This window comes from Protopterus annectens, chromosome 1.part1 (genome assembly GCF_019279795.1).
Source record: "Protopterus annectens isolate FY-2018-M chromosome 1.part1, PAN1.0, whole genome shotgun sequence".
NCBI lineage: Eukaryota > Metazoa > Chordata > Ceratodontiformes > Protopteridae > Protopterus > Protopterus annectens.
The window spans coordinates 213,192,535-213,264,623 of NC_056726.1; positions in this window are offsets into that span (position 1 = coordinate 213,192,535).

Below are 72,089 nucleotides of genomic sequence, written 5' to 3' on the forward strand. Positions count from 1 at the left end.
CAGCACTGCAGCTCTCACGATACCTCATTAATTTATATAATATTGGCTTGATTTACTCATGTGCATCTGCCTGTTATTTTTTTCCTGGATCCATACATAGCTTCCTATAGATTCACAGCTTGTAGTAAGACAGTTCTTGAAGAGCAGCCTTTATATAAGACCACCAAAGAAGAGTGCTGCATTGGACTTGATCTTTGTGACTGAAAAGTTTCTCCTGACGATGTATATCAACAGGCTTAAAATATACCTCCTAGAGAACAATGTCCTGGAGGCTTCTGTTGAAATTCTAAAAAGAATAATTGCAGTCCTGGAAGAAAACACGACTGTACCTGCAATTAGGGGGAATGCAAGTTGGCTGCAGCGATGCAGTGGTTAGTGTTGTTGCCTCACAGCAAGAGATTCTTTGGTTCAATTCTCAGCTGGACCACCTTCTGTGTGGAGTCTGCATGTCCTCCCCTGTGGTTGAATGAGTTTTAAAAAGACATGTAACTAGTTCATGTGTCTTCTGTGAAGGCTTAGCACTGGGATGGCAACTTGACACTGTAAAAACTCCACTGCCAATCAATCTGTGGACCGGTGATCCACTGTGGTAACCCCCTAATGGGAGAAGCCAAAAGACATTGCTTACATAGCAAGTCTTAAGCTGCCTCCACTGAGTAGAGATATCAGAATTACTAGTAGATAGAGTAGCATGCTAAAATCCCCTGCAGCAGCTCTTTAATGGCATTAGACTGAGTTTCAGCATTGATGTATTTATTGTGCTCTTAGCAGTTACAGAAATCACAGTTATTGGCACTGCATGGAGGTGGCTCATTGTACTGGAATGTGAGGCTTTGGTTCCACTAAATATGAAGCTGCTTTGACAATATTTTATTTTTTTAATAATTTATTTTCCCTTTCTTGTGATTCTGAGCAAACTATCTAAGGGAGTCTTTGGCATCACACTTTAAAAAATACCGTTATTAGAGCTAAAATTAATCACTGCAACGGGTAATGAACTCTTAAACACACACACAAACACTCAAACACAAAAAATTAAGCTTAAGTGAAAATGCATAGACCATATAGGTTTCAAACAAGTTTTAAGGCAAATCAGATGTCATGTCATCTGTGTTGGTTTCTGTCTAGCGCAAAGCTAAGTAGGACTGACTTACAACAGGACTGAGATTATTTGGCAGCAACATGAAGGTACTTGTGATGACATCTGTGTTGGCCTACATGAGTTGTGGACAAAAAGAAAAAAATACTTTCCAGTGTTACATATCTGACTTTTTTCAAGAACAGAAGATTTACAGTTTGATTTTTGCAATTGCATTCTGTGATTCTTTAATGGACATGCATACCTCAGGCATTTGACCTAACCAATGAAAAGAATTTCTGCATATCAATACAATCCTGTTACATGGCTAACATTTACTAAGCAATCTCATATTTGCCCCTGTGTTTACTATCTTTCTGTATCACCCATTGCTGAATACCTCTATAGAATTTTATTCTATTACCCAGGTGAGTAAGACAACACTTTAGTCTTATTTTGGTACACAGTTTCCTGACCTGCCATGTATATATTTCCTGAACTATTATATTTTTTGCTCCACTCATTGTACATACTTCTCTCTGCATTGATTAGAACATACTTAGCAATATGTTATTCCAAACTCATCACACTTAGATAAAAAATCATGCTAGAACAAGTAAATAACTTACTACAGCTATACTAGAGGTAACTTGTAACTTTGGCGTGGAAAAAATAATGACAGTAACATACCTAAGTTACATTTCATTAAAATCTTATACTTTGCCGTTGTGCGTGCTATGCTAAGGTATTACAAGGATGAAGCGAGGAGGAAGGTTAACTCATCTCTCACTCTTGGGAAAATAAAATCTAAGAATTGTAATTATATAAAGCCCAGCAAATGTAGAGGTTAACAATCATAACTGCATCCAACAGGAAGTGATGCACTTTGGTTAAGCATTAAAAGACTATCCTCTTATCACTCATCACACCTGCTGAGATTAATGGTTGTAAATTTTATGGAATGCTGTATGTCGTATCTAGGTGATACGGAATGTAATACCTGTGTAAGGTTTTCTTTTTTTTTTTTATGACCATGGTAAAATAATGGAGAGATATAAAGTGAAAAAAAGAAAGAAAAGGACTGTAATACTGGAACATTTCTTCTAAGTTTCTGGAAAAGATACTTGGAAAATTACCTGTGTGCTGTAAACAACATATGTTTCTAGATTTAAAGGCAATAGCTCTTTGCATTCAGAATGAGTTTGCATGTATGTCTCCCTTGTCAAAACCATGCTGTGATGCCCGTGCCCTGGCCCAGCAATCAAGGAACCTCAATCCTCACCAGTAACACCAGAGAGGTCATCTCCTAGAAGAGGAAAGGATAACTAATACACACAGTAAAGTACAATTTCCCTTAAGTGCACACAGAGATCACGGTTAGTCTGAGGCTGGTTGCTCCCTTGCTCTCCAGGTCCCCAATAAGACTCCCCACTGTCACAGCTATAGGGTCCAGGTCTCAGCCTAACTGGCAAGCTAGCCTCCAGTACCCTCTCTGTCCAACCAGTGCTTTGTGTCCCTGCCCATATGTTCAGGACATATGCCACAACAGACTCCTTGTGAGACTCACACTCACCTTCCCACTCATCTCAAATTAAATCTAGAGGTCCCCTCACTCTATGACCATACAGCAACTCAAAGGGTGAAAAACCCATGGATTCCTGGGGAATCTCTCTGTAAGCAAACAACAGATTGGTCAAATATTTGTCCCACTCCCTCTTAAACTGATCTGCAAATGCCTGTAGCATGGACTTGATTGTAGAGTCTAACCTCTCATCGAGACCATTATCTGGGTATGGTAGGGGGTAGTCTTTATGTGCTTATCCCCACAGGACTTCCACAGACAAGCCAGCAGGTCTGACATGAAATTGGTACCTCGGTCAGTATTTCTTTTGGGAAACCTACCCTGTTGAAAATCTCTAGCAAAGCATTTGCCACCTTCTCAGCCTCAATGGAGGACAAAGCCACTGCCTCAGGGTATCGTGTAGCATAATCTACAATCACTAGGAACTTGGGGTACTCAGAGGACACACAATATCCATAGCTACCCTCTGAAATGGCTCCTCAATCACAGGCAAAGGCATCAAAGGAGCTCTCACCTTGTCTCCTGCCTTGCCTACCTTTTAGCGCTGCTCACAGGTCCAGTAGTACCCAGTTACATCTCTGGAAATTCCAGGCCAATAGAAGTTTTGCATTATAACCCTCTTTGTACGTTTTATGCCCATATGACCTGCAAAGGGGATATCATGGGCTATGGCTAGAAGCACCAGATGGTAAGCTCTAGGCACTACCAACTGCTATACTCTCTCACCTTCGAGCCCTCCCTCAGGGGTCCACTCTGTACAGTAACCCTTTGTTCCAGTATACAGATTCCCCCTTCCCTTGAGAATCAGGTGCCTCCCTAGCTACCTGCCTCAGGCCTTGCAATGTAGAGTCTGACAGCTGAGGCTGTCTCAGCTCTCTCCTTGTAACCCTTCCCAGCTCCCCTTTCCCAGGAAGTCTGGCATCTTCTGACAGCAGTGCCTCACTGTCAGCCTGGGTACTACTACTCACCTCTACCTTTGCAGTTACCCTGTCAAAGGGAACATCAGTACCCACAAGCAGCTGTGGCTCACATTCAGTCTCACTGGTACAGCATAGCTCACTCCCTGAAGTAACCACCTCAGAAGTCCTGGCTGAAATTATTCAGTCTGTCTGGGTCTCCCCCAGGCTACCAGACCCAAATGATTGTCTCCTAGCCTCACTGCATGTAACTGCATAAGTACATAGCACTGCCTCATCCAAATCCTTCCCTTTCAGGACATCTGCGGGATGGTAGTTCCATACCCTAGTTGTCTCAAGACAACCCACTGTTGGCATTTTGTCTTTCCCACTTACTGGCTCCCTCACCTTTGGTTCCCCACCTTACCTCCATGGACATCTGTATGCCACATGGCCCCACTGGTTGCATTCAAAACATTTAACCCTAGCTCCTGGATGTGTACCTGGACTAGTGGCTTCCCCTGCTACTGGCGGATTCTGTTGGGGCAGTCTGTGCTGCCCACCATGGGTTCCTTTAGTCCCATGAGCAGTACTGGGAGTCCCTTTCTGTGCAGGGCTGCCCTGCTTGCTAGGTATAGGTCTCCCTTCTTCCCCAACTCTTCTGAAGTAGCACACTGTCTATCAGCTAACCAGATCCTCATGTCCTCAGGCAAAATGCTAAGGGCTTGTTCCCTTACCAAAAGGTCTGCCAGCCCTTCAAAAGTGGTGACCTGACATCCACTCACCCAGCTATGAAAATAAGTGCTCAGTTCAGCAACATATTCACATACATTTTCATCTGCCTTGTGTCTATGCTCACAAAACGTTTTCCCATACATTTCAGGTGTTAGCTTAAAACATTCTAACAAGTATCTTTTTACAGCAGTATAATCAAAGCAGTCAGTGTCATGCATTTTTGCTAAAGAAGTTACAGCTTTACCATGGAGTAAGGGGGTCAGGAACCATACCCAAAGCCCTTGGTCAACTTCATACTGTTTACACACCCGCTCAAACATATGAATGAAGCTATCAAAATAACCCCCCTCTTTAAACTGTGGAAGAAATTTACTGACATTTTGTGCTTCTGGGGTCCGGTTACTCCCTTCCCCATTACTTCCATGACTCTGGTGAAGAGTCAGCATTTCCCTCTCATGCCTCCTCTGCCGTTCATTTTCCTCAGCTTGTAGACTCCTCATTTTCTCAGCTGCTTCTAGTTCCATATGCCTGGCCTCCAACTCCAGTCTCTTTAGCTCCAGCTGGATTTTTAAGTCCACTGCAGAAAGGTTGAGCTGTCCATTCTCTGAGGATATTGTATCCCCACTGTCAGTCTGATTGTCCTCCAGGCTGTTGTTTTCTGATGCAGCTGTAACCAAGGCTGCAATCAGGTCTGCCTTAGTCAGGTTTCCATGCACCAGTCCCCTAGCCTGGCACATCTCCGCCAGCTGGCTCCTTGTCAGCTTTCCATACTCCTCTGCTGACATGCTGCCTGCTCACCCTGACTAACACTAAGCTAACAAAAGAAATAAAACAATTGTGATCTGAACTCTGAATATACACTGTGTGGCTGTTTTAGAGTACAAAACACTTTTAGAGATCACTGTACATAAGCTACAGGAATTCACTCTACCCACACCACTACAAGCCAATTAGTGTTTGCCAACTAATTAATATGTGATGTGGATCCCACCACAGCAAACCAATATGTGATAGGATATCCCAACCACTGCCACCAATATGTGATGATCGTGCCCTGGCCCAGCAATCAAGGAGCCTCAGTCCTCACCACTAACACCAGGGAGGTTGTCTCCTAGAAGAGGAAAGGATAACTAATACACACAGTAAAATACAATTTCCCTTAAGTGCACAGAGAGATCACAGTCATTCTGGGGCTGGTTGCTTTCTTGCTCTCCAGGTCCGCAATAAGACTCCTCACTGGCACAGCTATAGGGTCCAGATCTCAGCTTAGCTGGCAAGCTAACCCCCAGTACCATCTCTATCCAACCAGTGCTTCATGTCCCTGCCCAGGTAGCTGATACACACCCACACTTTGAGATAAGTATTTATACAACTTCATAGACACTTCTGGGAAAGGCTGACACAGATTCTCCAGCTGTGCCCCTTTACCCAGACTATACAGTAGTAATTACTGCCACCACCAGCTTACTATAATTATCAGCTACCCAAAGGCCCTTGAAAGGGTGTCTAATTATTACTGTGCAATATTATTATCCAATTGGTAATGTGCTATTCAGTCTAAGGCTTATTAGAGTTGCCTATTACGATAACCTCTATAAATATGCAATGCACTCCAGAGCCAACTTCTATACACAAACCAATCACAGGTAAAGGTTTTTAAAATATTTAATAATAAATAATTAAAACACAAGACAATATTACGACACCACAGAGATGTCTAAGAGTTCAGAGATCACACAGAAACTTAAAATTATACAGTAGGACTGGTTTGATGTCAAAGAAAAACACTTAGGGCCAAATTCTGGAAGCCTCCGTGTAAGAGTTATAACTCTTACACGGAGGCTGCAGTGAAACTGTGTGGTGTCAGCATGTCATGCATATGCATGAGGTGCATGAGGCATGCTGAATCACACTAGTAACTCTTACACGGTCCGTGTAAGAGAGTAGGGGGCGTGTCAGTGTCAGTAGGCTAAGCCCTGCAAGCGGACACGCCCCCGGAAGACTAGAATGGCTGAAAGTAAACAGCCACGAGAGAGGCCATGGAAATGTGCATAAACACACTACACAACACATGCCCCGATAGACCATCACTGTATAAAGTGAAGAGATGTAATAAAATTAAATTAAAACCTTTTTTTTTTTTTTTTAAACCCCGTAAATGTTTGCTACTGTGTGCCTGTGCTGGGTGTGCTACTAGCGCAATCACAGTTAGCAATCAGTGGAAAAGGATATAAGAACTAAATATACAAAGTAAGCCAAGAAGTAATAGCTAAGCGGTAGAGTTGCCGGCCTAAGAGTAGGCAGGCAGGGTTCAAGCCCCCACAACAACCTTTTTTTTTTTTTTTTTTGTAAATAAGCATTAAAAAGCCCCCTGGCAGTATTGTACAAATGTAAATGTATTCCCTTTTGTAAAATGGAATGAAACAGAGCATATATTCTGAAGTAACACAATAACAAAAATAGTCAGAAATGTACTGATAGCTAAGCTGCTGTGAGACGGAGTGCCCGTAGCTGAGTAGTGTTTAAAAAGCTGCAAACTGCGTGCCTGTTGCTAGGCATCGGTTTAACAGACTGAAACTGTTTGCAACTAGCTGTGCTTAGCTGAACATGTGTGTCACTAGCCAATTAAGGTTTATCCCAGCGCACACCGCTTGCTTGCGCCCCACAAGCTAACTGCCAGTGCGCAAGCGTTAGCTCTAGCAAACGAAGCGCAGACCTGGTTTAAAGTGCTTAAAAGTGCCTTTATGGCACTTTGATTGACAGGTCCTGTACTCAGTTTGAAAGTTTGCTAAGAAAAATAAATTCCCACTGTCAGTCTCGAACCCAGGACCTTGGTAAAATTAGTCTGTATGACCTACCACTAAGCCATGCCTGCTTTACAAGAACACAGTGCTAAAATAAATATAACATGTAATAGTAGGAATCAGTATAAAGGCAATATAGGAGATGTACTATCTAAAGCATGTCAGGTAGAGTTTTAATGGCCAAATTACTGGATTCCCATACTAGTTCAGTGTGAACAGAAACAGCCCTGCTACCTGTTAGCTTGTACATAATAATGTAAGGTAATGTACATATGTGAAGGTATGTATATCTACACATACATATATATAAATATATATTAATACATATGAAATATAGTCGTAGGTCTCAGTAGCCATACACACTCACTACAGGAAACAGTGAACATAATTGCAGCAACCTGAATCTGCAACACAGCCTGACCCCTGTGTGACCTACTTACCCTTCTAACTGCTTAAAGGTGGCCTCAGCACTTTGATTGACAAGTCCTGTACTCAGTTTGAAAGTTTGCAAAGTAAAAAAAAATCCCACTGTCAGTCTCGAACCCAGGACCTTGGTAACATTAGTCTGTATGACCTACCACTAAGCCATGCCTGCTTCGCAAGAGCATAGTGCTAAAATAAATATAACATGTAATAGTAGGAATCAGTATAAAGGCAATATAGGAGATGTACTATCCAAAGCATGTCAGGTAGAGTTTTAATGGCCAAATTACTGGATTCCCATACTAGTTCAGTGTGAACAGAAACAGCCCTGCTACCTGTTAGCTTGTACATAGTAACGTAAGGTAATGTACATATGTGAAGGTATGTTTATCTACACATACATATATATAAATATATATTAATACATATGAAATATAGTTGTAGGTCTCAGTAGCCATACACACTCACTACAGGAAACAGTGAAGATATATGCAGCAACCAGAATCTGCAACACAGCCTGGCTCCTGTGAGACCTACTAAGCCCTTTAACTGCTTAAAGGTGCCTCCAGCACTTTGATTGATAGGCCCTATACTCAACTCAAAAGCAGAATATGAGCATACTAGTAGGCCCTACCACAAGACCATTGTAACACTAGTCTGTATGACCTACCACTAAGCCATGACTCTCATACAGGAATATAGTGCTAAATAAGTGGAACATGTAATAGTAGGAATGAAGATAAAGGCAATATAGTATGTCTACTACCCAAAGCATGTCATGCAGACTTTTATAGTCCCAATTACTGGGTTCCCATACTAGTGTAGTGTTAACAGAAACAGCCCTGCTAATTGTTAGCTTGTACCCAATAATGTCAGCTAATGTACATATATGAAAGTATGTATATGTACACAGATATATATATATATTTATATAGCAATACATATGACATATAGTTGTAGGTGTCAGTATGCATACACACTCACTATAGGGAACAGGCAAGATAAATGCAGCAACCTGAATCTACAACACAGCATGAAGCATGGTAGATGTACTAACCTTCACACTCACAAAACACTGTCAACAGCATACCAGCATGGTCCACGCCCTACAATCTGAAAGGGCAACGCCTATCTCACATACCCTTTTATAGCAGTGTCCTGAAATCACAGTGAGACATGCAATCAGTACACACCCAGCTGCATGCAATTAGCAAATGCTGCCTTACAATTGGTGCAGAGGCCATCACATGGACCTATGCAGATACCTACAAAAGCAATGAGTACCCACACTACACTCATGCAATACATTCATTGCACAAAACCGACAGAGAAAGAGAGAGAGAGAGACAGAGAGAGAACAAAACAGAAATAAAGACAGCCAACAGCAAAACCAGCAGCAGCAGCAAACTTCAAGCAGCACCAGTGACACACCAACAGCTGCCACAAACACAGGTAATGCAAAGTAGCAGGTTAATCCTGTGTATACTGTGACACCTCCAAATGTATCATAGTTCACTATCTATAGGTATGTCCATGAGATAGGTTGTGTGTAGATAGTCATGAAATATAAACATATGTAATATTGTTGTACATGTGGGCCATAACTAACACTTCCATAGCTTAGAACACAAGGCCAGTTGTGCATATGATGCAGTAGTTCCCAGGGTCAGTAGAGGTTCCTCCTCATTGGTGTGGGACCACTGTGTATGTATGGCACTGTTCAGGTACATATCCTGTAGTATGGCCAGGGATTAATATCAGTCTGTCATGTGGTGCTATGTCCTCCAGGGGTGAATGTAGCACACATCCAGGGATACCATTTCGTAACAGTGATGATATGTGTTCTGCAATGATGAGGGTGGCTCTCACCTGGACATGTGAGAGGATAGGGAGGTTACAGTCATCTGGGATAACTAATAACACGTGTGTAGGACAATGGGGGTACCTGCACCTAAACTGTCTGCAACAATGTTGGCAATATCTGTGCATTTGGTGAATGTGAAGCATCTTAACACTGCAGACAACAGATGCCTTCCCGTCATGTGAATCTGCCCTGTGCTGCAGTAGCCTCCTACTATTGTTATACAATATGCCTGTATCTGTAGTCCACTGGACAGGATTAATAAGTGGTGTGCAGTTGTTCTGGGTTAGATAACTGTGTGCACAGTACATGCAGTATGTGGGATGTCTGTGGTAAGCATATGCAAAGGTGCTGGCGGTGTGTGTTATGGCTTCCACTGGCCCAGTGGGCTGCATGGATAGCATCACTGTCATAACTACTGAATAACTGTGTAATAACATGCATACATAGCAAGGTAGTGTACTGTGCTTGTGGTGTTGTTCAGATATGTATATCCAGGCTGAGTAATGTGTGTCCACATCACAGGGTTGGATGGCAGCACACATCCAGTATGTATGGATGAACACCCAGAATGTGTCACGCGTGTCACCTGTGCAGACGTATCTGGCCATTACCTGTGCATCCCCACAACACACACACACAACATATGGCAGAAGTACTATAGCAGTACACACATGTTCATAGGTTCATACTAGGCTATCTGCCCGAGGGCATTTACAAGCCTAGCCCATCGCTTTGTGGCTTACGCCACCCCTTTAGTATGGGGAACCATACCCATTATTTTGCTGTGCCTCTGTCGAGCAGTGACACTGAGGTAATCCCTGGGGTATATCTGATCTCCCATCCATTGGTCAAGATTTCTCTTGAACAAGGCCAGCGAGGTGCTCTGCCTCACATATACCGTGATTTTGTTCCACAGCATAGGAGTCTTTGGGTGATGAATCTATCCCTCCAGCATGTCCTATTAATAGCCGTGTCCAGGTTTAAGTCTCCCGCCGTTGTGGCTCTCATGGGTCTAGATTTCTTTAGGTGAACCATATTCATCAAATCTGGGTTTGTCATGGCCTTGTATGTTGGGCAAAGGTCACCTCTGAGCAAGCAGTGGCGACTGAATAGAACATACATGGACATGCTGGAGGGGCAAATTCCTAACTGAGAGGCTCCCTTCACTCTGTAATGAGCTCGAACAGTTGAGAATGAACAGTTCATAGGTTCATACTAGGCTATTTGCCCTAGGGCATTGGTAAGCCTAGTAGAATGTGTTTGTCTTTGCCACCCAATCACAAGTTATGCTGCTATGCCCTTGTCCGACTTTAGTATACTGTGCCTCTGTCTAACAGCGACATAGAAGTGATACCTGGGGTACAACTATGATCTCCATCCACTCATCCAGATTCCTATGGAAGAGAGTCAATGAGGGACTCTGCCTAACCAGTAGTGTGAGCTCATTACAGAGTGAAGGGAGCCTCTCGGTTAGGAATATGCCCTCCAGCATGTCCATGTATGTCAGTGCTGAGGTCCAGCTCTCCTGAGCATGTGGCTGTATGGGACTCTGATTGCCTGAGGTGCATCACGTTCATTACTGCTAGGTAGGACATGGCTGTATATGGCATGCACAGATTGCCTCTGAACAGGCAGTATGCCACTGAGTCCAGCTGGATTCACTTTACCTGGGCAGCATATGACATCTGTGTGAGCCATTGCATCCCCTTGATGATGTACTGTTGTCCTGTACCAGTTGCTGTAGGTGTCTGGTTAGGTACATCCCAAAAGGTGCATTGTAAGCAATTATAGGCCTGATGATGGATGAGTACAGAGGCACAATGACCTCTCCTGCCATACATGTGAATCAGTCATGATTAGCTGGGCTATATAACATGTCTGTCAATCCACGCTGGCCATGTGGTAGACAAATGACAGACCGCTACCATGTTTCTTCCCAGGTCCCCAACTACGTCTTCTGTACTCAATGGCCTAACACCTATGTTGTACTGTGCCACCAATGTGGAGGCGTGGGAATCTGCATTGAATACTGATACTCCCCCTCCCTTGTTCAAGTGTTGTGGCTGACAAGAATGGTAACAGCTATAACGTGGTAGTACTGGTGTGCTCCTGTGAAACCTGAAACAGGTTCATGTTACTGCACAGATATCGATGTCCAGAATGCTAGGTAGGGTTTTGGGTGCGTGCATCCTTGGGTCTAGACGTCCAATGTTGAGTAGCATCACTCTTACTTCCTCATCCTTTGTGATACAAATGGATGTGGGTTTGCCTTATGAGCCTTGCCTAATACAGGCACTATGGGTGTAGCAGGAGGCTCCGCCAAATGTCAATAGGACTGTGGTGACAGGTGCAAGCTGTCCCTAGCAAAGCATACCACCCCAAGATGGCAGGCATTGGCACACCTGTGAATGACACCAGTATGTCAGTCAATTGTTGGAAGGGATCATCGTGCCTTGATATTGTGGCATTGTTCTAGGTGAGGGTAGGATGCTACTCAAGGTCAGGGTCAAACTGTCTCGGCTACGTGCTCAGAGAGCTCTGTAATGTCTCATGTCATGTAGTCCAGGGAGGAATGTGTCAGGCCATTCACAGCAGCATGGACATTGACTGAGTCATACCTGTACCTGCCTTGGGGTTACCTGACTGTTTGTGTTATGTGGCAGGTCATAGTGCCTGACAGGCTGCACACCGTGACCCTCACCTCGTTAAGCCTGGTGAACGTGATGTGAGTGTGCCTGATGATAGAGGCACCTAGTACAGGTGTATGAGGTGTGTTGTTAACTGTTAATGGCTGTGAGTGTTCAGCACATTGGCTTTGTGTGATATGTGTTGCACATGTTCGTTTATGTGGTAGTGGTTGCCTGGATGTCTGCTTAGGAGGTCTCTGCTGCATAGGCAGAGCTGTGGTCTGAGCCTACAAGTATGATCATGTGTGATCATGTGTTAGGTCCGCTGTTGTGGTAGGTCTACGTGAGACTGGAAGTGTAGTGAGTGATCCCCTTTGCCACGTGACTGGTTATGGCGGTATTGAGTAGACAGAGCCTAGCCTCCAGTCTGGTATATGGTTGCATCACTCACATGAGTTTGAATTTGTTGTTAGGAGGAGGGGGTTGTCTGTGTACATGCATCTGTTCTAACATTGTCTCTGGAGTGCCACACTCACCAGCTGTACTGAGGAGGGAACTGACAACTGACCTCTGGACATGCTAGAATACTATTGTGAACTCTGTAATCACTAATGATTGAAAACAAGGTCCAGTGGGGAGTGAGGGTGTACTGACATTACCTACAACTGCTGACTGATATAAAAGCGTCAGTGAGCAAATGCCAGGTAACCTAAGTGCAATGTGTCACAATGAAGTAAATGCAACAATGACAAGCAGTCACTTGCTGTCATGTGTAACATGGAAGTACGTACAGTAAGCAATGCAGATAACAGTAGTGAGTCACAGATGTGTTGCAAAGATGTGTACTATGTGGAAGTAGCATACCAGTGAAATAACAAGCTAACAGATAACAAGCATATAAACAAAGGTAGATGCAGGAGGCCTGGATGTAGTGTTTGCTACAACAAACAAGGTGTAGCAATGTCAGTAAGATACAGCTCAGATATCCAGGCACTATAAACCTGAAACCAGATGTCCCCAGCTATGAATGGCAGAGTACAGCCTATTGTCACACATGAGTGCAGACCACAAACCTCGTTAATGTTAAATAACTGGCCTGAAGGCCAACTGCCCATACCAGAAGTAATACACTTGTACACTGGGCCCACAATCAGCAGTTCCCAACTTCAATGGATGAAAGATATGTGTCCTGCCACCACAGTGCTTGCCACCAACCTCCCTAATGTAAAACAACTGGTCTGAAGGCCAAGTACTTAGTACAAATGACATAGAATGATAGCTACACTGTAATCAGGTTTTAACCAATCAGTAATAAGTAGAAGTTAACACTCTCTGTATAGAATGTGTACCATGTATTGCTGAGATACTATGCTGATAACCTGTTTGTGTACCTTTCCAGATAGACATGGCACCTAAAAGGAATCCTGCCTACTCTGCTGCAGAGGATGACGTGATCCACCAGAGCCTGGTGCGTGACTATGCCATCCTGTTCTCACGCACCACCCAGAATCAGCAGGAGAGGTCTGCACTGTGGCAAAACCTTGTTAGCAGGATAAATGATGTTGGCATGCATGATAGGACATATGAGCAGGTGAGACATCACTGCAGTGATTTGATAAGAAATGTCCGCCAGCGTGCTGCAGATATCCGCAGGCAACAGGCTGCCACAGGTGTGGGGTACACATCCCCCTCACCAGACAGGAGGGGCTACTGCTAAGTGTTGTGGATCCAGCCCCAGAACAACAGCAACCATCATGCATCCTGATGGAGGTTGGATCCACACAGCAGCAAGACAGCGAGCGTGCAGGTAAGATGCCATATTCATTTATTGTTATTACTTTTACATTTGTTGACCCAGATAGTCTAGCTGGATATAAGTTCATTTTCAGTAGAGGCCTGTGGAGAAAAGCTCCACACATAACGTAATAAAGGCAGACAGACAAGTTGTCAATACAGACAGCCAACATAATAGAATTGTACACCAGCCTGTTAATTAAATCAACATACATGTAAGGAAGTCAAACAGTTTAGAGTCATACACAATGTACCGTTGGTTTCAAAGCAATCCTACCTAAAGCATAATGGTTATGCAATAAGGCAAAAGCCATATACATAATAGTTAGGGCTCAGAAGGGTAGAGAAGTAGAAGGAGTATGACAGATACAATGATATGGAAGAGGCAGGAGTCAAGAAGGGAAGTGAGGAAAAGAAGGAAGACAGTCAAGAGGAGGTGGGAGGGATGGGAGAAGTAGGTCAGAGCATAGAAGGACATCAAGGTGAAAGAAACAGGGTAGAAGCTAGTTTCTATGCACAATGAGGGGTTAAAGGTGAAGAGAGGGTAGGGAGAGGGACGTTAGCCTGGACTCCAAGAAGAACAAAGCCAGTGGTTTTGGAAGTACAGTTTGAGTTGACGTTTGAAGAGAGGTAAGGGTGAGATTAGAGTTAACTCCTGGTATGTACATATGACTGTTCTGTACGCTGTTACTTCATGCACGCATAAGGTGTGCATGTGGTATGTATCTGTCATCATGATATATATACAGACATGATGTGCAGCTGATGTGTATAAGGGAACTAGTGTACTACTGTACTGTATCATGTGCAAAACGAATGGCACACATGTGCCCACTGACATTACTCTCTTCACACTTCCAGGTCCCTCCCATGTAGCAATGAGGCAGGCCATACATGCTGGTGAGTCTTTTTAAAATTATCTGTAAAACAATTTATAAAACTAGGAAGAGTAGTGTAACTCTGTAGTAGACATGCTGGTGACTGTGTTCACAATAACTGTAATTGACAGGTAGTAAATTGAGTAGTGTAACACGGTACTGATGTGTGTGTTTACTGTGGGGTGTGCATGTGTGCAAGTGTGCCTGTGCCCAAGTGTGCATGTGTGTTAGTGTCCATGATTGCATGTGTCCATTTCTGAATGTGTGCATTAGTATTGAAGTGCATCTCTTTCAAATATATATTGAGACTGTAATCTGTGTTCCATGTTTTCCTCCCGTAGGTTCTGGTGCTGCTCTGGTGACCTGCAGCAGGGAACCTGAATCTTGTGCCCCAGGTACTGATGATGATGAAATGTCTGTAATGGTGCAGGAAGGTGTGTCTGGATCCACCATTGGTCAGCCAATTGACAGTACACAGCTTTCAACCCCGTCAATGCGCACAGTCATCCTGCCGTTACATCCTTTGTCACCATTGTCCCTAGGTGATGGACAGTCAGCAGTGGGCATAGATAAGGGTAACGTGGTACCTGTGGTACATGCATCCTCACAAGGCAGCCATGTGCAGAGGCCTCCAATGGTACCATGCAGACAGTCGCCCATGGGTTCTCGTGGGGCATCCGTCGTACTGCCTCTGGCCGACGCGTGCCCAAGGAGGTATGTCAACCTCCACTATGTTTAGAACTGTCATGCAGGCACAGGCACGTATGGAAAGGTACACCAGACAGGGTCTGAGGGAGCTGAGAGCATGTCGCATAGCCATGACAGACGGCATGCATGATGTTGCGAATGCTATCCGTAACTTCACAGATGTCGTTGACAGACATTGTGGGGGCATAGAACAGCTGCTCCACAACCAGATGTCCATGGCCAGGGCAATGGTGTGCGTTTGCGACGTCGATGTGGCCGTATGCCAGCAAGAGCACCAGCTGGCAGTGGCCGCGACGATTAACGGGCCCACTCGCCTCAAGTGCCAGCACCAGCCCCAGCAATGCTGGGTCTGTGCTGTCATCCAGACGCCCCAGGAGACCACGTGCACGTGGCTCTGGACAGTCCCAACAGGGAACTGTGTCCAGTCAACACACCCCTGCTTCCGATGACAGTACCCAGTCTGGGTTAATACCGGATACGGCCCGTAGCACCCCTGCCAGGCACAGGTACCGTGTCCGTGCCCACAGACACTGATCTGGATGACCTGACAGGTGCAGTCTGTGGCTGTCCACAAAACCCTGTACATGGCAGCCATTATGTGGGACTGTGTGCGTGCTTACACACATGCAGAAACCTGGAAACCTAACACCTAGGGCAAACACATACACACACACACTGCACCAACAACGGTCCACCCTGTACTGCTGCCCCTCACAAACACACATACACACACATGTCAATTGGTGTTACCAGTGGCCGGCTTGGGCATACCTAACCCACACCCTGTGCATATGATGACACTGTGCCACCTCCTGCATACTACAACATCGGTGCAGGTAAAGGTAAACACGTTGCTGATGCACAGGGTGACTACATAGATGTGTATAAGTAGTAACATGTTGGTAACTGTTGACTGTTGCAGTATAAATGTGTGTATATCCCAGCAGTCCTGCTGCAGTAACTGTATGAATGTCCTCAGTTGTTATCTGCACCCATACTACTTAACAAAGTGTACCAGCTGCACACCATCACATGCTAACATTGACTATGGCAATGCGCATCTTGTGCTGTTATGTAGATTCAGCTACATGTATCTGTTCTGTCACACATGCATTTATACACACCCTGCTACCCACACACATGCACACGCTCACCTGCCATTCCCATTATTTATCACCCTACATGAGTAGCTGTTGATACCTGACAGGTACACATTTCAGAAGTGCACTATGTTGTTTACTACTGGCATCCCCTTCTCTACCTGTACTCACAGGATTCAGGCAACCTCATCAGTTGGAAGATGTAATGTGCATCAGGTACTGTAGTACCCTGATTGCCACAGCAAACATGTTTCCCATACGGAAATGCACACACAGACACATCCCACATCCACACACTTGCCACATTCAGGCTTCAGAACACTATCTAGGTATATTCGGGTACATGTGCGTGTTACACTAGCATGTAACACTATACTGAGTACTGGCAGTTAGTTGTCTGTTGTCATGTTGTCTGTATAGAATAAAAGAATTGTTTGATTATCCTACTCCGTTTTGTGGACATTACTTGAAGAAGTGTTACCTTATATGTGTTATCAGTACCACCACCTTCTGTTTTGTAGTTTTGTTTGTATAGGGTGCTATCAACATCACTGCTTGTTAAGGGTAATGACCACCCTGCAGTGCATAGCCCCATGTGGCAAAAGCCACATCCCACCCCATCATTGTGCACACACACTAACCCCACCAACAGTAAAACACATACTTTCCATTTGCAAGATTCAAACCCATACCTAACTGTGCAATGACAGTAGAAACAGACACATTAGCAGAGTGTGCTATTTGCAGTAGTGGGAGAAATCTTTACTAATGCTGTACTTAGAGGGTGCTGACATCATCTGTGTGTAGGAGGAGGGATGTGCACCCTGTAGTGTGTTCTCCCAGTTGGCAAAAGGCAGTTAACCCTCCCAGCATAGTGCACACACATAAACCACACTCATACTAACACACATAAATTCCCTTTACAGGATTCAAACCCCTACCTAACTACGTTATGACACTGAAGAAAGACGCATTAGCAGAGCGCGCTATGCAAATTACTTGAGGACTTTATTACAGGTGATATAGTTATACAGTCCTGACATCATCACTGTTTCAAAAGGGGGATCTGCATCCTGTACCATACTGTCACGGTTGCTAATAGGGACATTTCCCACACACACACATCGATGTGTTGGAGGTTTGCATATGTGGGGGATCCAGAACTCCAGTGTGATTAGTATATGGTTTGATTGCAACAATGAGGGATATACTCCCAGTGGTGAGCAGTTTGTACTCATGTTTGTAAAGATCAGCTCTACTATATCTGCCCCTCTTGTGGGAAGGTTGGTTACCTGTTCCATAGCCAAAGAATGTCCGATCAATGGGAACCTTAGAGCTTGGGTATTGTGGCTTGTGTAATGTTCACAGTCTATGTTTGGGTAGCTGGCATCACCCAGTATGATGGTGTTTGCAGAGTAATCTAAACTCTCCTGTGTCAGCATGAAGGCTGTGTGGGAGACCTGAGTTTGAGAGGGTGCTGTAAGAGCTCCTCTGTGTCTCTTTCCATGTGGTCCAGGGAGGTACGTCCCAACAGGTAGCTGACTGTGACCCTCCCCTTGCTCTGTCTGGAGGGCGGCACATCTGTCAACAGCTCATGTCAAGCAAGTGCACACCCCTCATAAATGATGTGGAAACCTTCAAAGGCCCAAGGCCTGTTGAAAATATGGACCAGACTGCAGATACCTGTATTGAGTCATTCTGTGGACACATTCTGGAATGCATGGATCATGAAGCCACATATGAAAGCATGACCCAATTCTCCAAAGGCAGATGTCCTGGGCGCCGGACACCAGCCATAAACACACTATACAATAGAAGGATGGCGCCACTACATGATACAACAACCTCCCAAAATGTGAAGGCACCACTGATGAGTATTGGATGACAACTACAGCAGGCACCCATATGATTGTCTAAGGCCATCTTTGAGAGAGGATTCCACAAGCCACTGAGGATAATCACAAGGCTGCCTGTAGTTATGTTAGTAACCTGAGTGGTACTACCCAGATATGCTCAGAGGTAATACAATATGTCACACAAAATATAAAACACACAGACATTGCCATCATCCTAGTGGACAGGTTCAATGCTGCCTTCTCTCCCCACAACACCAAAAGGGAACATATGTCTCGCAGCACAGTGCTTCCCCCCTGACATCACAGATGCTCAGGTAAGAGATGCCCTTCCCAAAGCAATAAACACTGCATCAATGGGACCAGACAGTGTCCCAGGCTGTGTCCTACATGAACCACAAGAAGAGCTACACCCAGACATAACACCACTGTTCAATCCCAGCCTTAATACACGATATGTGGCCAGAGAGTGGCATACAGCAACAGTGGTCCCTCAACATGCAGGTGGTGCTGTCACGGATCCTGGACACTACTGCCCCATATGTCTGACTAGCTTTGTCTGCAAAGCTATGGCAAGGATCATCATGAACCTCACATATCTAGATATTGTGGACCTACAGACATGTCACCATACACAGTTTGGCTTTGTCAATGGCAAATCCTGCCTATCAAACCTGTTTGCTTTGTTTGAAACAGTCACCAAGGCCACTGTCAAGGGGTAGGAGGTCCACACAGCCTACCTGGACCTTGCATAAGCCTTGGATACAATACCCCACTTGTGCATTCTAGGAAGCTCACCAGTGTTCATAATAACCCCTATGTCACTATGGGTATTGCACAGTGGCTCAAGGGCAGAACACACATGGTAGAATTGCTGGAGCCATGTCAGCCTCCAACCTGGTACAAGTGGTGTCCCACAAGGCACAGCCCTAGGAGCTGTCATGTTCATTATATATTTGTCATAGGTACAGGCCAACATGGAAGTACTGTGGCTCAGCAAGTCGCAGGTGACTGCAGACCGAACACCATAATCAACTCAACAGCTAACACACGCATCCTCCAAATGGGACTCTTGCAAACACACGACTTGTGCCACAGCCATGGCCTCAATGTGAATGACAGAAAGAGTATAGTCATCCCCTTTGTCAAACACTAAGTGACCACAATGTACCACATATGTGTTAATCCAGTAAGTGCAGACCAAGGAATTATGGACCTTGGGGTACGTAGGTTGATAGCATTCTACCATTTGACAAGAACATGGACAAAGTGGTTAGGTAAGCATGTTATATGGGCCACATCATCATGGGATCCACATGTAGGCCAGGGGAGGACATTGTGCCCCTTTACTCATCCCTCATCATGCCCATAATTGACTATGATGAACCTGTCGGCATGCACCTTACCAGACACCTGCAGCAACTGGGGCTACCACATATGTACCTCGACAAGGGGATCAAAGTGCTCAAACAGATGCCACATACTGACTGGTTAAAGTAGCAGCAGCTCTACTCAGTGACATACTGCCTCTTCATAGGCAATCTGTGCCTGACATAGAAGGCCAGGTCATACCCTCACGTAATGGCCATGCTGCATCTCAGAATATCCAGATCCCACCAGGATACACGCTGGAAATACTTGAACCTCAGGAGTGATATACATAGGACATGGTGGAAGGGCACATTCACAACTCAGAGGCTCCCTTCATTCCTGATTATTATCCCAATAGAGGTTAGGTGGACTGACTCAGTGACTATCTTCAAGAGTGATATTAATGACTGGATGTGACATTGTAGGGTTACCCTGGGTATCACTTATGTGTCACTGTGAGAAAGAGGCACAGTATACTAACCTTGGAAAAGGGCATAGCAAGACAGATTCACAATGCATGTTGAAAGGCACATTCTGGCTAGGTGGATACATGCCCTGGGCAGATATCCCTGTACGAACCTATGGACCTATGTCTCTTTTCACCATTGGCCCTATGTGCTGTCAATCACCAATGTTATCTCAATACTCCGGTAGCATGTGCAAAGGTCAGTTGTCAGTCACCTCTATGGTACAGTTGTGGAATATGTGTATCATGTAGTAATGTCACAGCTGCCACATGTACACAGTCAACCCTATCCCCTACCCATTGATGTACATCACATGTATGAGATGGAAACACATGGCCAAACTGTAACAACAACATACAAGTCAGTCAGATGCATGGACACATGACTCAGTCATTGTCCATGCCACCACAGCTGATGTGGGATGTCACTCACTGGGAGACGTGATAGGGAACATGGAAGGGATCACTGAGCAAGTGACACAGGCTGGTAGACCCCTGACCTTGGTTGGCATCAGACCCTCACCAGGGATTCCGACAAATTAATGAATGCTAATGAATAAGTGTAGCTACAACACCCTAGCTGAATGGTTCTTAGCATGCAGTCACTGCATTGCTATGGAATACTGTCTTACCACTCCCACAACAGGTGAGAACATGCAGCTCCTGTACATTAACAACATGTAGACTTTATGCCCCAGACCAGGTGTGTATCCCTCACTACTAGGCTGATAGCATCTACATCTCACACTGTATATACACATCCCACATGCAGCATCTGCACAGAAGACCACGGTCATAATGTTACCCTGTGCAAATACCATGTATTCACATGTGGCAGGCATCACACATGGTAACTATTGAAAGTCACAGGTACATATGTGTATTTGGCACACACATACAGCATGTGTTCATTGCCATAACGTGTAATCAATGTCATGCATTATTGTGAGGGACAACCCACACATGGGCATTCTGTGTGTGCACAACACACATGGCATGTCTGTAATCAAAAGCCATACATAATTGTGATATCGTTTAGAAAGGGGTATGTGCATCTTGTAGTGTGTTTTCACAGTTGCCAAAAGGGATATATCAATCATACACACTTACCCCCCTTCACACACACTTGCCACCTGCTGGATTCAAACCCCTACCTAACTATGTTAAGACACTACAGACGGACGCATTAGCACAGCGCGCTATTCACATTACTGGGGGATTTTCCTTTCCCCTGATATACTTATAGGGTGCTGACATCATCAGAGTCTAGAAAGTGGAATGATCATCCTGTGGTGTGTTTTCCCAGTTGCCAAAAGGGATGTTTCTTTCATACACACTTACTTGCCACCTGCTGGATTCAAACCCCTACCTAACTATGTTATGACACTAGAGAGGGGCGCATTAGCACAGCACGCTATTCGCATTACTGGGGAATTTCCTTTCCCCTGATATACTTATAGGGTGCTGACATCATCAGAGTTTAGAAAGTGGAATGATCATCCTGTGGTGTGTTTTCCCAGTTGCCAAAAGGGATGTTTCTTTCATACACACTTACATCCCCTTCACACACACTTGCTACCTGCTGGATTCAAACCCCTACCTAACTATGTTATGACACTACAGACGGACGCATTAGCACGGCACACTATTCGGATTACTGAGAGAATCCTTTTCTCCAATATACTTATAGGGTGCTTACATGATCAGTGTCTAGAAAGGGGGATGAGCATCCTCTGGTGTGTTTTCACATTTGCTAGGGGTGACATTTGGACCAAGTGTGTGAGCATGCCCAGTTCAGCCTTCCTGTGGCATGTTGTGTGAAAGATGTCTCATTTATCTAAGTGTGTGAGCATGCCCAGTGTGGGCTTTACATATGTTGAACTCTGCAGCCCATCACATTTGTGGATGAGTGTGACCTTCAACAAATACCTGCAGTTTATGGTTGTGTGTTCTGTGCCATGTTGTGTAGTTACTGTCCAAATGCTTTTTGTGAACAAAACAGGGAGTATACTGTGCCTGCAGGTTTTGCATGGGATACTTTGCACACAATTGTCAACATCCGTTCATACTGACCTAACACTGTAGCACTGTCTAGTGTAGTGTTTCAGTACTTTCACTGTGGTGGTCAGTATCCTGGGCTTTAGTCCTATCACTGCTTTACATTTCCATAGTGTGCACAACAGCCTGGTTAGGGTCCAGTTGTGCACATCTGCACAAAGGCAGTGCCTCTACAGACTCTGTTAATTGCTGCCCCATAAGCTTAACAAGTGTAGTCTGCAAATCTATGGAGAGGATCATAATTGAGCTCATAAACAAAGATATAGGGGACATGCAGACATTGTACCCATCCCATTTTGGCTTGGTCAGAGGCAGATCATGCCTTTTGTACTGGGTTGACATCTTCAAATTGGTCACTTAGGCCATTGTTGGGGAAAGGCAGTCCATACAGCCTACCTTGGCCTTGCAAACACTTTCAACACAATACCCCACTCAGGTATTGTGGAAAACCCTAACAACTGAAATGTAAACCCATATGTCACAAGATGGGTTGCAAACTGGCTTAAGGATGGGACCCACAGGGTTAGAGTTGCTGGCACTATGTTAGACTCCAGGCTGGTCACAGGTGGTGTCACACAGGGCTCAGTCCTTGGCCCCATTGTTTGTCATGTACTTCCCAGAAGTACAGGCCAACATGGGAGGACTTTGGATGACAATGTTAGCAGATGACTGCACACTGGGCACCATAGTGGACAGTGCATCACACACAGATATCCTTCAGAAGGGACTCACAGTAACTGATAGCTGGTGCCAGGGCCATGGCCTGAAGTCAGAGTGCACAACATGTGTAGACATACCCTTCAGGAAAAGCAAGGTGACCCCAAGCTACCATATAGGTGGCAATCCTCTAAGCACAGAGGAGGTTATCATGGACCTGGGGACCCAGGTTAACAGTCGCCATTCTTCTGAGACTCACATTGCTAAAGTGGCTAGGAAGAACTTCTACATTGCCCACCTGATCAGGATGGGATTCACATCCAGATCTAGTGGGTCATTGTTCCCCTGTACTCTTCACTTATCAGACCGGTGATCGAGTCGAATGCCCTATTCTGGCTGTATCTCACCCAACATCTGCAGCAATTGGAGACACCCTGACTGTCCCCCACCTAAAGGATCAAGGAACCCCAACAGCTGTCATATGCTGCCAGATTGAAGACACTCACACTCTATTCACTCACATACCATCTGCTTAGAGGTGACATGTGCGTCACATGCGAGGCCATGTCCAAACAGAGATTAATAGACATGCTCCACCTCAGACTCAGAAGATCCACCTGAACCACTAGTGCAGGTGACTTACACCTTAGCAGGGATGTATGTTGGACATGTTGGAGGGATGGAGTTATCACTCAGAGACTCCCTATGCTGTGGAATACAATCCTGGTCCATTTGAGGCAGAGCACCTTGCTGGCTGTGTTCAAGAGGTATCTTGACCTAATGCTAGTCGGAGAATGTGTTTGTCCATCAACACATTGTAAGCGTAGTTTGACATGTCATATGTCTTGTTTAGTATACTGCGCCTCTGTCTACCTGTGACATAACATTGATACCCAGGGTAAACCTCACATCTCCCATCCACTCATTAGGATTCCTGTTGAGGGGACTCAACCAGTGTCTCTATGGACAACCTGTACTGGTAGTTTACTCATGTGTGGGGTGGCTTCTGTGTTTTGGATAATGCAGTACAGCCTGTCCTATATATGTCAGTGCTGGGGTTCAGGTCCCTCATGTGCATAGCTCCCTGCCATTCAGATTGTACAAGGTGCAGCATGTGCATTGATTCCAGCTTGGACATGGCTTTCTACATCAGGCACAGCTTGCATCTGGGTGGACAGCATGGCAGTGTGTGGAGCTGCACTCTGTTTAATCAGACTACACATTACATGAGTTCCAGCTCTGTCATACTCCTGGTGAGGTACTGTTGTGGACTTTACAGGTGCTGGATGTGTGTGCATGAGGTACACCCCACAGGGGCTGTTGTGGTCATTTCTAATGCTGATGAAAGATAACTGCAGAACCAGAATGACCTCCCCTTAGCTAGATGTCAGACAGCATGGACCATACAATCACAACTGAAAACAGGACCCTCTCCACAAAGGGTAAGTGTCCTGTCTGGTGGACCCCAGCCATAAACAAACTGTATGACAGATGAGGGTTACTAATGCAAGACAGAGCTACATCTCCAAAAGGGAAGACAGCTGTGATCAGCACTAGTAGAAAGCTACATTATCTCATAAAGACATGCAAGGTCAACTTGGGGACATAAATCACCAAAGACAATGAAGGTAACCACACTGCTTTCTTCAGTTATGTCAGACACCTGGTTGTGAACCCTCAGATATGCTCAGAGTTGGTACACAACAACATATATTCCAGTGACCTGACAGATATTGGCAACATTCCGGACAGCTTCAGTGCGATTTACCCTCCCTCACCCCCAAAACAAGATAGTTATCACTGCTGTATGTAACCTCACTGTCATCTTGGATGTCCATGTGAGAGCCACACTCAGCAAAGACAAGTACACAGCATCCATGGGACCTGCTGGTATCTCCAGTTGCATGCTATGTGAACTCCAGAAGGGGCTGAACCCATATATACAACTGCTATTTAACCTTAGTCTTGCTACAGGATATGTACCTGAACACTGGCATACGGCTACAGTCGTCCCACTCCACAAGGGGGATGCCTCCACAGACCATGGCAACTACCACCACACAGGCTTAACCAGCCTTGTCTGCAAAGATATGGGAGGAGTCATGGAGCTCTTACACAGACACATTACTGACCTACGGACCTTTGTTCCCACCTAGTTCAGCTTTGTACAGGGCAGATCCTGCCTTTTGCACCTTTGCACCCGAAAAGTACCTACCATGAAGATCAGGGTTCTTCAACACATGTCATATGCTTCCAGAATAGAGGAAGTCCAGCTTTGTTCAGTGTCATACCGCATACTTACAGGTGACCTATGCCTGACATACAAGACCATGTCCAATCAGGATTTGGTGGACATACTCCACTGCAAGCAATCCAAATCCACCAGAGCCATGAGAGCTGAGTATTTGAACCTCAGCACATACATGTATAGGACATGCTGGAGGGACAGAGTCATAACTCAGAGGCATCTCACACTCTAGCAGAGTATCCCAGTTCATGTTTGACAGAGTCCCTCACTGACTCTCTTCAGGAGACATCTGAACAACTGCATATGAGACGGAGGCACAGACTAGACAGAGACACAGTCATGTTATTCAATTACGTAAGGGGTCATAATGTGTCACTACTAAGTCAGAGGCACAATATTCAGAATCTATTCTGTACACTTATTACCACTATAAGGGGTGGCAATAGCCACATCACTATGGCTAGGCTTATACATGCACTAGGGCAGATAGCCTAGTAGTACACTATGACACTATGAAACACCGGTGTATGTGTAGCTATTGTCAATCAAACAGTATGATGTGGCTTGGGGGCTTGATATCTCCCTGTATTCCAACATTGTTTTGTCTATTCCTTCTAGCATGTCAAGGGATCAGTTGCTAGTGTCCTCTCCTGCTCAGCTGGTGAACCTGGGAATATTGAGGCACTGTTACAGTTGCCTCATGTACACTGACAACCCTCTCCTTCTGCCATAAAACACACATACATGTGAGAGATGCAACTATATAGCCAAAGTGGAGGCTGAGCTCTCTCAACATAGGACTAGCAAGACCAGAGAGAGGGTGAAGGTAACCACACACACATCTTTAATCCAGTCTCACATGGCACTGTCACAACTTAGGATCATACACATAGACACACAGAGACACTCGGAGGCTCTGATCAGAAGTCTACCAGAATGGCGGTGGCCACCACAGCAGACACTCACACAACTGCCTCCACAGGGCACAGCACATGCAACACATTGACCACAGAGTCGGTGTGCCAAACAGTCACAGCCCTTAAGGCCAAACACAATGCCAGACACACTTGTCATAGGTGACTCCATAGTCAGACACACTGATGTCCCACTCACCAGATCAGGTACAGAGGAGGTCACAGTAAGCGGCCTATCGGGCACTGGAATCCACCACATAATGCAAGCACTCAGGTCACTAAACTGCAAGTACAGGTCTGACCCAGTCATAATCCATGCTGGTGTGAACGACCTGAGATGTACCTCCCTGGACTACATGGAAAGAGACATAGAGGATCCCTCTGATTATGTAGGCCAGGCAGGTATGACCCTGACCTTCGGCAGTATCCTACCTTCACCAAGTATGATGCCACAAAAAGCAGAGACAAGATGATCAGCTGTAGTATTTTGCTTAGACTATGGTGTCATTCTAAGGGGGTCCAATGTCTGTCTGCCTGGGATGACATGCTGGACAGGCCACGGTGATTTGCAAGGGACGGCTTGCACCTGTCACCCCTGGGCTTCCGGATTTCAGATGATGCTCTTGCCACCCCCATTGTGCCTTTTTTATGCAAGATTCAGATTCTACACCTACCACCCTAGAACACAGTAAAGGAAAGACACTAAGGGTAATGCTGCTCAATGCCCAAGGTCTCAACCTCAAGCTGCACACACTCTATGCCCTTCTCAGTATGTAGCACATTGATGTCTGTGCTGTGCCTGAAACCTGGTTCACAGCTTCTGACAGCACCCGGCACTATCGGGTGTTACCTCATATCATGCATTCCGGCACCAGCATCCCGACAACACCAAGAAGGATGGTGGGTGTCCATATTCATCAAGGACACCCTCACCTCATGGTTGGTGGCAACACACGATGCATCGGAGACCATCCAGGTGCCAGTGACCGTAGGCAAGACTGCTCTGTAGTTTGTAGCATGTTACATGCCACCCGCTCAAACTCAGGTACCTCACACAGCTATCCTGCAAACACTGAAGGGGATAAATGTATCTCCAAACACCATCCTACTGGGTGATTCCAACTATCCACATATAGACTGGGATCACTAATCATGCCACAACACTCTAACACAAAGGTTCCAAGAGTTCATACACTGAAATGCCATGGAACAACTGGTCCCAATCCCCTCAAGTGGAGGCAACATACTAGAACACATCATCACGAACATGGGGTCACACTGTTCAACACCAGACATATACCCATCATTGGTGAGATCAGATCATGGACTACTCTCAGTGGGAGTCCACATCCCACCCACACCCCAGATGGGAAATGAAATGGTGAAGACCTTCTCAAATGCCGACTTCACATTTCTGAGGACTGGTGTGGTCTCTTTCAAGGCCCCCAGGCCAGCAGACACCATTACCCAAGCCACTGTATCACTTAGAAATGCCTTCTACCAGCACCTCCAGGACTGCATGGTTCAGGCAATCCCAAATAATAATGACTCTTTGTACCACAGGCAAGCATCCAGTCTGGTGGACCCTAGCCATAAACAAGCTGTACAACACAAGGAAGGAGCTACTACAAGATAGAGCGTAATCCGTGGGGAAGACACCCCTGCTCATTGTGAGTAAAACACTGGGTTCCCCATACAATGATCCGGGGCATGTTTTGAGAGTAAACTCACTCAGGACTCCAGGGACAATCATGAGGCCTTTTTACCTATGTTTGAAACCTGGGAGGAAACTCCCAGATATGCTCAGACTTAGTTCAGAATAATGTTGATATCACTGCACCTACAGACATTGGCAACATACTGGCTGACAGGTTCAGTGCAGATTTCTCCCTCCCCCAACTGGGGGGGTATGTACACCAGAGGATTGTAGCCCCCCAAACATCTCCACTGCTGGGGTGGGAACTGCTCAATCCAAGGCAGAAAACACTTTATCCATGGGACCAGATGGTGTCCCCAGTTGTGTGCTCCATGAACTCAATGAGTAATTACACCCGCAGTTAGGGCAGCTGTTTAATCTTAGCCTCCCCTCAGGATATGTTCCCAAGGAGTGGCATACAGCAATGGTGGACCCACTTCACAAAAAAGGTGCCTCCACCAACCCCAGAAACTACCATCCCATCAGCTTGACAAGCCTGTTCTGCTAAGCTATGGAGAGGATCATAATGGGAATTCTAAATGAAGACATAGGGGACTTGCAGACATTGGATCCAATCCAGTTTGGCTTTGTCAAGGGCAGATCATGCCTTTTAAACTTGGTTGACTTTTTCAAAACACTCACCCAGGCCATTGACGTGGGCAAGGCAGTCCACACAGCCTACCTTGACCTGGCAAAGGCTTTCGACACAATACCCCACTCAGGTATCATTGAAAACATCACCAGCTTAATTGTGAACCCATACATCACAGCATGGGTTGCAAACTGGCTAAGTGACGGAACACACAGGGTCAAAGTTGTTGGTGCCAGTTCACACTCCAGAGCTGTCACAAGTGGTGTCCCACAGGGCTCAGTCCTGGGCCCACATTTGTTCAGTATCTACTTTTCAGAAGTACGAGCAAACACAGGAGGATTATGGCTGACACAGTTTGAAGATGACTGCAAACTGGGAAGCATAGTTGGAAACCCATCTGACACAGACATCCTTCAGAAGGGTCTCATAGACACAGATAACTGGTGCCATGGCCATGGCCTTACATTAAACACTAAACAATGCATAGCCATACCCTTCAGGAAGAACAAGGTTACCACTACTTCCCATCTAGGTGGCAATCCTCTAAGCACAACGTAGGTTATCAGGGACCTGGGCACCCAGGTTGACAGTGACCTTTGCTTGACACTCACATTGCCAGGGTAGTTTGGAAGGCCTTCTACATTGGCCACCTCATCATGCAGTGATTCACATCTAGATCAAGGGAGGTCATCGTCCCTGTACTCATCACACCAATGATTGCATACAGTGCCCCATTCAGATTGGATGGGCCCACAAATTCCTCGACAGGAGGTGAAAGGGTCTCAAACATATTTCTTATGCTGCCCGACTGAAGGAATTCCAGCTGTATTCAGTCACTTACTGACTGCTCAGAGGTGACCTGTGCCTGACATACAAGGCTATGTCCAACCCAGAATTTATGAACATGCTTCACCTCAAGACCTCTACATCCATCAGAACTACAAGGGCAGGAGACCTAAACCTCAACACAGATATTAATAGGATGTGCTGGAGGGACAGATTCATCACCCAGAGAGTCCATATGCTGTGGAACAACATCCTGGTACATGTGGGGCTGAGCACCTCACTGGCTTTGTTCAAGTGAGATCTTGACCAATGGATTGGAGATTGCAGGTATACCCCAGGGATAACCTCAGTATCACTGCTTGACAGAGGCACAGCAAAATAATGGGCATATTATCCATCAACTTGCAGGGGTGGCAGAAGCCACAAAACTCTGGGCTAGGCTTATTAATGCCCTAGGGCAGATAGCCTAGTATGAACCTATGGACATAGGCCTGGGGCAGTTCCTGCTATTAGGACAGTGGTCTGCAGCAGGCTATATAGTAGTAGTCAGTTTTAGCCATTGGTTTTTGACCATGGCTATTCCATGTTGCTTCTTTTTGTGGTACAAACATGGGTGTGTGGTTATCCATGCTATTTATTGCTAGACACCCTCATTTTGTATTTTGTTCCATGTTTTTGCACATGTACATCACTGTATGATGTGCAGCTGTTTCTGCAGGGTCATATGCGTGGATATGGATGTTAGTTGGGGTCCTCAGGTGTGCATATTGTACATGATATTACATTACTTAACACATGGCATTCATGCCTCAGGTGGTGCTGCAGGGCCACCTCTGTCGGATACACATACTACACTCCCTGTACATTTGGAAGCAGGTTGTGTCATGTTAGGCATCCCTGTTACTGTATGAGTGAGTCAGAGTGGGTATCAGTCCCAGTGTTCCTACTGACCAAGCGTATGTGCTATGTGTTGCCTCTTTGCCAAGGCCAGGGCATACTGGGCACGCCTCCTTCTGCCTACTGGGACAAGGTCAGGTTGTTCCTCCTCCGAGTCACCCCTGCCTGTGGTGGCCTTGGCAATGGTGGGGGGATGTTTGGCCCAGCCCTGTGCTGGTCCTGCTGCAGCTGTTTCCGCAGGATCATATTATGTAGCATAGCACATATCATGATCATTTGGGTACATGTAGTTGGTGTGTACTGCAAAGCTCCACCAGATGTGTCCAGACACCGGAACCGTGACTTGAGCAGCCCAAACACACGCTCTATGATATTACGTGTTTGTGCGTGTGCCTCATTATGGCGTTCCTGTTCAGGTGTGTGTGCATTTCTGATGGGTGTCATCAGCCACGGCTCAAGTGCATAACCTGCATCCCCACTAGGTGTCCGTGTGGGAAGTCCCCATTGGCAAATGATTGGTACAGCTAAGGCCAGATGCCAGATGTGGGAATCGTGGTAGCTCCCAGGGCAGCCAGCACACACATTCATTATTATGCCCTGGGCATCACACACGACCTGGCAGTTGATGGAGGGTATCCCTTGCGGTTAATGTAGACTCTACCCCGCTCACCGGCTGGTGCTTTGATGCGTATGTGCGTGCAGTCTATTGCACCCAGCACCTCAGGGTATCCTGCTATTTGCTGGAAGAGACGCATATTGCTGGCCACAACCTCACGGTCATTAGGGACATATATATGATCACTGACATGTGGTGACATGGCATCCAGGAACTGGCGCAGTACCCTGGAGGCTGATGCCTGTGATATCCCCATCATATCGCCAGTTGGTCTCTGGAAGGTACCTGTTGCTAGTATTCTTAGGCCAACACATACCTTGGTTTCCACTGGGATGGGTTCCCCTCTGTTGGTTCTGTGTGTGAGGTGTGGCCTGCACAGCTCAACAATCTGCTGCAGGAGCTCTCTGTCCACTCTATAGCGCTCTACTATCTCCAGCTCATGTAACCCATGGTAGGTGACCCTGGGCCTGTATACTCTTCTCCTTCTCCTCACTCTGGGTTGTCTGTCAGCGTCTGCATTGTCACCACCCTCAGCAATTCGCCTATGCCTGATTATAATAGCCATGGCAGCCCCTAGCATTTCTGCTCTGAGTTCAGCTTTTTCAGTTTTCAATTCTGATAGCTTACTTTCTTGCAGTATCTGTTGTGAGAAACAGCCTGCACTGCTCTTTGCAGTGTTTTAAGTGCTGGGTTGGGCTTCTAGTCTGTCTGCATAATTGCCTGCTTCCAATTGTTTCCACCAATTAACTCCAGCAGTATTCCCTGGCAGTTTCCCTGTATTTTGGTTGTTTCCTGTTTCCTCTCTGTTTCCTGAAGGGGAGCAATGTGCACACCAGCTTAAACACGCTCACAGTCACTTAAACGTACACACATCCCTACACGGTGTTACACGCACAAGACACATCCTTACACGGTGTTAGCTAGGCTGATTCATGCTAAAACGCTACAAGACACTGCCTTACACACGCACGCCAGCGCAAACCGTTGTAAACAGTTTGCAACACGCCCCACATGTTGAACCTGCCTTACACGCTGCGCACACGCGAGCATGCACGTATATCAAGAAACTTTGAGTGTAGGGATAGCGTATACCCTCAATTTCTTGACTTTCCTAGTGTTCTGTTGGGACACACCTCCCTCCCTGATGTCTGTCTGTCATCTGTTACCTTACATTGCCCTCCAATCTGGTACATTTCTTTCTATCCTTCCTCCCTGTGATCTCACCTACCTCTTACTCTGTTCCTCCCCTTCTCTAACTCTTACACTACTCAGAAAGTGCTCATTACCTATGTGGCAGTGTGATTCAGTATTGTAACCCTCATTTACATAGGATTGCCTAGTAATGCTTAGTTACATATCTTACACGGAGCTTCCCCCCCTTGACAACCACTAAACGGAGGCCATATTGTTTTTAGTCTGCAAGTCCCTCCATTGACATTCCATGTAATACATAAATCCCACAATTGTGGGCTTATAAGCTTCGTTTTTCAGTTTTAGGTAGCGCACCCCGTTTGCGCGGGTGTGCGCTGCAGTTAAACACAAAAATCCCGTGGAAAAAAAAAAAGTTAAATAACTTATTTTTGCAACACTTTTTCATGCCAATGGCCACATATTTGGCCATTGGCATGCTTAATGACACATATGCACCCTTTATTTGGAGCTGACATAGCTCCGTTTTTGATTTTGCAGAAATGTACTCAGTTGTCAGCTGAGTACATTTCTGCAGCTAACACGTCCGTTACACGGACTGGTTTCTGCTTCGTGGATCGCTCAAATACCTCATTTGCATATCTTGGAGCTGCAAATGAGGTATTGAGCATTTCCACGCCCAGTCCGTGTAAGAGACGTTTTAGCTGTCTCTTACACAGAGGTTTGGGCTGTACCTGAATCGGGAGGCTTACACGGAGGCTTACACTACTCTTGAACTCCGTGTAAGCCTTCCTGAATCTGGCCCTTAATCTAACTTTCTAATCTTTAGCTAATCTTAAGAGAAAAAGCAGTGCTATAATCCTACTTACATACATAAAGCATAAGCTGCGCTGGGTTAGATGTCCAAAATCAAAATGCTTCTCAGTCTCTCACTCAAAAATGGCTTTTAAACACTAACCAACAGCTCTCTAAGGCCCTCCCAAATTACATCATTTTGACAGTCTGGAGTTCCCAGGCCACAAACTGCATTATTTAGCAAGCTAACACCTGCTCAGGAGACTACAACAATAAAAGGCATATAACATATACACTCTAGCAGAAACCAGAGCAACAAAGCACCTTCCACATATAAATTCTGGCCCTTAACTTTAACCTTAAAACAATGGGCAGTAAACCTTCATCCAGACTCACTGGAGCCGACTTGTAAAACATCAAAGAGATTCATAAGATCTTTTCAACTTCAAAAGACACATTTGAAATGCTTGGCTTGGTTTTCCTTACAGCAGATGGCAATGTTGCAGCAATCTTGAAGTTCACATTTTACAGTGCTTTCTTTCATTTAAAAACACAAGCCTGTATTTTACATTTATTTATACAATTGATTGAATTATGTTTCAAATTCTATTTGACTAGGCTGGCAGCCTTCGCCCATCTTCCTTCAATCTTCACACATGCTATATAATCATTAAAAATGATATTAAAATTTTTCAGAAGATATATCATTTTTAGCTAAAATTTTACACAACTAATAACAGATATTACCAGACCCAACAGAAATAAAGAATCTGGTTCAATCCTTGACTGGATACTAGTGTCAGATCCAAAGAAAATTTCAGCAGCAGGTTCACTTCATTGCACCATTAGTGATTACCTGCCAGCCTATATAGTTTGTAAAACCAACACAATACCATCCCAATGCCAATATAAACAAAGTAGAAACGTAAACGACTTTAATCCCTTAACTTTTAATGAAATTCTGAGTAATATCAATTGGAATATACTAAACCTTCTGCCCCTTGATGAGGCTGTTCAATTCCACATTCCACAATATCTTAAACAAACTAGCCCCTAAGATGAAAAAAGAGGAACAACTCACCATGCCAAATGGCTCTCTAAAGCTACTTAAAAAATCATGACTGCTAGAGACAAAATATGGAAAACATGGCAAAAGTACAAGAATCCCACTGATCTCATAGAATTTCGACAACTTCGTAATCAAGCTAAGCACCTAGTCATATCTGAAAGAAAAGAATTTTATTTAAGCCTCAAAAAAGATCACAAACAAAATTCAAGAAAATTTTGGAACTCCATCTCATCTAAAATCAACCCTGGCACCAAAAACAACCCCTGATCATTACCTGAGAAAACTGCCAATGAAATAGCCACCTTCTTTAACTCACATTTCATCAAAACTATAGCCAAACTTGCCACCACCTTTTCCTAAACTAATTCTAATACCAACTTTCTTCTACAAACACATTCTTCTCAGGATACTGCCACCCCTTCCCCTCCTTCTTTCTCTTTCTCCCGCATATCCATCCCCACTATAACTAAACCTCTCCTAAAACTGAAACTAAGCTCCACTGCCCCCGACAGCTCACCCCTAGAATACCTCCAAATGTCAGCTAGAGCCATTGTTTATCCAATCAGCATACCTCTCAATACCTCTCAATAGATCCAGAGTCTTATCTTCCTACTATCTGGAACAAAGCTTATATTCTTCCTCTCCATAAAGGTGGTAATAATACATTTCTAATTTCCGACCCATAGCTATTCTCTCCCCTTTCTCTAAAATCCTTGAAAAATGTATCGACTATCAACTTCTACACTCTCTATTCTCAAACCAGCTCCTCTCACCAGCTCAACATGGGTTCAGGCCAGATCATAGCATTACTACTACTACTGCTCTTATTTCCTTTATGGACACAGTCAATCAAGCCAGAAACACTGGCAAATTTGTATCATCACTCTTTCTCGACCTCTCAAAGGCTTTTGATACAGTCTCCTACCCCCTACTCCTCAGTAAATTCTCCACCTTATGTATCTCTCCCCCAACTCTAAACTGGTTCACTAACTATCTAACAGGCAGGCAACAATCTACTAAATGGGTCAACTCTTTCTTCCTATCTCTTGATTCTTTAGCAGGTGTTCACCAAGGCTCTGTCTTAGGACCCCTTGTTTTCAGTATCTTTATAAATGGCTTCCATTCCCTCCTTTATAATGCATCTGTTGTACAAGATGCAGACATTTGACCATTATTTGCTCTGCTAATTCAACATCAGAGCTTCTGCAAATAACTCAGAATGCCTTTACTGCCACTGAAATGTGGATGGCCAGTAATCACCTAGCATTAAACCCCAACAAAACAAAATTGCTAATATTTAGTCCTAAGAAAAACCTCTCTGTTAACAAGTCAAATTTCATCATCCTTTCTCAAAATAATACCATCATAGAGGTCATCTCCCACACTAAATTGCTAGGTGTTATTCTTGATGAAAACCTGACATTACACCTCCACATCCACAATAATATTAAAAAAATAAGAGTTGAAAAACTAGGCATTCTCTACAGGCACAAACACTATCTTAACTGCTCTACTATGCATACTCTCACCACAACCTTTCTCCTTCCATCTCTCCTGTATGGAGCTCCTCTCCTTACCAATATCCAGTCCTCCTTAAAAACCAAGCTCAAGTCCTGCTACAACAAGGTTGCTAAATTTGCAACCAACAAAAAACTCTCTTCCCACCATTGCATCTCCCTACAAGCACTTAATTAGATGGTATTCCAAATTATCTAATCTATCTACAGTTAACCACAGCACATAAAATAATTTACAAACACTCAGACTGTCCAGCCCTTTCATCCATTTTAACCCACTACCACCCAAATAGGCCAGTCAGATCCAAAAAATCAACTCCTTCTTCAAGTACACAAACCAAAACGCCCAGCTGGTGACATGCTTTATTCCGTTTCTGTTGCCAAGCTATGCAATTCTCTTCCAGTAGCTATCAGAATCTCCAGCAATATCCCCTTCTTCAAAAAATAACTGCACCAACACCTCTACATCCTTTGGCAATGCAGGTGTCCTAATTCCCATCCATCTATAACCTAATCCCCACACCCTAAGTCATATTGACCTTACTATTCTTTTAATACTGAGTTACTATCTATTGTTGCCTAACCACCTGTCAGTAACTCCTAGATTACCTTGTAAATATTTGTATATGATTGCTTATCACTAAAAATGTATAACAATAAGTTTACTTGTTTAGTATGTACCCTTAAATTGTGTTATCTGTATATATTATATATGTATATCTTTTCGGCTCTGTTGTTTGCTTAATATTGTTTCCATTTTGCTGACAATACTTGTATGTACTATCTATTTTGAATGTTATGTACCATTATATTAACTGCCTTGTGGATATTTTCTCCCCGAGTCTCCACTGAAAATGGGTTCTTTCAGCCCAGTGGACTTTCTCAGTAAACAAATGCCAATAAATAAATACCACTATGTCAAATCAGCTGTTTCTTCAAAGACAGGTAGACTGAAACTTTAATGGCTATCATTTAGTGAATTCAGGTCTCACCATAGCTCTCAACCTGTTAGCACAAAACACCTAGACAAAGCCAATAATGGGGGAATACAGCTCCCAAACATATTCAGTGAATTCAGTTCTCACTATAGGTCTCAACCTCTTAGCACAAAAACCTGGACAAAGGAAAGCCAATAATGGGGAATACATCCCCAAAATAGGAACAAATTTCAAATATTGATCATATAAACAGAAAATTGCTAGAATAAAAGGTTTTCTGTCACCATGTACTTTCTGAAGAAGATGAAGTCTAAAATTCAAATGTCTGTCATTATTTAGTGAATTCTAAATCCAGAAAACCACAAATTTCACAAGAACTAAAATATGAGACAAAAATTTTACAAGTGATGGTGGGTAGAGAATACAAGCTCTTGCTACCTGCTCCCAAGGTACAGGGTTTGAGTCTACTCTAGCCACTAGGTATGTTTAACTGGGCATTTTACTATACACACACACACACACACACACACACACACACACACACACACACACACACACACACACACACACACACACACACCCTACTTGAGTCTGTTGCAAACTGCTATCTCCATTCATTACAGTTCTGCACTAAATCCTTCCATTGCACATCCTTTCCTGCACTAAAAAGGCTGCAAGAAGTCCTTCCCGTTCCCGCAAGAGCAAGCTGCTACCCAGACTGCAGATGTTGCAGTCCAATCCCTTTCCAGTCAATGCCGTTGTAACTGCATAGACATCTGGGATCTCTGGTCTTGAATAGGTTCATAGGTAGGTACTAGGCTATCAGCCCTAGGGCCTATACACGCCTAGCCATAATGATTCCCTTGCTATTGCTTCCCACAAATATTTACTTTCCTGGAACCCTGGCTAGCAGGGCTACTGATGTGATTCCTTGGGTGAATTTCCTATCTCCCATCCAAACGTCAATGTTCTTCTTAAAGAGAGCCATTGAGGTGCTCTGCCTGACATGTATGGGCAGCCTATTCCAGAGTATGTGGAGTGTCTGTGTCAGGAACCTATCCCTCCAGCATGTTCTATTCATCGAGATGACAACGTTAAGATCCCTGGAATGTGTGGCTCAGAGGGATTGGGATTTCTTTAAGTGTAGCATGTCCAACAATTCTGGGTTTGACATGACTTTATATGTTAGGCAGAGATCGCCTCTGAGTAGGTGATATGTGACAGAGTATAGCTGGAGTTTCTTTAGGCGGTCAGCATAAGGCATCTACTTAGGCCTGTGATTCTTTTTGTGAGGAATTTCTGCTGTCTTTCTAGTTGTTGCAGACGTCTTGTGAGGTACATACCAAATGGGGCATTGTATTCTATAATGGGTCTAATAAGAGATGAGTACAGAATGACAATAACCTCCTTTTGTCTGGATGAAAAGCCCTTAGTGATGAGGTGTGCCATTTAGAAATATTTTTAACTGTTGTGGCTATGTGGTTATCAAAGGTGAGACCACTGTCCACCTGTGTCCCTAGGTCTCTTATCACACTTTCGATGTTTAGTGTACTGCCACCTATGTGGTAGTTCACAGGTATGTGGTTTTTCTCAAAGGTGACAACTATACATTTCTTGGCATTTAGCTTGAGCCCATGGCTCTGGTGCCAGGCATCTGTTTCAGTAAGGCCCTTTTGCAGTATATCCACATAATTTGGGGATTCAGTAATGGTTCCCAGCTTGCGGTCATCTACGAACTTTGTAAGCCAGAGTCCCTAAGTGTTGGCCTGTACTTCAGAGACGTAGATGCCAAACAAGAGTGGTCCCAGGACAGAACCCTGCAGTACACCATTTGTCTGGAGTTGGATTTGGAGTCGGCTACTTTTACAGTGTGTGTTCTGTTAGTAAGCCATTTTGCAACCCATCGAGTGACATAGGGATTAATGCCCAGCTTAGTACATTTATCTATGATTCCAGAGGGGGGAATAGTGTCGAAAGACTTAGGGAGGTGCAAGTAGGCTATGTGAACCACTTTACCCTTGTCCATGGCTCTGGAGACTGATCCGAAGAAGTCATTCAGGTTCGGGAGGCAAGATTGGTCCTTTACAAACACAAACTGGGTGGTGTCCAGTATTTGAAAGTTGCCAATGTCTTTGTTTATAAGTTCCATGCTAATAGGTTCCATGGCCTTGCAGAGTAGGCTCATCAGATTGATGGCATGGCAGTTCCCAGCATCCAAAGTGGATCCCCCCTTGTGAAGTGGGATGACTGTAGCTGTGCGCCACTCTGTGGGCATGAAGCCTGAGGTGAAACTATGATTAAACATGACACACAGGTGAGGTGCCAATTCATTTTGTAGTTTATGCAGTACACAGCCCAGGATGTTGTCTGGTCCCATGGATGTTGTATTCTTGGCTTTGGAGAGTGCATTTTTTACCTGAGGGCTGTGATAGTATACTTTTGGGGGGAAATGGGGTCTTACATGCTTGTAAGACACCAACAGTTCATTTTTAATATCCCTATTTCTTCTATGTCATCAAGAAGGTTTATCCCTTCTGACATTATTCAGTAAACTTCTGACCTACTTGAAAGGCTAATAATGCTGTATTATTGCAGCATACACTCCAGAGTCAACAGATTCAGATCATGAACAAATTTGGCCCTATTCAGGGTAATGAATCTGCCCCCTGCCAGCCATGCAATATCCCATTACTTGTCTGTCTCTCTCCAAGTACCATAGGCACAGTTCAAGCTCTTCAGTTACCATAAGCACAGTTCAAACCTGTCAATGTACATACTGTTTTCTTCTTTACTTTTGCAGTTGTCACAGAGATTTGGATTTCATTTAAAATTATTATTTAAAATTTTGCAGAAAAAAAGCACCAACAGACATTTTCTAAACAAAACAAAGCATTCTCACAGTGAAAATAGACTTAGCTTGAGAAACAGCAAACTTCTCTTTCCTTGAAACTCACATTTAGTGAAAATGCATCTGGTATCTCATTAAGCTACAACAGATGTGCTGGGATTTATACTGAATTAATGTATAATGAAGTACTAATTAATATTTATGTGAAGGGTACATGAAATCAAAGGACAAATGTATAATGCATTTGTTAACAGCCTATGACAACTCTCTGGATGTGTGTTCCTTTTCAGGAGCAGCCTAGGAGTACAAATGAAGACTGATAAAATCAAACCCTTTACTATAAGAAGCAGCTCTTTAACAGCTCATAACCTTTCTTATATGCATTAAGTACTAGACAGACTGTTGAAGCCCAAGCAAATCTGTGTGCCTGCAAAAAAAAACAAGCTAAATTTAAAATGTATTCATAGTTACAATATTAAAATCACACTCATAGACTTCATGATGTGCTGTGTATTGACAGCTAAATAACAAAGATGCTGCTCACATTAACAGAAACATGGGTCACATGCAAGGAATATAGCTCATATGATGATGCTCCTGTTTGCTACAATCAGTTTCCTTCTGTGAAAAGAAATTTCATATAGTACCTGCACACTTGAAGTTCATACCTGTTCATCCCTTCCTAATGCTGTTGCCACATGAGAAACTAAAAAGTCTACTTCTAGTGTTTGCCCATTCTGTAAAATATGATCTCACATAGTACTTGCTCATTTTTGGAGTTCCTAATGCTGTTGCAACACACAAAAAAAGAGAAACTAAGCTTCCTTTCAATGTGTATTAGTTATTGTTATGATTGTTGCTTTGTTGAAGATAATTTTAGTGTTTATCTTAAGATTTTGTTTATGACAAGTCTAATCAAAACTGTCTAATAACATGCTTCATATTGTGTGCATGTAATAAAATTGTGGGAAGCAAAAAAAAGAGAAACTATGCTCAATAAATTACATCTCTTGTGTTTGCCCATCCAGTCTGCTGGAAAATGAAATCTTGCGCCAGTTCAATTCACTGTGCATGTGTCCAGATTGACTTCTTATTGTCTGAAAGCATTCATGGCAGGTAGGAATTCTTAGTGCTACAATATTTGATGTGGATGCCAAGGATAGCAGGAAATTAAAACTTTTCGACACTGATGCAGAGCAAAGCAGAAAAGGAAAACTTTACTTTATTTTTAATTAATGTTGTAGAGAGGCCCTAGGCAGCTGGGCGCAGCCGTGACTGAGCAATTTATGTAATGTTGGAGGAGTGAAAATTATTCAAAAGGAAGCATATATGTATACTGCATGAAAGTAGGTCTGTTTTCTTTCACTGTGTACCATGTACGTTTTTTTTAAATATCATATTTAAAGGAGAACAGCACACACAGGCTGAAAAAAACATGTTTATTTCATCGTCTTGGTGTTCCCTACATTTTAACACTACTTTTGGACTCTATATACTTTTTTATATTTTTAAATGTAATCCCAGAGTCTCCCCACATGGTGTCCGTCATCTTGATTTTTAGTCTACATCCAGGTATCCCAGAGTGCAGTGTTTGGCTTGAAAATATTAGATCATAGCCCCTAAGATCCTGTCAGTGCATTGAATTTACATGTGTTTTGACATATACTATGCTTTCTTTTAGTCAGTCGGTTTAATTGCCATTTCTTGCTTTTCAATGTCTACTTAAAAGACAAACAGCGGTAATCACACAGAACAGTATTTTCAACATGAACTTTGTCTGCTGCTGTGAGCTATCAATCACAGCAGCAAAGACCTCAAATTTGCCACTTTGACAGATACTAAGGGAAGGTGTTTAATGGTATGGGAGATGAGTTTAAGGATTATAACTCAGGCATAACAAAAGAATGAAAATTGACTTTAGAAAGAAAAAGAAGTAATAGGCACTGAGAATGGAAACAGGAAGTGCTCCTCCAAAATGGGTGTCACTCACAACAATGATGAGTAGGGGAAGTTCTCCAATGTTCTGTCCAAATCTTCTCTAGTAATATAAATACTACCTCAGGTCTCCCCTAAAAAGAGGTCACTAGCCTAGTGAGGCTAACCTGGTCAATAATGGATAAATAAATTAAAAAAAATAATATTGGGAAAGAAATGTGCCATTAGCCAAAGAAAAAAATCAGATTTCCCTAAGGAAATGTTAAAGAAGTGCCTATGCAAGTACAAAGGGTATGAAAAGGAACTCCATACAACTCCAAGTTTACTCTGCATACATACCACTTCAATGATTTCAACAAACATCATTGGGCTAGCATCTAAGAACATTTTATGTTCCAAGAAGTTGACTGGACTAGTTAAAAGCTAAACCCACTCACATGTTTCAAATCAATTTCAAGTGTGTGAATCTTGTGTTGTTTTGTTTTCTTTCATTACTATCTTTCAAAGTTCTATTGTTGCATCGTGTGCTCTTTTGAAGTAATGGCTGATTAGGTGGGGCTTTCAAGATGTTATAATTTAATGTCTATATACAAAATAATACTGTATGATGCTCTTTTGTTTATGCAATTGTCTTTTATGTAACTGCATTTCTACTTATTTTAATAAACATGTATTATTCTTTCAAACTACAGAGATCAACAGCACCTTCTACCTGGTATATTACACAAAGAAGCTTCAGGGTTGTTGCAGTGCACTTTAATTCATATTTTATTAACAAAAAACACTTTCTTGATTTTTACTGTAGTTGTTATTTGACTTTCTGTTCTCTGCCTGACTATTGCTCATCTCTGTCTGCATTTCACTTTGGATTGAAGTTATTCATTTAAGGTTTGGTTACTTCTGTTTTTGTATCATTTATCTTTTCCTTATATTGCATTTTGTTTTATTTTAATTTTTTTCTTCTTTTGAAGTTTTAAGAGGCTAGGGTCAGTTAGAAAATAATTCATTTGTAGACAGAGAATAGCGTACAGCTGATTAGTGGGAGAAGCTGAAATAACTTTCCACATTTAATTACAAATAGTTAGTGGCATCATTTTTCCTAACCACCTTCCCTGCTGCTGTTGTACTTTTAAACTTGGTGGCCTTTGAGTTGCCTGCCCTACTATAAATCTGACTTAGGATACTTCTCTCAATCTCATCTCATCAGCTCATTCTACTGAGCACTGAGACATCAACCAGGAAGGCCCTCCAGTTTCTTGTACTTGAATTATCCTGTGTTTCCTACCTTTCCATAATAAAAAAATGCACTCTATTCAGCTGCTTTTATTGTATTTGTGCTTCTTCCTACTTTACTTAGCTTTTGCTGCGTTCATTGTGTTCAGTTGCATTTATTCTGCTGTATTTACTGCTGCTTGTTATAGCCTGATTATATTGTAACTGTTATTCTAAGCCTCTTAGTTTTGATTTAAGCACTTGGGCTTCAAACTAGTTATCTATTGCAAGACCACCAGTTATTGGAGAGCCCAGATTCTGCCTCTCAGTAGTCGTCTTGGGATTAGTGCTTCTGTTTTCTCCTGGTGAGAGAAGAAGTGCAGTTACATTATTTCCTGGAGACTGCTGATTACCAGAAAGCTTAATAACTGCTTTATAGGTTACAGCCTGAAATCTGTGCTTGTATTCTGATCCTGGTGAGAGTAGGAGCAGAGGGCATTGATTTCCTGACTCTTTCTGGTTGGAGTACCTGTGACTAGCACTTGCTCTAAAACCTGTTGGAAAGCACCAGGAAGCCTTAAACTGATACAAGCACTCATCTCTCCTTGTTAATGATCTGAACTCTGAATATACACTGGGTGGCTGTTTTAGAGTACAAAACACTTTTAGAGATCGCTCTACATAAGCTACAGGAATTCACTCTGCCCACACCACTACAAGCCAATTAGTGTTTGCCAACTAATTAATATGTGATGTGGATCCCACCACAGCAAACCAATATGTGATAGGATATCCCAACCACTGCCACCAATATGTGAGGACCGTGCCCTGGCCCAGCAATCAAGGAGCCTCAATCCTCACTACTAACACCAGGGAGGTGGTCTCCTAGAAGAGGAAAGGATATCTAATACACACAGCAAAGTACAATTTCCCTTAAGTGCACGCAGAGATCACAGTCAGTCTGGGGCTGGTTGCTTCCTTGCTCTCCAGGTCCTCAATAAGACTCCCCACTGGCACAGCTATAGGGTCCAGATCTCAGCCTAGCTGGCAAGCTAACCCCAGTAACATCTCTGTCCAACCAGTGCTTCATGTCCCTGCCCAGGTAGCTGATACACACCCACACTTTGAGATAAGTATTTATACAACTTCACAGACACTTCTGGGAAAGGCTGACACAGATTCTCCAGCTGTGCCCTTTTACCCAGACTATACGGTAGTAATTACTGCCACCACCAGCTTACTATAATTATCAGCTACCCAGAAGCCCTTGAAAAGGTACCTAATTATTACTGTGCAATATTATTATCCAATTGGTAATGTGACTATGCAGTCTAAGGCTTATTAGAGTTGCCTATTACGATAACCTCTATAAATATGAAATGCACTCCAGAGCCTACTTCTCTACACAAACCAGTCACAGGTAAAGGTTTTTAAAATATTTAATAATAAATAATTAAAACACAAGACAATACTACTACACCACAGAAATATCTAAGAGTTCAGAGATCACACAGAAACTTAAAATAATACAGTAGGACAGGTCTGGTGTCAAAGAAAAACACAATCTAACTTTCTAATCTTTAGCTAATCTTAAGAGAAAATGCAGTGCTATAATCCTACTTACATACATAAAGCATAAGCTGTGCTGGGTTAGATGTCCAAGATCAAAATGCTTCTCAGTCTCTCACTCAACAATAGCTTTTAAACACTAACCAACAGTTCTCTAAGGCCCTCCCAAATTACATAATTTTGACACTTAGTCTGGAGTTCCCAGGCCACAAACTACATTATTTAGCAAGCTAACACCTGCTCAGGAGACTACAACAAAAAAAGGCATTTCACATACACTCTAGCAGAAATCAGAGCAACAAAGCACCTTCCATATGTAAATTCTGGCCCTTAACTTTAACCTTAAAACAATGGGCATTAAACCTTCATCCAGACTCACTGGAGCCGACTTGTAAAACATCAAAGAGATTGATAAGATCTTTTCAACTTCAAAAGACACATTTGAAATGTTTGGCTTGGTTTTCCTAACAGCAGATGACAATGTTGCAACAATCTTGAAGTTCACATTTTACAGTGCTTTCTTTCATTTAAAAACACAAGCCTGTATTTTACATTTATTTATACAATTGATAGAATTATGTATCAAATTATCTTTGACTAGGCTGGCAGCCTTCGCCCATCTTCCTCCAATCTTCACACATGCTATATAATCATTAAAAATGATATTAAAAATTTTCAGAAGATATATCACTTTTAGCTAAAATTTTACACAACTAATAACAGATATTACCAGACCCAACAGAAATAAAGAATCTGTTTCACTCCTTGACTGGATACTAGTGTCAGAACCAAAGAAAATTTCAGCAGCAGGTTCACTTCCTTGCACCATTAGTGATTACCTGCCAGCCTATATAGTTCGTTAAAAACCAACACAATGCCATCCCAATGCCAATATAAACAAAGTAGAAACGTAAGCAACTTTAATCCCTTAACTTTTAATGAAATCCTGAGTAATATCAATTGGAATATACTAAACCTTCTGCCCCTTGATGAGGCTGTTGATGTCTTCCACTCCACATTCCGCAATATCTTAAACAAACTAGCCCCTAAGATGAAAAAGAGGAACAACTCACCGTGCCATATGGCACTCTAAAGCTACTCCCATGGAGCTCCTCTCCTTAACAATATCCAGTCCTCCTTAAAAAACAAACAGTCCTGCTACAACAAGGTTGCTAAATTTGCAACCAACAAAAAACTCTCTTCCCACCATTGCATCTCCCTACAAGCACTTAATTAGATGGTATTCCAAATTATCTAATCTATCTACAGTTAACCACAGCACATAAAATAATTTACAAACACTCAGACTGTCCAGCCCTTTCATCCATTTTAACCCACTACCACCCAAATAGGCCAGTCAGATCCAAAAAATCAACTCCTTCTTCAAGTACACAAACCAAAACGCCCAGCTGGTGACATGCTTTATTCCGTTTCTGTTGCCAAGCTATGCAATTCTCTTCCAGTAGCTATCAGAATCTCCAGCAATATCCCCTTCTTCAAAAAATAACTGCACCAACACCTCTACATCCTTTGGCAATGCAGGTGTCCTAATTCCCATCCATCTATAACCTAATCCCCACACCCTAAGTCATATTGACCTTACTATTCTTTTAATACTGAGTTACTATCTATTGTTGCCTAACCACCTGTCAGTAACTCCTAGATTACCTTGTAAATATTTGTATATGATTGCTTATCACTAAAATGTATAACAATAAGTTTACTTGTTTAGTATGTACCCTTAAATTGTGTTATCTGTATATATTATATATGTATATCTTTTCGGCTCTGTTGTTTGCTTAATATTGTTTCCATTTTGCTGACAATACTTGTATGTACTATCTATTTTGAATGTTATGTACCATTATATTAACTGCCTTGTGGATATTTTCTCCCCGAGTCTCCACTGAAAATGGGTTCTTTCAGCCCAGTGGACTTTCTCAGTAAACAAATGCCAATAAATAAATACCACTATGTCAAATCAGCTGTTTCTTCAAAGACAGGTAGACTGAAACTTTAATGGCTATCATTTAGTGAATTCAGGTCTCACCATAGCTCTCAACCTGTTAGCACAAAACACCTAGACAAAGCCAATAATGGGGGAATACAGCTCCCAAACATATTCAGTGAATTCAGTTCTCACTATAGGTCTCAACCTCTTAGCACAAAAAACCTGGACAAAGGAAAGCCAATAATGGGGGAATACATCCCCAAAAATAGGAACAAATTTCAAATATTGATCATATAAACAGAAAATTGCTAGAATAAAAGGTTTTCTGTCACCATGTACTTTCTGAAGAAGATGAAGTCTAAAATTCAAATGTCTGTCATTATTTAGTGAATTCTAAATCCAGAAAACCACAAATTTCACAAGAACTAAAATATGAGACAAAAATTTTACAAGTGATGGTGGGTAGAGAATACAAGCTCTTGCTACCTGCTCCCAAGGTACAGGGTTTGAGTCTACTCTAGCCACTAGGTATGTTTAACTGGGCATTTTACTATACACACACACACACACACACACACACACACACACACACACACACACACACACACACACACACACACACACACCCTACTTGAGTCTGTTGCAAACTGCTATCTCCATTCATTACAGTTCTGCACTAAATCCTTCCATTGCACATCCTTTCCTGCACTAAAAAGGCTGCAAGAAGTCCTTCCCGTTCCCGCAAGAGCAAGCTGCTACCCAGACTGCAGATGTTGCAGTCCAATCCTTTCCAGTCAATGCCGTTGTAACTGCATAGACATCTGGGATCTCTGGTCTTGAATAGGTTCATAGGTAGGTACTAGGCTATCAGCCCTAGGGCCTATACACGCCTAGCCATAATGATTCCCTTGCTATTGCTTCCCACAAATATTTACTTTCCTGGAACCCTGGCTAGCAGGGCTACTGATGTGATTCCTTGGGTGAATTTCCTATCTCCCATCCAAACGTCAATGTTCTTCTTAAAGAGAGCCATTGAGGTGCTCTGCCTGACATGTATGGGCAGCCTATTCCAGAGTATGTGGAGTGTCTGTGTCAGGAACCTATCCCTCCAGCATGTTCTATTCATCGAGATGACAACGTTAAGATCCCTGGAATGTGTGGCTCAGAGGGATTGGGATTTCTTTAAGTGTAGCATGTCCAACAATTCTGGGTTTGACATGACTTTATATGTTAGGCAGAGATCGCCTCTGAGTAGGTGATATGTGACAGAGTATAGCTGGAGTTTCTTTAGGCGGTCAGCATAAGGCATCTACTTAGGCCTGTGATTCTTTTTGTGAGGAATTTCTGCTGTCTTTCTAGTTGTTGCAGACGTCTTGTGAGGTACATACCAAATGGGGCATTGTATTCTATAATGGGTCTAATAAGAGATGAGTACAGAATGACAATAACCTCCTTTTGTCTGGATGAAAAGCCCTTAGTGATGAGGTGTGCCATTTAGAAATATTTTTAACTGTTGTGGCTATGTGGTTATCAAAGGTGAGACCACTGTCCACCTGTGTCCCTAGGTCTCTTATCACACTTTCGATGTTTAGTGTACTGCCACCTATGTGGTAGTTCACAGGTATGTGGTTTTTCTCAAAGGTGACAACTATACATTTCTTGGCATTTAGCTTGAGCCCATGGCTCTGGTGCCAGGCATCTGTTTCAGTAAGGCCCTTTTGCAGTATATCCACATAATTTGGGGATTCAGTAATGGTTCCCAGCTTGCGGTCATCTACGAACTTTGTAAGCCAGAGTCCCTAAGTGTTGGCCTGTACTTCAGAGACGTAGATGCCAAACAAGAGTGGTCCCAGGACAGAACCCTGCAGTACACCATTTGTCTGGAGTTGGATTTGGAGTCGGCTACTTTTACAGTGTGTGTTCTGTTAGTAAGCCATTTTGCAACCCATCGAAAGTGACATAGGGATTAATGCCCAGCTTAGTACATTTATCTATGATTCCAGAGGGGGGAATAGTGTCGAAAGACTTAGGGAGGTGCAAGTAGGCTATGTGAACCACTTTACCCTTGTCCATGGCTCTGGAGACTGATCCGAAGAAGTCATTCAGGTTCGGGAGGCAAGATTGGTCCTTTACAAACACAAACTGGGTGGTGTCCAGTATTTGAAAGTTGCCAATGTCTTTGTTTATAAGTTCCATGCTAATAGGTTCCATGGCCTTGCAGAGTAGGCTCATCAGATTGATGGCATGGCAGTTCCCAGCATCCAAAGTGGATCCCCCCTTGTGAAGTGGGATGACTGTAGCTGTGCGCCACTCTGTGGGCATGAAGCCTGAGGTGAAACTATGATTAAACATGACACACAGGTGAGGTGCCAATTCATTTTGTAGTTTATGCAGTACACAGCCCAGGATGTTGTCTGGTCCCATGGATGTTGTATTCTTGGCTTTGGAGAGTGCATTTTTTACCTGAGGGCTGTGATAGTATACTTTTGGGGGGAAATGGGGTCTTACATGCTTGTAAGACACCAACAGTTCATTTTTAATATCCCTATTTCTTCTATGTCATCAAGAAGGTTTATCCCTTCTGACATTATTCAGTAAACTTCTGACCTACTTGAAAGGCTAATAATGCTGTATTATTGCAGCATACACTCCAGAGTCAACAGATTCAGATCATGAACAAATTTGGCCCTATTCAGGGTAATGAATCTGCCCCCTGCCAGCCATGCAATATCCCATTACTTGTCTGTCTCTCTCCAAGTACCATAGGCACAGTTCAAGCTCTTCAGTTACCATAAGCACAGTTCAAACCTGTCAATGTACATACTGTTTTCTTCTTTACTTTTGCAGTTGTCACAGAGATTTGGATTTCATTTAAAATTATTATTTAAAATTTTGCAGAAAAAAAAGCACCAACAGACATTTTCTAAACAAAACAAAGCATTCTCACAGTGAAAATAGACTTAGCTTGAGAAACAGCAAACTTCTCTTTCCTTGAAACTCACATTTAGTGAAAATGCATCTGGTATCTCATTAAGCTACAACAGATGTGCTGGGATTTATACTGAATTAATGTATAATGAAGTACTAATTAATATTTATGTGAAGGGTACATGAAATCAAAGGACAAATGTATAATGCATTTGTTAACAGCCTATGACAACTCTCTGGATGTGTGTTCCTTTTCAGGAGCAGCCTAGGAGTACAAATGAAGACTGATAAAATCAAACCCTTTACTATAAGAAGCAGCTCTTTAACAGCTCATAACCTTTCTTATATGCATTAAGTACTAGACAGACTGTTGAAGCCCAAGCAAATCTGTGTGCCTGCAAAAAAAACAAGCTAAATTTAAAATGTATTCATAGTTACAATATTAAAATCACACTCATAGACTTCATGATGTGCTGTGTATTGACAGCTAAATAACAAAGATGCTGCTCACATTAACAGAAACATGGGTCACATGCAAGGAATATAGCTCATATGATGATGCTCCTGTTTGCTACAATCAGTTTCCTTCTGTGAAAAGAAATTTCATATAGTACCTGCACACTTGAAGTTCATACCTGTTCATCCCTTCCTAATGCTGTTGCCACATGAGAAACTAAAAAGTCTACTTCTAGTGTTTGCCCATTCTGTAAAATATGATCTCACATAGTACTTGCTCATTTTTGGAGTTCCTAATGCTGTTGCAACACACAAAAAAAGAGAAACTAAGCTTCCTTTCAATGTGTATTAGTTATTGTTATGATTGTTGCTTTGTTGAAGATAATTTTAGTGTTTATCTTAAGATTTTGTTTATGACAAGTCTAATCAAAACTGTCTAATAACATGCTTCATATTGTGTGCATGTAATAAAATTGTGGGAAGCAAAAAAAAAAAAAAAAAAAAGAGAAACTATGCTCAATAAATTACATCTCTTGTGTTTGCCCATCCAGTCTGCTGGAAAATGAAATCTTGCGCCAGTTCCAATTCACTGTGCATGTGTCCAGATTGACTTCTTATTGTCTGAAAGCATTCATGGCAGGTAGGAATTCTTAGTGCTACAATATTTGATGTGGATGCCAAGGATAGCAGGAAATTAAAACTTTTCGACACTGATGCAGAGCAAAGCAGAAAAGGAAAACTTTACTTTATTTTTAATTAATGTTGTAGAGAGGCCCTAGGCAGCTGGACGCAGCCGTGACTGAGCAATTTATGTAATGTTGGAGGAGTGAAAATTATTCAAAAGGAAGCATATATGTATACTGCATGAAAGTAGGTCTGTTTTCTTTCACTGTGTACCATGTACGTTTTTTTTTTAAATATCATATTTAAAGGAGAACAGCACACACAGGCTGAAAAAAACATGTTTATTTCATCGTCTTGGTGTTCCCTACATTTTAACACTACTTTTGGACTCTATATACTTTTTTATATTTTTAAATGTAATCCCAGAGTCTGCCCACATGGGGTCCAGCATCTTGATTTTTTTTAGTCTACATCCAGGTATCCCAGAGTGCAGTGTTTGGCTTGAAAATATTAGATCATAGCCCCTAAGATCCTGTCAGTGCATTGAATTTACATGTGTTTTGACATATACTATGCTTTCTTTTAGTCAGTCCGGTTTAATTGCCATTTCTTGCTTTTCAATGTCTACTTAAAAGACAAACAGCGGTAATCACACAGAACAGTATTTTCAACATGAACTTTGTCTGCTGCTGTGAGCTATCAATCACAGCAGCAAAGACCTCAAATTTGCCACTTTGACAGATACTAAGGGAAGGTGTTTAATGGTATGGGAGATGAGTTTAAGGATTATAACTCAGGCATAACAAAAGAATGAAAATTGACTTTAGAAAGAAAAAGAAGTAATAGGCACTGAGAATGGAAACAGGAAGTGCTCCTCCAAAATGGGTGTCACTCACAACAATGATGAGTAGGGGAAGTTCTCCAATGTTCTGTCCAAATCTTCTCTAGTAATATAAATACTACCTCAGGTCTCCCCTAAAAAGAGGTCACTAGCCTAGTGAGGCTAACCTGGTCAATAATGGATAAATAAATTAAAAAAAATAATATTGGGAAAGAAATGTGCCATTAGCCAAAGAAAAAAATCAGATTTCCCTAAGGAAATGTTAAAGAAGTGCCTATGCAAGTACAAAGGGTATGAAAAGGAACTCCATACAACTCCAAGTTTACTCTGCATACATACCACTTCAATGATTTCAACAAACATCATTGGGCTAGCATCTAAGAACATTTTTATGTTCCAAGAAGTTGACTGGACTAGTTAAAAGCTAAACCCACTCACATGTTTCAAATCAATTTCAAGTGTGTGAATCTTGTGTTGTTTTGTTTTCTTTCATTACTATCTTTCAAAGTTCTATTGTTGCATCGTGTGCTCTTTTGAAGTAATGGCTGATTAGGTGGGGCTTTCAAGATGTTATAATTTAATGTCTATATACAAAATAATACTGTATGATGCTCTTTTGTTTATGCAATTGTCTTTTATGTAACTGCATTTCTACTTATTTTAATAAACATGTATTATTCTTTCAAACTACAGAGATCAACAGCACCTTCTACCTGGTATATTACACAAAGAAGCTTCAGGGTTGTTGCAGTGCACTTTAATTCATATTTTATTAACAAAAAACACTTTCTTGATTTTTACTGTAGTTGTTATTTGACTTTCTGTTCTCTGCCTGACTATTGCTCATCTCTGTCTGCATTTCACTTTGGATTGAAGTTATTCATTTAAGGTTTGGTTACTTCTGTTTTGTATCATTTATCTTTTCCTTATATTGCATTTTGTTTTATTTTAATTTTTTTTTCTTCTTTTTGAAGTTTTAAGAGGCTAGGGTCAGTTAGAAAATAATTCATTTGTAGACAGAGAATAGCGTACAGCTGATTAGTGGGAGAAGCTGAGAAATAACTTTCCACATTTAATTACAAATAGTTAGTGGCATCATTTTTCCTAACCACCTTCCCTGCTGCTGTTGTACTTTTAAACTTGGTGGCCTTTGAGTTGCCTGCCCCTACTATAAATCTGACTTAGGATACTTCTCTCAATCTCATCTCATCAGCTCATTCTACTGAGCACTGAGACATCAACCAGGAAGGCCCTCCCCTTAGTTTCTTGTACTTGAATTATCCTGTGTTTCCTACCTTTCCACTTAATAAAAAAATGCACTCTATTCAGCTGCTTTTATTGTATTTGTGCTTCTTCCTACTTTACTTAGCTTTTTGCTGCACGTTCATTGTGTTCAGTTGCATTTATTCTGCTGTATTTACTGCTGCTTGTTATAGCCTGATTATATTGTAACTGTTATTCTAAGCCTCTTAGTTTTGATTTAAGCACTTGGGCTTCAAACTAGTTATCTATTGCAAGACCACCAGTTATTGGAGAGCCCAGATTCTGCCTCTCAGTAGTCGTCTTGGGATTAGTGCTTCTGTTTTCTCCTGGTGAGAGAAGAAGTGCAGTTACATTATTTCCTGGAGACTGCTGATTACCAGAAAGCTTAATAACTGCTTTATAGGTTACAGCCTGAAATCTGTGCTTGTATTCTGATCCTGGTGAGAGTAGGAGCAGAGGGCATTGATTCCTGACTCTTTCTGGTTGGAGTACCTGTGACTAGCACTTGCTCTAAAACCTGTTGGAAAGCACCAGGAAGCCTTAAACTGATACAAGCACTCATCTCTCCTTGTTAATGATCTGAACTCTGAATATACACTGGGTGGCTGTTTTAGAGTACAAAACACTTTTAGAGATCGCTCTACATAAGCTACAGGAATTCACTCTACCCACACCACTACAAGCCAATTAGTGTTTGCCAACTAATTAATATGTGATGTGGATCCCACCACAGCAAACCAATATGTGATAGGATATCCCAACCACTGCCACCAATATGTGAGGACCGTGCCCTGGCCCAGCAATCAAGGAGCCTCAATCCTCACTACTAACACCAGGGAGGTGGTCTCCTAGAAGAGGAAAGGATATCTAATACACACAGCAAAGTACAATTTCCCTTAAGTGCACGCAGAGATCACAGTCAGTCTGGGGCTGGTTGCTTCCTTGCTCTCCAGGTCCTCAATAAGACTCCCCACTGGCACAGCTATAGGGTCCAGATCTCAGCCTAGCTGGCAAGCTAACCCCCAGTAACATCTCTGTCCAACCAGTGCTTCATGTCCCTGCCCAGGTAGCTGATACACACCCACACTTTGAGATAAGTATTTATACAACTTCACAGACACTTCTGGGAAAGGCTGACACAGATTCTCCAGCTGTGCCCCTTTACCCAGACTATACGGTAGTAATTACTGCCACCACCAGCTTACTATAATTATCAGCTACCCAGAAGCCCTTGAAAAGGTACCTAATTATTACTGTGCAATATTATTATCCAATTGGTAATGTGACTATGCAGTCTAAGGCTTATTAGAGTTGCCTATTACGATAACCTCTATAAATATGAAATGCACTCCAGAGCCTACTTCTCTACACAAACCAGTCACAGGTAAAGGTTTTTAAAATATTTAATAATAAATAATTAAAACACAAGACAATACTACTACACCACAGAAATATCTAAGAGTTCAGAGATCACACAGAAACTTAAAATAATACAGTAGGACAGGTCTGGTGTCAAAGAAAACACAATCTAACTTTCTAATCTTTAGCTAATCTTAAGAGAAAATGCAGTGCTATAATCCTACTTACATACATAAAGCATAAGCTGTGCTGGGTTAGATGTCCAAGATCAAAATGCTTCTCAGTCTCTCACTCAACAATAGCTTTTAAACACTAACCAACAGTTCTCTAAGGCCCTCCCAAATTACATAATTTTGACACTTAGTCTGGAGTTCCCAGGCCACAAACTACATTATTTAGCAAGCTAACACCTGCTCAGGAGACTACAACAAAAAAAGGCATTTCACATACACTCTAGCAGAAATCAGAGCAATAAAGCACCTTCCATATGTAAATTCTGGCCCTTAACTTTAACCTTAAAACAATGGGCATTAAACCTTCATCCAGACTCACTGGAGCCGACTTGTAAAACATCAAAGAGATTGATAAGATCTTTTCAACTTCAAAAGACACATTTGAAATGTTTGGCTTGGTTTTCCTAACAGCAGATGACAATGTTGCAACAATCTTGAAGTTCACATTTTACAGTGCTTTCTTTCATTTAAAAACACAAGCCTGTATTTTACATTTATTTATACAATTGATAGAATTATGTATCAAATTATCTTTGACTAGGCTGGCAGCCTTCGCCCATCTTCCTCCAATCTTCACACATGCTATATAATCATTAAAAATGATATTAAAAATTTTCAGAAGATATATCACTTTTAGCTAAAATTTTACACAACTAATAACAGATATTACCAGACCCAACAGAAATAAAGAATCTGTTTCACTCCTTGACTGGATACTAGTGTCAGAACCAAAGAAAATTTCAGCAGCAGGTTCACTTCCTTGCACCATTAGTGATTACCTGCCAGCCTATATAGTTCGTAAAACCAACACAATGCCATCCCAATGCCAATATAAACAAAGTAGAAACGTAAGCAACTTTAATCCCTTAACTTTTAATGAAATCCTGAGTAATATCAATTGGAATATACTAAACCTTCTGCCCCTTGATGAGGCTGTTGATGTCTTCCACTCCACATTCCGCAATATCTTAAACAAACTAGCCCCTAAGATGAAAAAAGAGGAACAACTCACCGTGCCATATGGCACTCTAAAGCTACTTAACAAATCATGACTGCTAGAGACAAAATATGGAAAACATGGCAAAAGTACAAGAATCCCACTGATCTCATAGAATTTAGACAACTTCGTAATCAAGCTAAGCACCTAGTTATATCTGAAAGAAAAGAATATTATTTAAGCATCCAAAAAGATCACAAACAAAATTCAAGGAAATTTTGGAACTCCATCTCATCTATAATCAACCCTGGCACCAAAAACAACCCCTGATCATTACCTGAAAAAACTGCCAGTGAAATAGCCATGCTCTTAACTCACATTTCATCAAAACTATAGCCAAACTTGCCACCACCTTTTCCTAAACTAATTCTAATACCAACTTTCTTCTACAAACACATTCTTCTCAGGATACTGCCACCCCTTCCCCTCCTTCTTTCTCTTTCTCCTCCATATCCATCACCACTATAACTAAACCTCTCCTAAAACTGAAACTTAGCTCCACTGCCCCCGACAGCTTACCCCAGAATACCTCCAAATGTCAGCTAGAGCCATTGCTTATCCAATCAGCATACCTCTCAATACCTCTCAATAGATCCAGAGTCTTATCTTCCTACTATCTGGAACAAAGCTTATATTCTTCCCCTCCATAAAGGTGGTAATAATACATTTCTAATTTCCGACCCATAGCTATTCTCTCCCCTTTCTCTAAAATGCTTGAAAAATGTATCGACTATCAACTTCTACACTCTCTATTCTCAAACCAGCTCCTCTCACCAGCTCAACATGGGTTCAGGCCAGATCATAGCATTACTACTACTACTGCTCTTATTTCCTTTATGGACACAGTCAATCAAGCCAGAAACACTGGCAAATTTGTATCCTCACTCTTTCTCGACCTCTCAAAGGCTTTTGATACAGTCTCCTACCCCCTACTCCTCAGTAAATTCTCCACCTTATGTATCTCTCCCCCAACTCTAAACTGGTTCACTAACTATCTAACAGGCAGGCAACAATCTACTAAATGGGTCAACTCTTTCTTCTTATCTCTTGATTCTTTAGCAGGTGTTCACCAAGGCTCTGTCTTAGGACCCCTTGTTTTCAGTATCTTTATAAATGGCTTCCATTCCCTCCTTTATAATGCATCTGCTGTACAAGATGCAGACATTTGACCATTATTTGCTCTGCTAATTCAACATCAGAGCTTCTGCAAATAACTCAGAATGCCTTTACTGCCACTGAAATGTGGATGGCCAATAATCACCTAGCATTAAACCCCAACAAAACAAAATTGCTAATATATAGTTCTAAGAAAAACCTCTCTGTTAACAAGTCAAATTTCATCATCCTTTCTCAAAATAATACCATCATAGAGGTTATCTCCCACACTAAATTGCTAGGTGTTATTCTTGATGAAAACCTGACATTACACCTCCACATTCACAATAATATTAAAAAAATAAGAACTGAAAAACTAGGCACCCTCTACAGGCACAAACACTATCTTAACTGCTCTACTATGCATACTCTCACCACAGCCTATCTCCTTCCATCTCACCTGTATGGAGCTCCTCTCCTTACCAATATTCAGTCCTCCTTAAAAACCAAGCTCAAGTCCTGCTACAACAAGGTTGCTAAATTTGCAACCAACAAAAACACTCTTCCCACCACTGCATCTCCCTACAAGCGCTTAACTAGCTTGGCCTTCCAAATTATCTAATCTATCTACAGTTAACCACAGCACATAAAATCATTTACAAACCTTCAGACTGTCCAGCCCTTTCATCCATTTTAACCCACTACCACCCAAATAGACCACTCAGATCCAAAAATCAACTCCTTCTTCAAGTACACAAACCAAAACTCCCAGCTGGTGACATGCTTTATTCCATTTCTGTTGCCAAGCTATGCAATTCTCTTCCAGTAGCTATCAGAATCTCCAGCAATATCTCCTTCTTCAAAAAATCACTGCATCAACACCTCTCCATCCTTTGGCAATGCAGATGTCCTAATTCCCATCCATCTATAACCTGATCCCCCCACCCTAAGTCATATTGACCTTACTATTCCTCTAATACTTACTTATTATCTATTGTTGCCTAACCACCTGTCAGTAACTCCTAAATTACCTTCTAAATATCTGTATATGATTGCATATCACTAAAATGTATAACAATAAGTTTACTTGTTTAGTATGTACCCTTAAATTGTGTTATCTGTATATATTATATATGTATATATTTTCTGCTCTGTTGTTTGCTTAATATTGTTTCCATTTTGCTGACAGTACTTGTATGTACTATCTATTTTGAATGTTATATACCATTATATTTACTGCCTTGTGGAGCTTTTCTCCCTGGGCCTCCACTGAAAATGGGTTCTTTCAGCCCAGTGGACTTTCTCAGTAAACAAATGCCAATAAATAAATAAATAAATAAATAAATAAATAAATAAATAAATAAATGTTAAACTGGTGCTACTGAGGCTTGATTACAATGGTTCATTTTTTCTCTTCAACTGCTGTTTTATTGAATGCCTTTTGTTGATTTCCATTTATTCAAATTTTTCAGATTGGCATTCAGTAGGGAAAAGGGAATTCACGGGGTGTGGAGCCTCCCACGTGTGGGTGTGGGGGCTTGACCCTTACAAAAAATGTTTTGTGTTTTTATTTTTAGGGTTTTGACAATACATATGTGTGTACATCATTACAGGGAATTTACCTCATTTAGGGTCTTAAAAAGTTCATGTTCCACAAAGTTCCACATTGAAAGCGTCTGTCACTTATTCAGGTTTAGGCATTTTTTAACTGATATCCATGGTCATTAGAAATAAATCATATTAATTCATAAAAAAATCTTTTTATAAGTAAAACCAGCATGTTTTAACCATCCTATGACCTTCCCAAATGAAGTTGTTAGTAAGCCTTTAGTATGTGTTCTACATATTATCCATTTATTCTACATTATGAGGGCTAGTGTTTCTCATTTTAGAGATGGAAGGTTGAGAGCCATGACATACATCCACACACACACACACACACACACACACACACACACACACACACACACACACACACACACACACACACACACACACATATATATATATATATATATATATATAATGTAATATCAACTCACTATAGATATGCTTTGAGTAACCATGCTTACTGTTTATACAGATTGTCACACTGTGCCATTGCAGGCCAGCATTTGGTACATGTATTTCACTCAATGTTTGACATTTCTTAATAACATGTTTAATGCACAATAGTTGAATATTCACATGCACACTGTATTTATGAATACATTCTGGGTTTAAGCATTTAGAAGCAGCTCTACTTTGAAACTGTGTGCTATTTTTCCTTGCCTGTACTGAGCTATTTGGGGGGTGCTGTTTGTATGTCAGATATTAGTCAATGTGAATCTGAGACAGCAAAGACTAAATTGCAAAAGGAATGGTACAGGTAGAAAGTTAGAAAGGGTGAGACTGCCATACCTCAGAAAATCCAGTGATATTGAAGTTAGTATGATAATGTAACATTAGGCCATGGGTATAATGGGGTGAAGCTCCCTTGCAAAAATGGTGTGAACCACACTGCAGCAAGCTTCAATGGTTGATGCTGGCAGTGGTGGCTGGTGACTTCAAATCAAAGGGGGGCTGCAGGAGACAGCTGAATGGGTGGGACCAATGAGAAGGGGTGTGGCCAACTAGACAGGGGTGGAGCTATGCTAAAAAATGCAAAAACTGGGACTTTAGTTAAATACGCTGCCTTGGGTGCCAAACCATCATTATGAGAGTCCAATCAAGACAAAATGAATTGTAGAAGAAAAAAATATTTCAAAGCATTGGCTACATGACAGCTTACTTAATATCTAGATGGAAACAAAAAGGTTGTGAGGCATGAAAAAATAAATTACTTTTTAAGTACATTATTGGAATGCCAGTCAAAATCAAGTATAAAAAAACAAGCAGCACTCAACTCAAACCACTTCTCCTTGCACTGCAGTTCTAATTATAATTTATATTCAGCTTAGAAAAAGTACCAAGTAACATGTTGAAAGTAGCAATGTCTTTGATACCCCCACTTGTAAAAATGTTTCTTATAAAGACCTGCTGCCTGACAACAATGATCTACTTGTTTCATGGGGAAAACATGATCAAATTAAAAAATGAACAGCAAACAAGAAACAAGCTCAAGATCAATTGCTTAAAGGACTACTGCACAGGTTATGGACTACACATGATAGATAGATTGATATTCTGTTTAATGTATGAGTAAAGCCTGCAAAGATGACTGCAAGTCTCCAACAAATGTAATGAGCTTCTGAAAATACTGTAATCCTGTCTTTTATTACAAATAGTGTCATATGCATTTCAATATCTAAGGCTTATACTCTATTAAGTTATGTAAATATTCTCTGCATGGCAAAAACAAGAAGGCTTTAATGTTGGTAATTCTTTAACAGTATGCTTATTAAAGCTTACTTGCATCTTATACTCTCAGACAAGCTTACCTGATGGTCATTAAAGCATTGCTACTGAAACACAGAGCAACAGGCACTGCAACAACATGCATTTTCTGAATAAGAAGAGGCATAAATCAACAGTATAAAAATATGACAGAAAACCAGAACAGTCTGCAAAATCAAGGAGAGATGAAAAGCCACTGTAGTACTTGTGTCTACCTTGGATGGGGTGATACTCTGCACACTTACACTACATAACTGCTCCTTGCCTTGCTTGGACAAATCCAGAGTCACTACGTGGAGGAGTGGGGTGGAACAAGTAATTCACAATTTGAAATGTCTCTGGCTGTCAGTGATGGCCCTCTGACCCATTTGTCATACCTCTCAGCCTCAGAGCAAGAAATCTGGACAAAGCCATAAACAGAAGTGGGACAAAGGCCCAAAAATAAGGACAAGTTTTAAATATTGCTCTTATAAACTTAGAAAGATAATAGAATAGTAGGTCTTGCATTAGTATGAATTTTCTGAAGGGTATGAAATCTGAAACTCAAATGACTGTCATTATTTTCTAACTTCAATCTTTAATGATTTGTCACTAATTTGCTAGAAAACCACAATTTTAAGAAAAACAGACCAAAATGTGATGCAAAAATATAAAATAGCCACACAATACAGCTGGGAACCTGTCAAAGAAGGGACACTTTTTTAATATTAGTACTATTAACTTGAGCAGCTGACAAAATAAGAGAATCCACATGCATTTCTGAAATTAAAAGTAATCAATAACTCTGATTATTACAGTTTATTTACTAATTTTAAACCCTCCACGTTTTCTTCCAAATTTTCCATTTTGCAGAGGGATTATTAGGGAGAGAGAAACATTTTGAGCCAAAATGGGGGACAATTGAGAGGTTTGGATATACCTAATTCTATAAAGCGATTTATTTGTGCATACCTCTCTAGCTCTTAATGTAGGAAATCTGGACAAAGCCAAATACATTGGTGGAACATACAAGCAGCACTAAAAATTGTTCTTGTATAAACTTAGACAGTTGACAGAACAACAGGTCTTGCTTGTTCTGAAGAGTATGAAGTCTGAAACTCAATGTCTGTCATTATTTAGTGACTTAATTCCTAAATGATTTGCCAGAAAACCACACATTTTATGAGGAACAAACCAAAAATCATCATCATCTTCTTTCGGCTGTTCCCGTTAGGGGTTGCCACAGCAGATCACCTGTTTCCATTTCTTCCTGTCCTCTGCATCTTGCTAAGTCACACCAACCACCTGCATGTCCTCCCTCACCACATCCATAAACCTTATCTTAGGCCTTCCTCTTTTCCTGTTACCTGGTAGCTTCATCCTTAGCATCTTTTTCCCAATATACTCAGCATCCCTCCTCAGCACATGTCCAAACCAACGTAATTGTGCATCTCTGGCTTTGTCTCCAAACCTTCCAACCTGGGCTGACCCTCTAATATACTTATTCCTAATCCTGTCCACCATCGTCGCACCCAGTGCAAATCTTAACATCTTTAATTGTGCCACATCCAGCTCAAACTCCTGCCTTTTTGTCAATGCCACTGTCTCCAACCCATATAACATAGCTGGTCTCACTACCCTCTTTTAGACCTTCCCTTTCACTCTTACAGGTACTCGTCTGTCACAAATCACTCCTGACACTCTTCTCCACCCACTTCATCCCGCCTGTACTCTCTTGTTCACCTCTCTTCCACACTCACCGTTACTCTGAACTATTGACCTCAAGTATTTAAACTCATCCACCTTCACCACCTCTTCTCCTTGCATCCTCACCATTCCTCTATCCTCCCTCTCATTCACACACATATATTCTGTCTTACTCCTGCTAACCTTCATTCCACTTCTCTCTAGAGCATATCTCCATCTCTCCAGGGTCTCCTCCACCTGTTCCCTACTCTCATTACAGATCACAATGTCATCTGCAAACATCATAGTCCACGGGGACTCCTGTCTGATCTCGTCTGTCAACCTGTCCATCACCATAGCAAACAAGAAAGGGCTCAGAGCTGATCCTTGATGTATCCCCACCTCCACCTTAAATGCATCCGTCACTCCCACCACAGACCTCACCGCTGTCACACTACCGTCGTACATATCCTGTACCAGTCTTACATACTTCTCTGACACTCCTGACTTCCTCATACAATACCACAACTCCTCTCTAGGCACTCTGTCATATGATTTCTCTAAGTGTACAAAAACACAATGCAACTCCTTCTGACATTCTCTGTACTTTTCCATCAACACTCTCAGAGCAAACATTGCATCTGCAGTGCTCTTTCCCGGCATGAAACCATACTGCTGATCACTAATCATCACGTCCCTTCTTAACCTTGCTTCCACTACTCTTTCCCACAACTTCATGCTGCGACTAATCAATTTAATCCCTCTGTAGTACCAAAACACTTTTTCTCCATTCCTCAGGCATCCTCTCACTTTCCAAGATTTCATTAAACAATCTGGTTAAAAACTCCACTGCCATTTCACCTAAACACCTCCATGCTTCCACAGGTATGTCATCTGGGCCAACAACCTTTCCATTCTTCATTCTCTTCATAGCTATCCTTACTTCCTCCTTGCTAATCCATTGTACTTCATGATTCACTATGCCTACATCATCCAACCTTCTCTCCCTCTCATTCTCTTCATTCATCAACCCCTCAAAGTACTCTTTCCATCTCCTCAACACACTCTCCTTGCTTGTATATTTCCCTCATTATCCTTTATCACCTTTACCTGCTGCACATCTTTCCTAGCTAAAAATAAGAAGCAAAAATCTATTTATTCTGCAAAAATCTGGACAGTTAAGAGGTATAGTTCAGCTGGGGCTGTTTGAGTTTGCCGCCCTTCCTCCCTCACAAAATCATGATCGAATGAGGCCTCCACCCTGCAACTATTCCAATGTCCCATTACTTGGCTATTTTGCCCCATTTACCATAAACACTGTAGTGTGCATACTGCTTTAATTCCTCCGATGATTTGGATTTCATTTAAAAGTTTTATTTTACACTTTGCAGCACAAACATTAATAGACATCTGCTAAATAAAGCAATGCAGGTTCACAATGAAAATAGACACCATTAAAACTTCTCTGCCCTTGAAACTCACATTCATTGAAACAGCATTGAAACCCACATTCAAAGAAAATACATCTGGCTAGTGGCAGATAAAGATTAACTTTGGGCTGTTTTGAAATCATAGGCTCCTTGCACAGGAAACGTACATGTGTTCTTTGATACACCTTCTTGATTGTATTAAAATATGTTCCTTGTATAATACAGTACAGTTGTTAGACAGCTTTTAAAATGTATTGTTTTGAACATTTTTCCAGTAAACAATGAAACAAAATGCATGCACAAGTAATGAAAAAACTGCCCAGTTCATAACATTTCTATCATAAAAGTCTACTCAAACTTCTACAATCCACCAGTATCAGTAAATATGCACAATCTCTGCAGAAGTAAAAGTCATCTAAATAATTCCACATTAAAGATATATGTAACTAATGAAGAGGTTGCTGCTAGCAATCAAATTTATGTTTCATTGTTTCATCTACAAATGAAGTGCCTTTTGCCCTTGAGGAATAAATTGCCTATGTTACATTAAAAAAATAAGCTAGTAATATTGCAATAGGGAATGGATGGCAAACTGATAACAGTTTCATCATTACTAGGTATCTCTGCCAAAGAGGACATTCTCAGGACTGTAGCATCCACCCCCTTTAAAAGTACAACACAGTACAGTATCAACAATACATCTCTATACTGTGGGAGTAGAACCCACAGTTGTCTGCATCAAAAGCAAGTACATTACCTGTTGTGCTATTAACAATGCAAGCAGACTCAGCATCAGCACCACTAAACTTCTCTTCAAGCTCTCAGCTCCTTGTAAAATTCACTCGACACTCAACTGTATCTCTCAACTTTGAAGCACAAGAAATTTGGAAAAAGCCAAAATTTATGGGGGGGGGGGGGCAAAAGCCCAAAAAACTAGGGACACATTTTAAACATTGCTTGTATAATCTTGGAAAGTTGCTAGATTAAAATGCTGTGTTACCACCATGCATTTCACTGCCAAGACTTGAACCTAGAACCTTGTGCACTACAGTCAGAGCAACATACCACTATGTCAAATCAGCTGTTTCTTCAAAGACAGGTAGACTGAAACTTTAATGGCTATCATTTAGTGAATTCAGGTCTCACCATAGCTCTCAACCTGTTAGCACAAAACACCTAGACAAAGCCAATAATGGGGGAATACAGCTCCCAAACATATTCAGTGAATTCAGTTCTCACTATAGGTCTCAATCTCTTAGCACAAAAAATCTGGACAAAGGAAAGCCAATAATGGGGGAATACATCCCCCAAAATAGGAACAAATTTCAAATATTGATCATATAAACATAAAATTGCTAGAATAAAAGGTTTTGTGTCACCATGTACTTTCTGAAGAAGATGAATTCTAAAATTCAAATGTCTGTCATTATTTAGTGAATTCTAAATCCAGAAAACCACATATTTCACAAGAACTAAAATATGAGACACACATTTTACAAGTGGTGGTGGATAGAGAATACAAGCTCTTGCTACCTGCTCCCAAAGTACAGGGTAGCCACCAGGTATGTTTAACTGGGCATTTTACTACACACACACACACACACACACACACACACACACACACACACACACACACACACACACACACACACACACACACACACACACACACACACACACACCTTACTTGAGTCTGTTGCAAACTGCTAGCTCTATTCATTGCAGTTTTGCACTAAATCCTTCCATTGCACATCCTTTCCTGCACTAAAAAGGCTGCAAGAAGTCCTTCTAGTTCCCGCAAGAGCAAGCTGCTACCCAGACTGCAGATGTTGCAGTCCAATCCCTTTCCAGTCAATGCAGTTGTAACTGCATAGACATCTGGGATCTCTGGTCTTGAATAGGTTCATAGATAGGTACTAGGCTATCAGCCCTAGGGCCTGTACAAGCCGAGCCATAAAGATTCCCTGGCTATTGCTTCCCACAAATATTTACTTTCCTAGACCCCTGGCTAGTAGGGCTACTGATGCGATCCCTGGGGTGAATTTCCTTTCTCCTATCCAATCATGAATGTTCTTCTTGAAGAGAGCCATTGGGGTGCTCTGCCTGACATGTATGGGCAGCCTATTCCAGAGTATGGGGAGTGTCTGGGTCAGGAACCTATCCCTTCAGCATGTTCTATTCATTGTGATGACAAGGTTAAGATTCCTGGAGCATGTGGCTTGGAGGGATTGGGATTTCTTTAAGTGTAGCATGTCCAACAATTCTGGGTTTGACATGGCTTATATGTTAGGCAGAGATCGCCTCTGAGTAGGTGATATGTGACAGAGTATAGCAGGAGTTTCTTTAGACGGTCAGCATAAGGCATCTGCTTAGGCCTGTGATTCTTTTTGTGAGGTATTTCTGCGGCCTTTCTAGTTGTTGCAGATGTCTTGTGAGGTACATACCAAATGGGGCATTGTATTCTATAATGGGTCTAATAAGGGATGAGTACAAAGTGACAATGACCTCCTTTTTTCTGGATGAAAAGCCCTTAGTGATGAGGTGTGCCATGTAGTAGGATTTTCTAACTGTTGTGGCTATGTGGTTATCAAAGGTGGGACCACTGTCCACCTGTGTCCCTAGGTCTGTTATCACACTTTCGATGTTTATTGTACTGCCACCTATGTGGTAGTTCACAGGTATATGTTTTTTCCCAAAGGGGACAACTATACATTTCTTGACATTTAGCTTGAGCCCATGGATCTGGCACCAGGCATCTGTTTTGGTAAGGCCCTTTTGCAGTCTATCCACATAATTTGGGGGTTCAATAATGGCTCCCAGCTTGCACTCATCTGCGAACTTTGTCAGCCAGAGTCCCTTAGTGTTGGCCTGTACTTCAGAGAAGTACATGCCAAACAAGAGTGGTCCCAGAACAGAACCCTGCAGTACACCACTTGTCAGGAGTTGGGTTTGGAGTCGGCTACTTTTACAGTGTGTGTTCTGTCAGTCAGCCATTTTGCAACCCATCGAGTGACATAGGGATTAATGCCCAGCTTAGTAAGTTTATCTATGATTCCAGAGTGGGGAAGAGTGTCAAAAGACTTAGGGAGGTGCAAGTAGGCTATATGAACCAACTTACCCTCGTCCCTGGCTCTGGAGACTGATTTGAAGAAGTCAATCAGTTTCCGGAGGCAAGATTGGCCCTTCATAAACACAAACTGGGTGGTGTCCAGTATTTGAAGGTTGTCAATGTCTTTGTTTATAAGTTCCATGATAATACGTTCCATGGCCTTGCAGATTAGGCTCATCAGACTGATCGGATGGCAGTTCCCAGGATCCAAAATGCCCCCCTTGTGGAGTGGGATGACTGTAGCTGTGCGCCACTCTGTGGGCACGAAGCCTGAGGTGAAACTATGATTAAACATGACACACAGATGAGGTGCCAATTCATTTTGTACTTCATGCAGTACACAGCTCAGGATGTTGTCTGGTCCCTTGGATGCAAGAATACAGATTCTTGGCTTTGGAGAGTGCGTTTTTTACCTGAGAGCCGTGATTACCGGAATTTGACATTCTTTCGGTATTGAGATGGGTCCTTCGGTGGGTGAAGTTGGCACTGAATCTATCTGCCAGGATATTGGCAATATCCTTGTGATCAGTATATTTATTACCATTCTGCTGTAGCTCAGAGCAGATCTGAGTATTGCCATTTAGATTCTTGACATAGCTGTAGAATGCCTTGTGGTTGTCTTTGGAATCTTTGGCAATTTTGTTTTCATAACTAGCTTTGGAAGACTTTATGAGAGATCTCAGCTTTCTACTAAGGCTGGTGAGGGAGGTTTTTGAATCATGGGTTCTTCCTCTTTTCTGCAACAGTTTCTTCCTTCTGTTGTACAGCTTGTTTATGGCAGGGACCACCAGATTGGCTTCCTTTTTTTAGAGGACAGCGTCTTGGTTCTATTTGGGATGGCTCGGTCCATGCACGAGTGAATGTGCTCATACAGCACCTTATTGTAGGATTCAGCAGTTGAACTTCCAGTTCCCATCTGTATGGGTATCATGCTGTCTTCCTAATCCAGACTGTCTCAGCAGCAGTCCAGATTCTGTGCACATGCTCCAGACTGGTTCACCAGCAGTCCAGATATCGGGAAACGCCATGAGCATGCATGTGCAAAGCTCCAGGACTTGCGTTTGTTTTTTCTTTTCTTTTCTTTTCTTTTTTTGTTAGTTTTTTTTATTTTATTTTATTTCTTCTTTTACAGCTGGGGCAGGGCTGCAGTCCTGCAGTCCAATACCACAGGCCACCCCTGGATGCTGGTATAGGTGATCAGAGTTTAGTATTCGCAATTCTAGGACTCCAATGTATGTCTGCCATGGAGCTGATATTTTGTGCTACCATATTCACAGTTAAAGAAAACATCTCGTTTATGTCTACGTATATGTGACATTTAAATTTAGGATTATGACAAGTCAGTTCTAATGTGTTCTAGATACAGAGTACACTTCCTACCCTAAAAGAAATGTATATACTCATTCTTTATTAAAAAAAATCCACATTACATAGGTTTGCAGGCTTTTAGATTGTAGGAGCTTTGCAGGCTAGCATTTATGTATGAACCAATAATGCCAAAAGCAACCATTTCAGGACATTTCAACCATAAAACGTCACTCATACTGTTGTCATTATAACCCATCAATAACTGTACTTAACAATTATAGCCACTAAATTGACCATACATGCCTAATTGTGAAGAAAATAGCCACAATAAAGCATGCTAAACTGGTTTACACACACACATACTCTAGTCCTGCAAAGACAGACTGATTTGTTTAACTTTATCAGCTTAGCAGGGGCATTCATTTTCATCTACAGACATCCTCCAATCCCAGAAAATACAACTACATTGTTGAATACATCCTTTTCAGATGTCTGTGTCAAAAGAATTAATAATAATGACCAAAGTTACATATTTCAAATGTATTTGACTACTGTGTATTTGTTTGAAAGCATTCCTGCTTAATTCATTCACTTACATGCATACTAGTCATGCCAAGCCAGATTAAAGATTGTTTAAAAATGACCATATTATAGCATAACATACTTTAATCAACAGATAGCCCCCCCCCCCCCAGTAGTTATAGTCACTTTGTTGATGGTGTACATCTGTTATTGTTATCAAAAAATGAATTACGCAAACTTTATTGGTAGCTTTGGATAAACTACAATACACTGTATAAAGATTGCTAGCAACATACCATAATCCAGGATAGTGTAGAACAGTTTAGAATAAAAGACTTATGAAACTATAAGACGTAACTATCTGATAACATATGTTAAATCAATACGCACAATCTCTGTTCAGTGTCATATCCTTGCCACAGGAAGTGACTCTTTAACAATCTGGAGCCTCGATCCTCTGCATGAACAACCAGAGTATCAGTTTTTAACTAATTGCAGAAATCCTTTACAATTTGATCTCGGAGAAAAGACTGTATCACATTAATATGCAGCAATGGCTATCTAAATGGATGCTGAAGATCAAACTGTTTTGATCATCACTCCAAATAATGCAAACTGTAAGAGCCGAACATGTCAAACCCTTTGCAGTTGCTGGAGAGTGTAAAGAATGTACTGCAACAATATATTACTAAAATGAAACATGGTTAGACTATATTACACAATCCACACATATTAGTTAATTAATTAGTACTTTATTGCAACTAATAAAGCAAAACAATCGTGTACAATATAAAGGCTGCAGCAGCTTTTGTCCAATAACTACATGTCATACAAAAATCAGAAATATCACATTTAATGAAAATGCATCTGGTATCTCATTAAACTACAACAGATGTGCTGGGATTTATACTGAATTAATGTATAATGAAGTACTAATTAATATTTATGTGAAGGGTACATGAAATCAAAGGACAAATGTATAATGCATTTGTTAACAGCCTATGACAACTCTCTGGATGTGTGTTCCTTTTCAGGAGCAGCCTAGGAGTACAAATGAACACTGATAAAATCAAACCCTTTACTATAAGAAGCAGCTCTTTAACAGCTCATAGCCTTTTTTATATGCATTAAGTGCTAGACAGACTGTTGAAGCCCAAGCAAATCTGTGTGCCTGCAAAAAAAACAAGCTAAATTTAAAATGTATTCATAGTTACAATATTAAAATCACACTCATAGACTTCATGATGTGCTGTGTATTGACAGCTAAATAACAAAGATGCTGCTCACATTAACAGAAACATGGGTCACATGCAAGGAATATAGCTCATATGATGATGCTCCTGTTTGCTACAATCAGTTTCCTTCATTTACACCATAACTACTCTGGTTCATAGATACTAGTTACTAGGCTTGCAGTCCAGGGGGCCATTGAAGAGTCAAGCTCAAATTTTCAGATGCCCCAAATCACTGTCTGGTTAAGAGACTTACTCAAGGAGAGGCCATAAATAAATCATGGATGTTTTGCAAAGTGGAGACAAATAAAAGCTGACTACAGAAAAAAGTTAAAGGTTAAAAAAAAGTTAGCTTAAAAATTTATCAGAACAGGTTTTGCATCAATGTGTATGCTGTGAAGCACAAAAACTGCAAAACTCTAATGAGTGATATTGACTGACTGTTATCCTCAGTGATGTACCAAACGGAGGTCTGGCAGATGGTGTAGAGAATTAAGACTCTTCCCTCCTGTAATCAAGGTGCAGGGTTGGAGTCTATGCTAGTCATTTAACTAAACTGCCATGTCTAACTGGGACATTTCTCTCTCTTTCTCACACACACACACACACATGCACACGCACACACACAAACCCTGCTCATCTCTTCCTAATGTTGTTGTCACAAGAAAAAATGCAAATTCAATTTCTCCTGTTTGCCAGTTTGAACCTTGAATAGTAAGTACTCTGCTCTTCTGCTCTTCTATGAAATTAAATCTCATATAGTACCTGCACACTTGAAGTTCATACCTGTTCATCCCTTCTTAATGCTGTTGCCACATGAGAAACTAAAAATTATTTTTCTAGTGTTTGCCCATTCTGTAAAATATGATCTCACATAGTACCCACTCATTTTTGTAGTTGTTAATGCTGTTGCAACACACAAAAAAGAGAAACTATGCTCAATAAATTACATCTCTTGTGTTTGCCCATCCAGTCTGCTGTAAAATGAAATCTTGCACCAGTTCCAATTCACTGTGCATGTGTCCAGATTGACTTCTTATTGTCTGAAAGCATTCATGGCAGGTAGGAATTCTTAATGCTACAATATTTGATGTGGATGCCAAGGATAGCAGGAAATTAAAACTTTTCGACACTGATGCAGAGCAAAGCAGAAAAGGAAAATTTTCTTTATTTTTAATTAATGTTGTAGAGAGGCCATAGGCAGCTGGACCCAGCCCTGACTGAGCAATTTATGTAATGTTGGAGTGAGTGAAAATTGTTCAGAAGGAAGCATATATGTATACTGCATGAAAGTAGGTCGGTTTTCTTTCATGGTGTACCATGTACGTTTTTTTTTTAAATATCACAGCACCCACAGACTGAAAAATAAACATGTTTATTTCATCTTTTTGGTGTTTCCTACATTTTAACACTACCTTTGGACTCTATATACTTTTTTATATTTTTAAATGTAGTTCCAGAGTCTGCCCACATGGGGTCCAGCATCTTGATTTTTTTTAGTCTACATCCAGGTATCCCAGAGTGCAGTGTTTGGCTTGAAAATATTAGATCATAGCCCCTAAGATCCTGTCAGCGCATTAAATTTACATGTGTTTTGACATATACTCTGCTTTCTTTTAGTCAGTCAGGTTTAATTGCCATTTCTTGCTTTTCAATGACTACTTAAAAGACAAACAGCGAAAATCACACAGAACAGTATTCTCAACATGAACTTTGTCTCCTGCTGTGAGCTATCAATCACAGCAGCCAAGAGCTCAAATTTGCCACTTTGACAGATACTAAGGGAAGGTGTTTAGCGATATGGGAGATGAGTTTAAGGATTATAACTCAGGCATAACAAAAGAATGAAAATTGACTTTAGAAAGAAAAAGAAGTAATAGGCACTGAGAATGGAAACAGGAAGTGCTCCTCCAAAATGGGTATCACTCACAACAATGATGAGTAGGGGAAGTTCTCCAATGTCCTGACCAAATCTTCTCTAGTAATATAAATACTACCTCGGTTCTCCCCTGAAAAGAGGCCACTAGCCTAGTGAGGCTAACCTGGTCAATAATGGATAAATAAATTAAAAATTAATATTGGGAAAGGAATGTGCCATTAGCCAAAGAAAAAAATCAGATTTCCCTAAGGAAATTTTAAAGAAGTGCCTATGCAAGTACAAAGGGTATGAAAAGGAACTCCATACAACTCCAAGTTTACTCTGCATACATACCACTTCAATGATTTCAACAAACATCATTGGGCTAGCATTTAAGAACATTTCTATGTTCTAAGAAGTTGACTGGACTAGTTAAAAGCTAAACTCACTCACATACTTCAAATCAATTTCAAGTGTGCGAATCTTGTGTTGTTTTGTTTTCTTTCATTACTATCTTTCAAAGTTCTATTGTTGCATTGTGTGCTCTTTTGAAGGAATGGCTGATTAGGTGGGGCTTTCAAGATGTTATAATTTAATGTCAATATACAAAATAATACTGTATGATGCTCTTTTGTTTATGCAACTGCCTTTTATGTAACTGCATTTCTACTTATTTTAATAAACATGTATTATTCTTTCAAACTACAGAGATCAACAGCACCTTCTACCTGGTATATTACACAAAGAAGCTTCAGGGCTGTTGCATTGCACTTTAATTCATATTTTATTAACAAAGAACACTTTCTTGATTTTTACTGTAGTTGTTATTTGACTTGCTGTTCTCTGCCTGACTATTGCTCATCTCTTTCTGCATTTCACAGTGGATTGAAGTTATTCATTTAAGGTTTGGTTACTTCTGTTTTGTATCATTTATCTTTTCCTTATATGGCATTTTGCTTTATTTTAAGTTTTTTTCTTCTTTTTGGAGTTTTAAGAGGCTAGAGTCAGTTAGAAAATAATTAATTTGTAGACAGAGAATAACGTACAGCTAATTAGTGGGAGAAGCTGAGAAATAACTTTCCACATTTAATTACAAATAGTTAGTGGCATCATTTTTTCCTAACCACCTGCCCTGCTGCTGTTGTACTTTTAAACTTGGTGGCCTTTGAGTTGCCTGCCCCTACTATAAATCTGACTTAGGATACTTCTCTCAATCTCATCTCATCAGCTCATTCTACTGAGCACTGAGACATCAACCAGGAAGGCCCTCCCCTTAGTTTCTTGAACTTGAATTATCCTGTGTTTCCTACCTTTCCACTTAATAAAAAATGCACTCTATTCAGCTGCTTTTACTGTATTTGTGCTTCTTCCTACTTTACTTAGCTTTTTGCTGCACGTTCATTGTTTCAGTTACATTTAGTCTGCTGCATTTACTACTGCTTGTTATAGCCTGATTACATTGTAACTGTTATTCTAAGCCTCTTAGTTTTGATTTAAGCACTTGGGCTTCAAACTAGTTATCTATTGCAAGACCACCAGTTATTGGAGAGCCCAGATTCTGCATCTCAGTAGTCGTCTTGGGATTAGTGCTTCTGTTTTCTCCTGGTGAGAGAGGAGTGCAGTTACATTATTTCCTGGAGACTGCTGATTATCAGAAAGCTTAATAACTGCTTTATGGGTGACAGCCTGAAATCTGTGCTTATATTCTGATCCTGGTGAGAGTAGGAGCAGAGTGCATTGATTCCTGACTCTTTCTGGTTGGAGTACCTGTGACTAGCACTTGCTCTAAAACCTGCTGGAAAGGACTAGGAAGCCTTAAACTGATAAAACTCTCCTTGTTAATAAGGAGAAATTGATTGTAGACACTAAGCATCCTATAATTGCAAAGTACCTTGCCAAGGTAAGGGAAAAAAACACCTAACCAGCCATGTCCAAGGGTCAGCTTCCGGTGATTTTTCCTGTCCACCTGGTGAATCTGGGCATACTGGGGAAATGCAGCAATTGCCTCATGTACACAGACAACCCTCTCCTCCTACCGCCCAACACTACAACCTGCAAGAGATGCACTTACATAGCCAAACTGGAAGCAAAGCTTTCTCTAGCCAAGATTGTGCTAGACAATCAAGAGGAGAAGGTTAACACCCACACTACACCTCAAGCAACACATA